The 72,089-nt window shown below is 45.7% G+C and overlaps 1 protein-coding gene across 1 annotated transcript; it reads right to left on the bottom strand.

The window, feature by feature from the left end:
* Positions 1 to 32,618: 32,618 nt before the first annotated feature.
* On the bottom strand, positions 32,619 to 45,702 carry LOC309560575 (uncharacterized protein; the record flags this gene model as incomplete). Its single annotated transcript, XM_082264200.1, has 3 exons — positions 32,619 to 32,644; positions 43,645 to 44,186; positions 45,626 to 45,702. The coding sequence occupies 3 exons, from the start codon at positions 45,700 to 45,702 to the stop codon at positions 32,619 to 32,621; spliced, it is 645 nt and encodes a 214-aa protein (XP_082120326.1).
* Between the last annotated feature and the right edge of the window lie 26,387 nt (positions 45,703 to 72,089).

Below are 72,089 nucleotides of genomic sequence, written 5' to 3' on the forward strand. Positions count from 1 at the left end.
ATGAGTACAGTGCAAATACTGCTTGAAAAAATATTTGAAATTTCAACATTTTCAACAATTGAACATTTGCAAAAAACACCACTGTACCATAAAATCAAACATACATTAAAAAGTGCACAATAACTAAATCTAACATACTTACACACACACACACTCACATTAACATTTTTCAGTTCTCACAAACATGTGCAAATTATCTAAAACTGTTGTTTGCGAGCCTTGTTTTCTGCAAAGGCAATCACAATGTCCTCCATGTCCAAAGACTGGCGAACATCACGCTCAATTGACATAAGTGCCAGTCCTGTGAGGCCGGCCCATGGTGGACCTCATGTAATTTTTTATCAGCTTCAAAGCTGAAAAGCTCCTCTCACCAGAGGCCACTGACACAGGGAGAGTCAGGAGTAGACGCAAAGCAATGCTTAAATTACTGTACAAATCCAGTAGCTTCTCACTATATATGTAATTAAGCATGTCAAATGGGGAAGTGGCTACATGGTCTGGAAAAGTGTAGAGAGATGAATTGATCTCAAGTACCTTATGCTATGGGACTATCCAGCTGTCTGTTAACAGGTAGGTATTGTTCCCAATTGGACAATTGGTCCAATTTTTGCACGAAAAAATGGAGTGACAGACTGTCAGTGTGATCATACCTGTCGCTGGCCTGGTCCGGTCCACGTGTGTGAGGAGGATGTGATGACTCGTGGTGTGTCTCTCTCTGGCGAAGTTCATGTGCCTGGTGGGGTGGCGCCACTCCTGCGCGCGCTTTAGGCCGCCTAGGCTGGGGCGGGGCTGGTGCACACTGCGCAGATGCGCCGCCGCTGCACACTCTCCCCCTAGCGAGCCGGCGCCGTGTAAGGTCATGCCGCTCCTCCGCTGTGCGCCCGCCCGCTGGCCTGTCACAGGCCGCCTGTGTGTTGTGAGGCCGGCCTGTGTGTGTGAGGCGCGGCACGCGGCCGCGGCGTTTGTGTTTTGGGTTTTTGGTATAATGTCAGTCTGTGTCTTGGGGCCCCAGGCCTTGTGACATCACTGACCGGTGCATGCTGGTAAACAATAATAATCTGAAGACCATTTAGCAACTTCATTCTGCAGTTCTTCGGTTTATATAGGCCAATGAGTGCCAATACAAGTGCTGAGCATGCATGCTAATTTTTTGCACACACTTACGCATGTGCACCTACTCACTAAGGCATATCTAGCATTTACTTTATGCACAGAGATATAAGCAGAGTGCTGCACACCCACTGGTTTCCTTCCACTGAAGAGAAATGGACCTTCCCTACAATTAGGCCATATTGTTCTAAGCTTTGACCTCTTGCTCTCTTAGCGGCCCTGGTACAATCATAGGAGAACTTGTAATGAGCACTAGTTTACTCTAATACTGAACCCCACGCAGCTGACATGCGATTCCCAGCAATTAAAAACACATAGGGGAGACATTCTCATAGGTTGTTCCCTGAACCTCATGTGTATTCTGATGAGCTCTTCTTGAACATTTGCTGTGATGAATGTGATAAGTCCTGATACATCAGACTGTAATATAATTTAGGATGTTATACAGCACTCAAGGCATTCTAAAATTATACTGGTTAAAAGGCCATTTTAGTATGCCTTGGGTACTCTTTATAGTGCTTAAATGCCAATGCAGTTGGATGGATCACAGCCATATTCTCAATTTGATTTTCTTTAGCCTTTTGCCAGTTTAGAATGAAGTAGCAATAAAATAGATACAATTAAAAGTAGTAGGGTCACATCTGTTAGTTACATAGAATATGTAGCACTAACCCGTAGGGGCTGGAAGTGAAAGGGTTCCCCAGTGCTGCCCAGCCAGTCACATAGCATTTCCTTCATGCATCCAGACACAGAAAACAGTCCTTGAGCTTGTGTTTGTTTTTTTAATAGGGGGGTCATACCTTGGATGAGGATGGGAATTATGATATGCCCAACTTGACAATAACAACAGAACCAGGGACAACTTCCTCTCTATTTACAGCTTCCACTTGATCCCCCTCCACAATGATCCTTTGTAGGGGCTCCGCTTGGTTCACTCCTTTAGGAACTAACATTCTTTTGTTAGCTTATCAACACCCCCTTACAGGCTAGGAACTCACAGTTTCTTAGAAAAGTAGCACATGTGGAGTGAACTGCATCCTGAAACACCTCCTGCTTACCTGTAGACACTGATCCCAGCTCTACTTCTCACAGAAATGCTAGCCCACCTGGCTGCCACTTCACAGCCCACATGGCTGTTTCTTCTTTGAAGTCCTCTTGACTGACTCTCTGGAGATTTCCCAGGACAAGGCTGAAGACTTACGCACACTGCTGTTTTCAAGAGAGACCTGCTGCATGTGGTAGTCTCTCCCCCTGTCTGTCCCTGCACCATGCTGATCTACTCACTTTGTTTCTTCTTGTTCCCACTACCTTTCCGGAAAGCTTCCTCTAACTTGCTCTGTGGTAGGACCCTTCCAGGCCATCCACCTGAGCCCGTCCCGAGGTAGAGCCCCCCCCCCCCGGCAGGAGTTCCTCGAGGGCCACAGCAGACTCCCTCAGTGCTGCATATCCATCTTCCATCTGACTCCCCTGCTGGCATGACTCACATCTATTTAAGGGCTCATTAAGTTCCCTGCCAGGCCCACTTCCTGGGGATTGGCTAAGGGCCTTTAAAAATGCAAGACAACCCTCCTAGCTGCCACCCACTAATTTCTGGAATATTCTTCAATATTCTAGAACCAGGGGGAGGCACCAGAGCGCTGCCTGGATGAGTTACCCAGCCCTAAACTCTAATGAACCCTGACCCAGATTTCATGGCTCAGGTATAGCCCTGACTATAATTTACCTGTACTACCACTAGTAGCACACTAAAGGGTGCTACATATATTTATACTGCACTAAAAGAAGTACAGTAATTGAGGAAAGAGGGACAGGAGAATTAGAACTTATAAATCCCTCATAAGGATGGTTGTTTTATGCCTAAAAGTAAGTACTCACGATTGTGATAATGTATGTACTGTAAACTGATGATGTATTGTTAGCACAGTGTTATATTGAGGTTTGTACTGTTCTCACACTATCATATATCGTATACCGTACTGCGTCGGAACGCAAAGGTTTGTTAGACTGTATGGGAATCTGGATTCTTATTAGTCCAGCAAGAGTATAAGCTAGTATTGTGGTTTGCTGACTCTTTTCTGATTACATCAATGCACAAAGGTGATTAATGCTGTTAATGCCATAAAGCATAAAATATGAATGCCATTAATGCCGTAAAAGTCATCATCCAGTTATGGATTCATAAAAAAAAATCAATGCATTTTTACAAAGAACTAGTTTATGCATCATATTAGCCTCCTGTAATCTTCTGTATATCAACAGTCCAACAGAGAGAGAGAGGGGGATAGCACAGTAAGCTTTTCAGGGCTTTACTGAATTGTCCAGGGCTGTTTAGTTAAAAATGTTTGTAAAGGTAAAAAAAAAAAAAAAAAAAAAGCTGCACAGTCTTTTTTAATTATTTAAATATGATCTCTTACACAGTGGCGGGACAAGGCCCTCTCTTCTCTTAAGATTAGGGTCAGGGCACCCACATCCCTGCTATACACCACTGCGCCCAGGGCAGCTTTTCCTCCTTCCCACCCCTTGTCCCCGCCCTGCTCTCACATCAGTATTGTATTTTTGGCTGCCGATCTTCTAATTTACCTGCTTGATCCTGCCTGTGCTGCTCCTCCTACAAGTAAACTGACCATGGTAGCATGGCAGCCAATCTGACTGATAAGTAAAGCCTTGCTGATCTTCTTGTAGCCTTCAATTTTCTTGTGTAAAGAAATTATTTTCTTTCTCTGGCCTTGTGACATTTCTCTTCCATGTGGTGCAATTACTTACAGCATGAAATGGGAAAGGGTTTTTTTTTTTGTTATGTAACGCCCTTTTATAATCAACTGTCTGCTGGACACCTGTTTAACCCTTTGGCGCCAGCCCTTTAAGAGGTTTGGAATTCCGGAAGGCGGGCCGGGGCTTGTAACCGTGTGACCGTCGTGACTGGTCAAATGATCCCTCCTTGCGATCTACAGTATAGCTTTTCGTAAACCGCCGGTCACTGTGCTGGGAGTGCGCTATTGGCACAGCTCTGCTGGTGCTAATGCACCCAAATATGGGGATGCTCGGCGCCAAGGCCTGGCCGCTGACAGGCCGCATCTTTGCATGTGCTTAGGGCCAATCGGTTATTGAAAATTGTACTCACTTGTAGTTGAATTCTTGTTAGTTATGATTTTGTTGTCTAAAATTTAGCTTTAGACTTTCATTGGTCTTGAATGAATTTGTTAGGAAACATTATTTTTTGTGTGTGCAAATTAACAAATCTTGGTTGCAATCAATGACCTGCATTTGTGGGAGTATTTTGCAGAATAGTGTCTCATAGAAAATGTTGATTTGGTAAGGAAAGTAAAGGTTTTCAGATAAATCTGTTTGAAGCATACTCATTTATGCTGAGCACTGTATGTGAATGCGAACTATTCTACCTGTTAGAATATTTGTAATGCTGTTCAGCCAGTGTTTTGATTTACATACCCCTACTACACTGCAGGAGAGTGCCATTACAATTCACTATTGCAGCTTCTTTTATCACCTGCCTACTTATCAGACTCTGAAGGATAATCCTTACACTTCTGATCTTCCTGTGCTCTCTTCCTCGTGTAAGATACCTAAACAACTCCTTGTTCAGTTTCCAGTGATTGAAACATGTTCAATTTACAGTACTGTCATGGTGTGAGCAGCCTATTGCAAAGTTCAAACACACATGCCTTTCTCTGCAGCCTCAGCTGCACTGGACAGTAAATGAATGGAAAGTGCTCTGTGCTGAGAGTCATCTTTTTCATTCACAAACTGAAGCTTTAGTTATGATTGAACACAGTGAGTGCGTTCATTTAGAAAAGGAAGGGGCCGGCAAATGACTTATTGATTAGCCCCTTCCCCCACTTTCCATTCAGAAACAACCCCTGCAGCAGCCTGGGTGAAAGGACGGAAGCTGGCAGAACTGTGGTGGGGGAGCGCAATGTGGGCGGGGGGGGGGGGGGGTGCCTGGGCAGTAGGGGGAATCGGCACTGCACAGAGTGATTAGGGTGTGCCCAGGCACACCTTATATACCCCCTGCGTACACCTATGAGCACTGTGATCAGCATTCAGCTGTAAGGGGCAGAACCTCACCCCTGAGTCTAATTTGTATTGCATGAACATTGGGATAAGGTAATAAAAAGGCAAAGCTAATGCAGCTCTGTAATCATTAAAGCATATCTATGATCATATTTTCAAATCATATATTAATTTCCACATTGTATTTCAATTTTTTCTAGTCTATTATAGTAATTCCAAAAGCGAAACATTGTTTACCTTAAAGCATTCCCTGCATTAAAGAAAAAATGTTTAGGTAGCAGTACTCTCTCTCCCTGCCCACTCTCAAAGGCTTTGCTAAGGCAGCTAGAGCCATTGGCAATTGGAAGGGGGGGGGGGGCGGGGCTGAGCCACACTGTCGGTGTCTATGGACACAGGCAGTTCAGCTTGGGATTGAGCTAACACAAGTGCCCCCATAGCGAGCAGCTTGGTTTGGGGGCACTTGGAAGGGAGGAGGAGCCAGGAGCGCTGGCGGTGGACCCAAGAGGAGGAGGTTCAGGACTGCTCTGTGCAATTCCTTTGGTATTTAAAAAAAAATACAAATTTACAATCACTTTAATCTGAATGATCTTGTAAATTTACTTTGTGAACATCCCCACACATTTACTTCTTTGAAGTCTGTGACTCGCATTCACTATACCCTGTGACTATGCATTGCTGTGTCACACAATTCAGAGAGCCTGCCTTCTGTACTACAGAGGTGCTGAGAAGGGGAGTTTCTGGAAGTAAAGTCAGTACAGGAATCACTGCTTGCAGGCAGCAAGGCACCATGGGATATGTAGTCCTTAGAAATGGAAAGTAAATAGCGGAGAAGAAGCTGCAAAGCATGCAGGAAGTCCAGGAAATTGTGGAAAGATGGCCAGCAGACCGGCAGAGCTCACAACATGAAAGGAGATTTTTCAAGTAACCTTATCAGAAATAACTATTGTTTTTATTGTTATTACTATGCTGAAATCAAAATGTATGCTGTGACCATAGAATTGATTTAATACATCATTAAATGTATTTACAAATGCAAGCAGTATAAGTAATTCAATTTGATCTGTATTCATCCATTTGCAGTCTCTGTATGGTGGTGAGTAAATAAAGTTTTGCACTAACATAAGTGAAAACAAAATAGTAACATATATAAAAAAGTGCTCAATCGTGAATTAAGTCCTAAATTTTAATTAGTCCCATAAATGGTGATGATAAAAACACTTCAGGGTAGTGCGATGACGTAGACAAGTAACTCCACCCTATTCGATTTGTCACGGTAGGACTTATTCATGCCCCGGAAGAAGTCCTATCGTGACGAAGCATGTAGGGCGGAGTTATTTGTCTACGTCATCGCGCTACCCGGAAGTGAAGGCGGACGCCATTTTACCTGCCTGGATGTATTTTGATTTATGCCTATATATTGTCCAATTATGTTAGTATTATTATTTTATATTAAATACCAGTTTTTAAGGTTTTACACTATACAGTGTTTTATTTTTTCATATTATGCTTTGGGGGTCTATTTGGGAATTTTTTCTGGTTTTGTCTTTCAAGGCATTAGATATACCATGGAACACAGTGAAGACAGTCATCACCTTACCTAGAACTGGACGTCCCTCCAAAATGTATGAAAAGACGAGAAGAAAATTGGTCAGGGAAGCTGCCAAGAGACCTACAGAAACATTAAAAGAGCTGCAGGGATATCTGGCAAGTACTGGCTGTGTAGTACATGTGACAAAAATCTCCCGTAGTCTTCATATGTCTGAGCTATGGGGTAGAGTGGCAAGATGCAAGCCTTTTCTTACAAAGAAAAACATCCAAGCCCGGCTAATTTTGCAAACACACATCTAATGTCTTCCAAAAGCATATGGGAAAATGTGTTATGGTATGATGAAAACAAGGTTGAAATTGTTTTTACAAAAGATATGTTTGGGGAAAAACTAACACTGCACATCACCAAAAGAACACCTACCCACAGTGAAGCATGGTGGTGGCAGCATCATGCTTTGTGGCTGTTTTTCTTCAACTGGAACAGGAGCCTTAGTCAAGGTAGAGGAATTTATGAACAGTTCCAAATGCCAGTCAATATTGGCACAAAACCTTCAGGCTTCTGCTAGAAAGCTGAACATGAAGAGGAACTTTATCTTTCAGCATGACAACGACCCAAAGCATACATCTAATTCAACAAAGAAATGGCTTCACCAGAAGAAGATTAAAGTTATGGACTGGCCCAGTCAGAGCCCAGACCTGAATCCGATTGAAAATCTGTGGGGTGATCTGAAGAGGGCCGTGCACAGGAGATGCCCTCACATTTAACAGATTTGGAGTGTTTTTGCAAAAAAGAGTGGGCAAATTTTGCCAAGTCAAGATGTGCCATGCTGATAGACTGATACCCAAGAAGACTGAGTGCTGTAAAAAAATCAAAAGGTGCTTCAACAAAGTATTAATTTAAGGCTATGCACACTTATGCAACCATATTATTTTAGTTTTTAATTTATATTTCCCTCCACCTAAAAGATTTCAGTTTGTTGTTCAACTTAGTTGTACAGTTTATAGGGCACATTAAAGGTGGAAAAAGTTTTGAAATTATTTATCTTTGTCTCATACTTTTTTTTTTTTGTTCATCAAAAACCATTTTAACAGGGGTGCATGGAGTTTGTATCCACTGTATGTAATAAAGCCAATCAACCCGCATGCTGACAAGGAGCATGCTGATAGCATAAGAGTGTAGAGTGACAGACCGATAATCCCATCACTGCTTCTCTTTTCACTGTCCACTCACAGGCTGGGGTGGTTCCAGGAGGCCCTGGGCTCAGAGGAAGTGGGTTGAAGTATGCTGAACATCAGACTGAGGTCATCTAGTGGCAGAAAAAAGGTACCGCAGGGGAAAATTTAGGCTTCAAGCTAAATACTGCAGCAAAAGCTGTTTTGTTAACAGGGGTGTATAGAGTTTTTTATCCACTGTATGTAATAAAGCCAATCAACCCGCATGCTGAAAAGGAGCATGCTGATAGCATAAGAAAGTAGAGTGACAGACCGATAATCCCATCACTGCTTCTCTTTTCACTGTCCACTCACAGGCTGGGGTGGATCCAGGAGGCCCTGGGCTCAGAGGAAGTGGGTTGAAGTATGCTGAACATCAGACTGAGGTCATCTAGTGGCAGAAAAAAGGTACCGCAGGGGAAAATTTAGGCTTCAAGCTAAATACTGCAGCAAAAGCTGTTTTTTTTTATTTTATTTTTTAGTTGGATAATCATTTTTATCTTGTTAATTGCTGGAGTTCTTGAACTACTCTAAAAAAAATACATTGCAGAACTAAAGGGTGTTTTTTTAATATCTTTCTGGCGTTTTACTTTAAGCCATTAAACCCTTAGCACAAGCTGTGCAGCCCACACCCCCTTTTCCTGTCTGACCTTTCGTAAAATGAAGACATTCTCCGTCTGCGAGAGATCGGTTAGGCATGCGCCGGTCTGCTCTCTCCGCTAATTAGTGCGAGGAGAACTTTCTTGCTTGAAACTTTTCACAGAACTTTCTTAGTCTTGATTGTGTGTTTGCTCCTTGAGGAGCGATCAGCAGAAATGTTTGCAGACGGAGAAAGAGCACACGGCAGCTGTAAGCAAAACACATCCCTCTAGAACAGATACAGGTGCGTAATGTAGCGAGATTTGTGTGGTGTCATCGTGGTGCCGGAGATAAGGTGGGAGGCTGTTGGAAGGAGAAGGGGGGGGGGGGTGGATATGGAGCTGGTAATTGGGCCTGCATATATCATCCTGAAACAGCAAAAACATTGCTAATTAGAGGAGAGAGATACAGGGTCCCTTCCTAAATGTAACGGAGACAGAGGGTATAATTAGCACGTCGGACAATCCCCTTCGTTAGTTTCCCGCATTCTGAGGGACAGTGCAGCTGCTGTCCCAGCTGGTTGGCTCTGGCGTCTTCTGCGCCAGCTGCTGTGAGATTCTCATGGCGCTGACATATCCCAGAAATTAATGCACCACTTATAATTAACCCTTTCCACCATAGGTGTCTTTTAATTGGGAGACATCGTTAGCAAATCTGACTGTAAGTTTTTATGATGAAGACCTGTCGGTCTGTATGTGGATACAAAAGTGAGCAAGATGTTTCGAAGACAGGGGACACTTCTGACATTGCAGATATTAGGCGTCACATAAAGCGGAACTAAACCCTCCTGTCCTTTTTAGCCAAGAAAGCTGCCATCTTGGCCTCTGTTTGGTTTGTAGGTGCCATGGTGCTGCACATGTGATCAGTTATGACACCAGCCATTTGATGGTTTGACAGTTTGAGGATACAAGCAAACATGACCGTTAGCATTCCAGTAATGTAACTGTTTTTTGAAACCAATAAATCAATGGGTTTGGTTCCACTTTATGATTTATTGCTCTTTGGGGGCTCTGGGCTTCAGCAAAACGGCAGCCTCCAGCAAGATGAAAGATGTTATGGGTAAAGTTCCGCTTTAAAGAGAGTCACAAAGTCCAGGTTCCTCCATAGTGGAACTGCAGGTCAGTCCAGGCATGACTTGCATCTTTGGAGTATCTCAGTCCTGCTACCTTTCAGAGGTACAGTACATTCCAGCCAAAAGCTACAGGGCTGCAGATGTAGACTACATGGAAGGACTACATGACTGGGTTTCACAGTCTAGGCTACAGCAGAATTGGAGTTAATTTTAAAAGATAGATCTACCTTGGAGGAGGGGGGGACAGGGTGTGACTCTGGTGGTCTCTTGGTGACAGGTGTTGCCTCTGGCATCAGTTAGCAAGGGGACAGCGTAAGACAAAGATTCTCCCTTCCTCCCGCCCTCTTTTTTCTATGGTCATAGGGGTGTCTCATTTATTCCATAGGGTGGGGGCCAGTGGACAGAGGACAATGGGTTTTTGAAAGCAGGGGATGGTTACGTTCTTTGGAGAACAATGAGTTGGGCCCATCTTCGGTATGGGTGTACCTGCCCTATTAAGTGTCAGAAGTGATTGATTAGTTGGCTGTATCGGCTGGAGTATCCACGAGGCGGTGTGGTTGCGGCTGGGGGCCGTGGAGATGCGAGTGGTTGCCAGGTACAGCCAGCTGGTCATTCAAGGGTGCCTTCAAAAATCCTAAGACCTAGTGGAAGAGCAGGTAGTTACATCAGCCTGTTAGGTTCTGTTAGGTTTTCTGTTTAATAGAGAATGTAATCTTATGTAACAAATAGATTTTATTGTTAACTATGGTTGTTTAATAAAAGGGCTGCTACCTCCATCTAAACCAAATTTAAAGATCTGAGTTATTATAATTGGGAGGAAAATGGAAGAAAAGCAAAATTGATGTGTCATTGGGGGGTCACAGCAGCTGTAACATGGGCAATACCCCAGTCAAGGAGGAAAATAAGCCTTCTTCGAGGAAACACATCCTGGGTGTTTATGCCTTCAGGTTTTCATCTAGACATGGTGCACCTGTCCATCCCGCTACCTTATGTCAGTAATCTTCTGATCCTACAACGCACCGGTTTGCTATGCTGGAACACCTTCCTTACTGCCTCTAGCAGTTAGAAAGCCTGATATAAAAAAACAAAAAACAAAATCAGTGCTAAGTTATTTCTACTTAAAGGAGTTGTAAAGTCAGAAGGTTTTTTTTTTTTTTTTATCCTAATGCATTCTATGCATTAAGATAAAAAGCCTTCTGTGTGCAGCAGCCCCCCTAATACTTACCTGAGCCCCATCTCTGTCCAGCAATGTCCACAAGTGTTTCGGCCGTCCGAGTCTCTCCCTCCTGATTGGCTGAGACACAGCAGCGGTGCCATTTGCTCCCACTGCTGTCAATCAAAGTCAGTCAGCCAATCAGGAGAGAGAGGGTGCAGGGCCAGGCTGCAGCTCTGTGTCTGAATGGACATAGGGAGCTGTGACTCGGCTCAGGTGCCCCCATAGCAAACTGCTTGCTGTTGGGGCACTCACCAGGAGGAGCACAGAAGAGGGACACGAGAAGAGGAGGATCTAGGCTGCTCTGTGCAAATCCACTGCAACAGGTAAGTATACCATGTTTGATATTTTTATTGAAAAAAAACAAGACTTTACAATCACTTTAAATGTTTGCCGTTTCATCCCTTTGAAATCTAAAACCCTCCTAGTTAGTAGAAGTTGCTAGGTAAGTTTAGTACGCTCCTCTGTAATCTGTGGAGCAGGGGTTGATTGATCTAGCCTGCTCAGGGTTACACAGGCCATTAGAAAGGAATGGGAAAGAAGAGGAAGAATGGGAGAGCAGCTTGAAAATGTATGGGTACCTAGCTAATGCATGGAGGGGTGTAACCAGAAGGTGGTTGGAGAGCCCACAAATAGCGTGGAGCTTAGAGCAGGGGGGATTTGGATCCTGGATGAGCCCTACCAGAGGAGTTCCCTTTCTGAGGGGCTCTGCCCCTCTGCGCAATCTGCTGGAGACCCCGCTTGGAAGCCACTACAGCCATAGCTTAGGCCAGGGGGGCTGGGGTTTCTCTTTTATGGCCTGGAGAAGCACTCTGGAGGATACCAGGTGGAGGCTGGATGGAAGAAGATCCAGTGGCTGGTGGTGTCGTGAGTCTGCGTCTCCCTCACTAAGAAGCGCTCAGGGGATCAGAAGGTGGCAGCTGATGATCCTAAGGCCTTGTGAGTACTGACCTAAGCCCCATGTCTTAGAGCATGGGCCTCCAAACTTTCTAAACAAAGGGCCCATTTACTGTCCTTCAGACTAAAGGGGGGCCGGAAAGGCCAGTAAAAGTAGAAAATGCCCAAGCATCAGTAGAAGTAAAAAAAATGTCTTAGTGCCTGTAGTAATTAGAAGACGGACTAGTGCCCCATCATTGGTATTAGTGGGAGGAATAGTGCCTAATTGTTTATATCCGTGGGAGGAATTATTCCCCATTGTGAGTGTCAGTGGGAGGAATAGTGCCCTATCACTGGTGTCAGTGGAAGGAAAAATGCCCCATTCTTGGTGTCAGTGGAAGAAATGGTGCCCTCTTGGTGTCAGTGGGAGGAAAGTGCCCCGAGGGCTGGATAAAGGAAATTAAACTGCTGCAGTTTCGAGACCCCTGCCCTAGAGAACGTATGAAGTTTTTTTTTTTTTTAGAAAGATGCATGTCCTAAGCATTTCTCCTAGCAAGTATTAACTCCTAGCAAGTTCCCTATCAGGAGAGCAAGGGGAGAAGAGTCCTCAGATACTTCAATACCTTGGGGTATCCCATGCCTACAGCCGTGGCCAAAAGTTTTTAGAATGACACAAACATTAATTTTCACAAAGTCTGCTGCCTCAGTTGTTATGATTGCAATTTGTATATACTCCAGAATGTTATGAAGACTGATCAGATGAATTGCAATTAATTGCAAAGTCCCTCTTTGCCATGAAAATGAACTTAATTCCAAAAATACATTTCCACTGCATTTGTGAAGAAAGCTTTGGGGCACCCCAGAAAGTCCAGCAAACCTCTTACAACTATCCAAGAACCGTTTGGTGAGAAACAATGCCTTTTCCAGCATGATGGATCACCTTGCCATAAGGCAAAAGTGATAACTAAGTGGCTTGGGGAACAAAACATTGAAATTTTGGGTCCATGGCCAGGAAACTCCCCAGACCTTAATCCCATTGAGAACTTGTGGTCAATCCTCAAGAGGTGGGTGAACAAGAAAACCCTACAAATTCTGACAAACTCCAAGCATTGATTAAGCAAGACTGGGCTGCCATCAGTCAGGATGTGGCCCAGAATTTGAATGACGGCATGCCAGGGGGAATTGCAGAGGTCTGGAAAAAGAAGGATCAACACTGCAAATATTAACTCTTTGCATAAACTTAATATAATTTTCAATAAAAGTCTTTGACACTTATGAAATGCTTGTAATTATACTTCAGTATACCATAGTAACATCTGACAATAAGATCTAAAAACACCGAAGCAGCAGACTTTGTAAAAATTAATATTTGTGTCAATCTCAAAACTTTTGGCCACAACTGTACTCCATACCTATTCAAGTAATACTCCGAAATAGAAATACAAAAGATACATCTAGACCGTTTGCTTGAGTCAGTGAGAGAGAAGAAAATACCATGTGCTTGGCTGTGTATGTGTACTAAGTGAGAAAACTGGACTATTCAAAGCCAGAGGCTACTGCGGGGGGTGCGCTACACATACATTACACAGGTTTTAGGTAAATACAGATAAAAGAACTTTTAGTGCCTACCAAACCACAGGCCATGTGTAAATTAAATGTGTCAGGTTTTTAAAATAGGACTAAAGTCCTGGAGTTAAAAATTACCAGGAATTAGAGTTTTTGGCAGAAGATACATGCAAGTCTGTTTTGGTAAAAAAAGAAATGGAAAATTGTATCAAATACTTACCGTAATTTTCCTTTTCTGACGCCAATCCATGACATGGCATGCCATCCATCCTGTGGGTGGATAAAGAGGCAGAGCTTTATCATATGTATGCTGCCATGCTGGCGTCAAGAAAAACCTTTCCTCCATGTTTCCAACAAGTTTTCCATGTACACTGCATGGGGCATTGCGAACAACATGTCCCATGTTCAAAGGCTGGATTTGCATCGTCATTGGCTTTCTAATAGCCAAAGTGGAGGGAGCCAGAAAAAGCAAGGAATAGGATGGTGCAGCATCTGGACAAAAGAGTGTCATAATGTGTAAATGCTGTTCATACTTGCACATTATGGAAAGAGCCCTTCCCACGTTAGGCACCTTTCACACTTGTTTGACCTAAAAGTCGCGGGACTTTGACGCAACTTTGTGAAAAATCTAAGGACCTGTTGGACAGACATACAAATCATTTGGCAGGAAAAAACATCTCCAATATATGCATTGCACCAGTATTTTTATCCATTTGGCTGGAGTTCAGCTTTACCTGTACAGTATAACATTTAGATAATCTCAGCAATGACAGGAGAAAAAAAAAAAAAATTCCGCTACCTATAGCAAGCAATGACACTGACAGACACCAAAGACCCGGTGATGGGCCTTTTTACTCATCTGTAAATCCCCTATTATCTGGACCTCCTGCAAAACAAATATAGGTGATTTGCCTAACAAATGAGAAGCCTCAGCTTTGGCGCACCATGCTATCGTGCAGAATAGTGCACCCGCTGCAATTATCATTTACATACATCATTCAACACAGCCCACAGGACCATATGTTCTGAAGTTTGAGAGCAGGGAGACTTGAAGCCTTCCTAGTGAAGATATATGACACCATAACCACAAAGAGAGATTTATTAACGCAATCTAAATGCAGACCAGAGAAATGCATCTACAGCACTGGAACGTGGATAAAACTGAACTCCAGTCAGCCTTTAAAAACAAGTATTGTATGCCCACATACCGTATTCCTTGCTGCTGCAGGCTTTCTCCCTGGCCAGTCCCACAAAGCTACTCTTCTTCACCAGTCAAGCCATTGCCTGATTCGCCAATGCCATCATGTACTGTGCAGCAGGACCCGCAGGTCTGTATTGTATGTGAGGACCTCAAGTATCCGTTTGGAGGTGGAGGATTGCAGAGGAAAGTGCTGGATGTTGGGGAGAAAATGAAATAAGTATTTTTCCAATTTAAACCCCCCTCTCCCTTTTAAACCAGCATCTAAAGTGACAGTTAAGCTTTTTTTTTTATTAAAAAGTAAATATGTCATACTACCTGCCCTGGGGTCTCCGGCCAATGCTTTTGGCTCCTCCCTTTCCGCTGAGTGCCCACCATAGGAATCCACTTCCTATGAGGGCACTCAAGTGGGCTCACTCTTGAGCCAGGCTGTTTGCATCTATTCAGACACACCCCCGACTCTCTGCTCACAGGTTTTAACTGACAGCAGCAGAAGCCAATGGCTCCCACTGCTCTCAGCCAAGCCTGTGGGAGGGAAGATCTGCAGCAGATGTGCACAGCGCTGGATCCAGATCGGGCCCAAGTGAGTATGTGGGGATTTGATACTATTAAAAGGTTTTTTACCTTAATGCAGAAAATGCAATATGGTAAAAAAAAATTTTTTTACCTTTATAACCACTTTAAGTCTTATGATCTGGTGGGTTGTCATACACCTGTATGAGGAGCTCAAGATGATGAGGGCGGACTTTTATATAATTACTGTTCGAGCACCCCATGAAGTTGAGGCAGGGTCTGCTAGGACTATGGAAAGGGTACAGATGCCAGGAAGCTGGAACCACAGACTTGAACTTGGGAGCGTTGGTGTCAGGTTAACAGAAGCGCAGCAATGAAGTCCCCCAGACATCACCCAGACCAGTAGAGAGCAGAGCCGGGACACAAGCCTAGTTCCAAAACAACCAGGCAGGAAGGCACCAAATCACGAGAAGGATCAAGGTCAGAGATGAGCAGAGGTTAGCAATGTGCAGATAGCGAGGTACACATCTGATAGGCAGAACCCTAGTCAAGAGGTCCGTAATACAGGTAGGCAGCAGATATACATGTAGGGGGTCAGCCCCTTGAATGACTAACTCCATTACACTGTAGTTCTATTGAGAAATTCCCACAGACTGTCAAGCATCTTCCAGCCACAAGAGGTCACTGTTGTTGCTTTAGGTGAAGGGAGGAAGCAGGAAGTTCCAGGAAGTGTGTGGTGTTCGGGTCTCTATGGCTGTGCTGAGCTGAGGAAAGGTACTGCATGCTGTGGCCTTGAGAGGGATATAGACTGTATAATCCTGGGACAGAACAACAGGATCTTGCCAGAGGAGACAGAACTGAACTGTGATACAACGGACAGTAGCTGAGAACCAGAGAAGGAGAAGAGAGAACATCCCAGAGCACCTCAAGCAAATTACAGAGCAAGGGGCCAGACTGCAGTGACCTCCAAGTGACAGAACAAGATAAACTACTTGCAAAGAAACCCAGACCAGTGCATAAGAGACTGCAGCTACAGACAGCAAGGGACAGATCCAGAGACCTGACTGTATCCACCATCACAGAGACTGAGATAAAGCAGCTGTACCTACAGAACTGTGAGTTGCACCGGTGCTAACCTGTGGTAGGGCATAGAGCAGGTTTCTGTAGACAGAGCGTTGCAGCAACGTGTCCTGGTTAGCGGGAATCAGATAGGATCATATAACAGAGTAGCCTGTATCTCTGTGTGTGCGTTGGCGGGAGCGCCATTTTAAGTATCACGTTGCAGTTAACTTTGCTGTAAACCTATGTAATCTGTTTTTACTGTTAACATCATTCTCCGGCCATTATACTCTGTTGGTTAATAAAGCCGGTATCTGCTTCAGCCTCTCTGTCTGCTGTACCGTACTTGAATTCTGCATTGCGGTCCCCTACTCCTCTGACCGCTACAAGTGGCGCTGCGAGCAGGGTATGGTTACAGAGATGGAGGCGGCTGAAGGAAATGTGCATGATGCTAATGTGAGTACCTCAGGCAATGGTGGAACCCCTGCAAGGGCCCTCCCTATGGGCATGCTGTTTAACTTGCTGACAAAATTTGATGGCAAGAACATGTCACTGTCAGACTGGGTGACAAGATTACAGAGCGCTGCAAGAATTTACAATGTCAGCCCAGAGTTACAGGTAGAAATCGCTTTGGCTGCCCTGGAGGGTGAGGCCCGAAAGAATGTGTTTCTACAATCAGAAGCCACACGCAGCACCTTGCAAGAGATTGTGCGATTTCTGGAAGAAATATACGGTGAAACAGCTAGTGCGGGCCACCTCCGGGCGAAATTCTTCTACCGGGTTCAGCAAGAAAATGAAGGGGTCTCACAATATGCGATGGCTCTACAAGAAGTATTGGCTGAGGTACAGAAAAAGGAGGCAGACGGAGTATCTGGCATGGGATCTGCCGACCGAATATTGCGGGAACAGTTTATTCTGGGACTCTTCAGCTCTCCCCTGAGACAGGTTCTGCGGGAGCGAGTCAGGGTGGACCCTACTCTGAACTTTCGGCAAATATTGGCGGAGGCTGTGGCACGCAGTAAAGAAGAAAGTTATGCCTCCGGAGTGATACGGACCCAGACCGCCACACCCTTTGGGGTTGTGGGGAAGGAAGAGGTCCTAGTTAAAGTGGTACAAGACCTGCAAAGCTCCCTGAGTGCTATGCACGAAAAATTGACACAAATGGAAAGGCGAATGGAGTCAAGCTATTCCCCTGGGGCTGCCTATCCGGCCCAACAACCGCCCTATCAGATTGCCCCACTGGTTCCTACACCACAGCATCCTTACCCGAGTTCACCGTCACACCAAGTTCCTCAATATCTTCCAACAAGGCCAGCCAGGGCGCCTCCCGCGCGCAGGCGGAGAGACTATCGTCCAGGGACACAGTGCTGGCGGTGCGGAGAAGGAGGACACTTTGCCAGAGAGTGTCAGAGTGATCTATCTAGACGCTCAGAGCCGGCGTTAAACTACCGGCCCCCGCAGTAGTGGGGCGTACTGCAGGGAAGGTGGAGAGTCAAGACACCCAGCACAGCTCTGAACACCTGGTCGCAGGGTGCCCCGTCATACAAGCTGAATTTGAAGGAATTCCAGTCAACTGCTTAGTAGATACCGGATCACAGGTGACGACCATGCCTGAGTCATACTTCAATCGTTACTTCCAAGCACTGGCTAAGCCAGAACGAGAGACATTGGTCCGAGTTACAGCTGCGAACCATCAGCAAATTCCGGTCACGGGAGTCGTGTGGATGAACGTACGGCTGTGTGGACAGGAAGTGGGAAGAAAAGGCATTCTGCTGGTCCCCGAGACGTTCAAGGAGGATGTACCGGTGATAATGGGCATGAATATTCTACGAGAATTGGATCAGATCATGTTCACTAAACGGGGACCTGGCTATTGGAAGCAAGCCACCCCACACAAACCCACGCAAAAAGCTTTCCAACGGTTGATCCGGTTCTGTGGGACACAGAAGAGTGTCCCAGTACACCAGTCCGTGGGAACTATCCGAGTGCCGGGAAAGGCGACCCTCAGTCTTCCTCCTGGTCGGGAGACTATACTGACACTGCCTGTGGGAACCTTCCGCAACCTTGAAGGTATGGAGGTGATCATCGAACCAGGGGGTCTAGGAGAACTAGGTCAATATGCCCTAGTGGCCCGGACACTGGCAGTGGTCCAGAATGGACGAGTACCCATAAGAGCTGTGAATGTGGGACATCTGGAAGTCGCTTTGGCACCTGGAGTAGAACTGGCCCGTGTGTACTTACATCGGGGAGAAGTGCTAAGTCGGGAAGAAGTGACTCTAGCTCCAACAGGCAATGCTGCATGGACACTGGCAGTTACTGCCAGACCCGAAGAGGCTCCGACCCCAGAATGGAATGGGAGAACCATTGTGGACCAAATGGAGATAGATGTGAAGAATCTCGGTCCAGACCGTTTGCGGGCGGTTGAAGCCATGCTGTGGGAGAATCAGGCTGCGTTTGCCCGCCATGCCGATGACTTTGGCTGCACAGATGCTATCACACATGAGATACCGACCGGGGACGCTGCCCCAATCCGGGAGAGATATCGACAGATCCCACCCAAGTTGTACCAGGAAGTGAAGACATTGTTGAAACAGATGATAGATTCAGGAGTGGTACGAGGTAGTCAAAGTCCTTGGGCAGCCCCAGTGGTGCTTGTCAAGAAGGACGGCACTATTCGATTTTGTGTGGATTATCGGCGGTTGAATGCATGCACCACACGAGACTCATACCCTCTGCCACGCATCGAGGAGTCCCTAACAGCCCTAGGGCGGGCTAAATACTTCTCCACCCTGGATCTAGCAAGCGGGTACTGTCAAGTACCGGTGGCCGAGAAGGACCGGGCCAAGACTGCATTCATACTCCCCATGGGACTATTCGAATTTAACAGAATGCCATTCGGGCTATCCAATGCCCCGAGCACCTTCCAGCGGCTGATGGAGAAGTGTCTGGGAGACCTGAATTTTGAAGCAACCTTGATATACTTGGATGATATCATTGTATACTCCGCTACTTTTCAAGAACACCTAGACGGACTAGGACAGGTACTCAAGCGGTTGCGATCCCATGGCCCGAAGATAAAGCCAAAGAAGTGTCATCTCTTCAAGAGGAAGATAGAGTACCTAGGCCATACGGTGTCCCAAGATGGGGTGCTGCCATCTCAAGACAAAATGGCTGCGATACAACAATGGCCAGCGCCCAGAACACTGCGGGAGTTGAAGGCTTTCCTCGGTCTGACCGGATATTACCGGCAATTCATCAAAGACTACGCAAAGATAGCGGGCCCTCTGAATGAGCTGCAGAGAGGAACAGCTGGGAGGCCCAAGGGTCAAAGTGTCCCCTGGGGACAGAAGCAGGAAGAGGCATTCCAGGCCCTGAAAGAAACCCTGACATCGGCCCCCATCTTGGCTTATGCTGACTTTGACAAACCATTCCTCTTATCGACTGATGGCAGCCTCTATGGACTTGGGGCGGTACTGTCACAGGTACAAGAAGGACGTGAAAGAGTTATCGCTTATGCCAGTCGGTCGTTGCGGGATACAGAGCGAAACCCTCATAACTATAGTTCCTTCCGGCTGGAGCTCCTTGCCCTGGTGTGGGCCATGACAGAAAAATTTGCGGGCTACCTGACAGGGGCTAAGATCTTTGTACAGACCGATAACAACCCCCTGGCCCATCTGGATACTGCCAAGCTGGGAGCCCTGGAGCAGCGTTGGGCAGCTCGCCTTGCCAAGTATGACTTCTCGATCCGCTACCGCTCTGCTACAGAGAACACTAATGCCGATGGTCTGTCGAGGGTTACTTTTGAGACTCCAGTAGGGGATCTGGATGAACAAAAAGAAGAGGATGAAACTCCAGACTTCCGCAGGTTCACACCTCCAGCAGTTGCAGCACAGACAAGTGGGGAGGCCCGAGTGCTACCCAAGGCATTAGGAAGAACCAATGAAGAATGGGGCCGAATACAGGATGAAGATGTCGGACTGCGGCAGATGAAAGGTTGGGTGTCCCAGCAAAGAAAACCTGACAGAGATGAAAGGACTGAGCTTGATGCCGAGATGAAGTCCATTCTACACCAATGGGATAGACTGGAAATTCATGGAGCTGTTTTGTACCGCAAATGGCAGCAGCCTGCTGATATAGAGGCAAGGTGGCAGGTAGTAATACCCAGAAGCATGGCACGAGAAGTAGCCAAGGAGGCTCATGAATTTGGAGCTCACTTCGGGCCAGTTAAAACCTTCCAGTGGCTGCAACGCTATGTATATTGTCCACGACTGGAGGCCACGGTTGAGGAAGACTGCCGGCAGTGTCGAATGTGTGAACTCACCAAAAGCACCGAACAGAGGGCACCCATGCAGCCCATACAGACCAAAGAACCGCTGGAAGTATTGATGATAGATTATCTTCTCGTGGGACAATCCGCCAGAGGTCCACAATACTGCCTGGTCATGATTGACCACTTCTCTAAATTTGCAATGGTCACCCCAACTCGAGACCAGACGGCTGAGTCTGCAGCTCGGGCCATCTGTCAAGATTTCATTCGAGTCTACGGGTGTCCGAAGCGGATCCATTCAGATCAAGGAGCGTGCTTTCAAGGGAAAGTGATGGAGGAGCTACATCGACTGTATGGCATTGAAAAATCCAGGACAACTCCATATCATCCCCAAGGGAATGGGGCCTGTGAGCGCTTCAACCGGACCCTGCTTCAGATGTTGAGGACATTAGAGAAAGACAAAAGGATGCACTGGCCAGACTACCTCCATGAACTAGTCTGGGCTTACAATAATCGGGTTCACAACACAACCGGGTATACTCCGTACATGCTATTGTTCGGCAGAGCTGGCCGGGAAATTGTTGAACTGAATTTAGAACAACCACAGGACTTAATAGAACGATCGACCACCTCATGGGTGAAAGAACACCGTCAGCGGCTCCAGACCATCCGCCGGTTAGCAGGCCAGCGTTTGCAAGAGAGAACTCATACTGACCGTCCTCCCCTCCAGGAGGTTCCGCTGCAACCTGGAGACCGGGTATTGGTGCGGGAGAAACGTCCCAAAGGCAAGTTGAGTGAGCGTTGGGAGGTACAACCTTACAAAGTGATCAGGAGAGTGTACCCCAATGGCCCGGTCTACGAAGTACGGGTGGAAAATGAGGAGTTTGCCTCAAGGATCCTACATAGGAATATGTTACGGCCATGTCGGTCTGAAGATCCCAAACCTGCTGAAGAGACAACACTTTCTGTCCCATCCTCAGAACTCATTATCTCCAATGAAAACAATGATGAAGACTGGTGGATTGTTCCTGACACTACGGAAGGTCCCCAGGCCACAGGGGATGAAGCTTATGCTACAGAACCACCACCGGCTCGCAATGAGGAGGAACCCAGGTTGGCAGCTCCCAATGAGGAAAGTCAGTCCCTCACAGATAGTCAAGACCTCTGGAGATCCAATAGGTCTACTGCAGGGGTTCCACCAAACAGGTACAATGCTGATCAGTTCGTTTGGTCCACCTGTATGTGTTGTGGACAATGTTGTGCTGCTGTTAGAGATTGTAATAATCACTTTCTTCCCCATGGACTATATAGGATGGCCGAGGACGACCATCGTTAAGTGGGGAGGCATGTAGGGGGTCAGCCCCTTGAATGACTAACTCCATTACACTGTAGTTCTATTGAGAAATTCCCACAGACTGTCAAGCATCTTCCAGCCACAAGAGGTCACTGTTGTTGCTTTAGGTGAAGGGAGGAAGCAGGAAGTTCCAGGAAGTGTGTGGTGTTCGGGTCTCTATGGCTGTGCTGAGCTGAGGAAAGGTACTGCATGCTGTGGCCTTGAGAGGGATATAGACTGTATAATCCTGGGACAGAACAACAGGATCTTGCCAGAGGAGACAGAACTGAACTGTGATACAACGGACAGTAGCTGAGAACCAGAGAAGGAGAAGAGAGAACATCCCAGAGCACCTCAAGCAAATTACAGAGCAAGGGGCCAGACTGCAGTGACCTCCAAGTGACAGAACAAGATAAACTACTTGCAAAGAAACCCAGACCAGTGCATAAGAGACTGCAGCTACAGACAGCAAGGGACAGATCCAGAGACCTGACTGTATCCACCATCACAGAGACTGAGATAAAGCAGCTGTACCTACAGAACTGTGAGTTGCACCGGTGCTAACCTGTGGTAGGGCATAGAGCAGGTTTCTGTAGACAGAGCGTTGCAGCAACGTGTCCCGGTTAGCGGGAATCAGATAGGATCATATAACAGAGTAGCCTGTATCTCTGTGTGTGCGTTGGCGGGAGCGCCATTTTAAGTATCACGTTGCAGTTAACTTTGCTGTAAACCTATGTAATCTGTTTTTACTGTTAACATCATTCTCCGGCCATTATACTCTGTTGGTTAATAAAGCCGGTATCTGCTTCAGCCTCTCTGTCTGCTGTACCGTACTTGAATTCTGCATTGCGGTCCCCTACTCCTCTGACCGCTACATACACAGGCAGATAACAGAGTCAAGTCCACTTTAAAGTGGTTGTAAAGGCTGAAGGTTTTTTAGGAGTGAAGGTAAAAAAATCTTCTGTGCTGCTTCCACCACAGCCCCCCCCCCCCCAATACCCACCTGAGCCCCCTCTCAGACCAGCAATGTGCACAGGGGCCTCGACAGTCCTGGGTCTCTCTCTCCTTATTGGCTAAGACTCAGCAGCGGGGAGACATTGGCTCTCACTGCTGTCAATCATAGCCAATAAGGCAAAAGCAGGGGCGGGGGTCAAGCCGCAGCCCTATGTGTCTTCTGGATGCGTAGAGCAGGGCTTGGGAGTGGGCAAGCACCAGTGGCCAAATAGCTTGCTATTGGGGGCACTGGTCAAGGTGGAGGAGCCAGGAGCTCTGACGGGGGTCCCGAGAAGAAGATAATTTTTTTTTTTTTTTTAAATAAACAAATTTAATATCACTTTAAGTCCAGACACTTCTATTTCTCCCATACTAGAACATCTGTAAACATCAAAGCTGCATGCCAGAATGAGGACATTTCAGATGCATGCAAATTGTCCTCACTTTATTTCTGCCTGTTGGTTGTGTAAAAATCTTCAGTGATTTAAATGGGGAAAAACATTTTTTTAAACCCTGATGAGCACCACAGCTGGAACAGAAAGAGGAGTAAATAGAGCAAGGGGAGAGTTTAGAGTGTATATATGCTCAATATTTTAACCACTTGCCGACCGCCGCCCGACTATATACGGCGGCGGTCAGCCCCTCCCAGGCAAAGTGACGTACCAGTACGTCACTAGCCTGGGAGCGAATAGGGGGCGAGCGCGTGCCGCCGGAGGCGCGCTCCCGCCCCCGCTCGTACTCCCGAAGAAGCCGGCGCGTGTGACCGGCGGACCCGATGTCTGCCGGTCACTCGCTATAGTCGGGTGGAGAGGGAAAAAGGCAGGCGGCTAATGTAAACAAAGCCGCCTGTCATTCTCCCCTGTGTAAAAGCACTGATCACTCGGTCCTGCTATGTAGGACCGTTGATCTGTGCTGTTACACACAAAGCCACATCCAATCACAGTAATAAACACGCCCCTAGAGACACACTTAACCCCTCCCTCTCCAATAAAGTTAACCCCTTCCATCCCAGTGTCATTTTTACAGTAACAGTGCATATGTATAGCACTGATTACTGTAGTAATGTCACTGGTAGCCCCAAAAGTGTCAAAAATGTCAGTCAAGGGTCCGATCTGTCCGCCGCAATGTCGCAGTACTGCGACAACCAATCAAAATACGCTTTTTGCAATTTTTTTTACCAAACATATGTAGCAGAAAACAAATTGGCCTAAAAAGTTAAAAAATTTTGATTTTTACATTTTTTTGGGGGGGGAATTTCATATAACAAAATGTGAAAAATATTGTTATTTTTGCAAAATTGTCGCTCTTTTTTGTTTATAGCGCATGATCAAAAAATTGCACAGGTGATCAAATACCACCAAAAGAAAGCTCTGTTTGTGGGAAAAAAAGGACGTCAATTTCATTTGGGTACAGCGTCGCACGACCGCGCAATTGCCTGTTAAAGTCATGCAGTGCCGTATCGCAGAATAGGCCCTGGTCAGGAAGGGAGTAAAATTTTCCGGGGCTTAAGTGGTTAAATCATACATTTATACATAATATATTAAAAATATATTATTTTTCAAATTTTATTTCAATTATTTCTAGCTGACACCTATTAGTCTGAATGATGTGGAAGTTTGCAAACTTACTTTTAAAAGAATCCCACACATTTACCTCATTTAGTGCAGGGACACATACCTGTTATGCCCTGTGAACATGCACTGCTTTGTCACCATTTCACAGAGCCTGCCTTCTGAATTACACCTATACTGACAGAAGCACTGAATAAGTGACGTTTCAGGAGGTACAGTCAAGAAATGTGATATCATCCCAGCTTGCAGGCAGCAAGGTCCCATGGGATATGTAGTCCTTAGATACTAAAAGTAAACATAAGAGGAGAAGCTGCAAAGCATGCAGGGAATCCAGGAAGTTGTGGAAAGAGATGGTGAGCAAACAGGCAGAATTCTAAATTGTATTGCTTTTGCAATACTGATATTATGAAATTAACTCAAAAGCAGAGTGGAGCTGTGCAAGGCAGGTTGAGCTGGAGAGAGGAGTATTCTGCTGCCCGGACTTCAGGACTGTGTGTGCATAGCAGGCTGCGGAGAGAGCCGAACAGCTTTAGTCCTGCCAGGGAAGAGCTGAGCTGCTGTACAGGACTGTACTGTCATAAAAGAGAGGAGAGACTGAGCTCCCAAATGGGCGAGGGTAAAGCCTGAGGATCCATCTGACACAGGCATGAGAGGGAAGTCCTATGTGGCCTACTTGTGGGCAAGGCTGACTTGCCTGATGCACACGCCTTTTGCTCTCTCTCACTCTTCTCCTTCCTTTGGACTTTCCAGCATACATGTTTGCTAATGCCCAGGACCAGGCAAGACCGCATTCATATGACATCAACATTATGGCAGTACTCTGATTTCAACCTGCTTACACTCCCCCCATTTTTTAATGCAAGCTATCTCAGCTGCATAACAACCCCAAAACAGTATCATGGTACCAGCAACATAAAGTACATTGATACAAGATTATTCACACACAAGAACAGGCAAACAGTAGCGGCCTTTTTAAGTAGAGTTCCACCCAAAGGTGGAACTTATGCTTATCTGATCCCCCCCCCCTCCAGTGCCAGTGCCACATTTGACACCTTTCGGGGGAGAGGGGGGAGCGGGTACCTGTTTTTGACAAGTACCCTGTCCCCACTGCAGCAAGGTACGTCAGCAGTTCGGCCAGCCTCCTACCTCCTCCTTCCCCTGCTGCCAGGCCAATAAGAGAATGCAGCACGCTTCACGCATATGCAGTAGGGAACCGGCTGTGAAGCTGCAAGGCTTTACTGCCGGATTCCCTTACCGCCAAACATCGGCTGGGGTGCCGAAATCCCTGAATTCCAGGACAGGTAGTCCTAATATTAAAAGTCAGCAGATACAGTATGTGTAGCTGCTGACTTTTAATTTTTGGAGGGGGGGGGGTTGGAACTCCACTTTAAGAATAATATGCAAAGTAACTTGTTCCAAAAACTTGTGGATTGAGGAATCCAGAAAACTAGAGAAGTATTGTAACATCTCGGGGGCCACAGCAGCATGTTCTGGTGTTCCGTGAAAAAACCCTACCCATGAAAATTCCCTACCCTCGTCACTTCCGGTGCACCTACGTCGCACCTACGTCATGGAACAGCTGAGCAGGTTACCATTGCGCATGCTCAGAGGTCCGGAGGGTAGGGAATTTTGGCGGGGTAGTGTGTTGTAACGTTACACACCGCATCAGCTGTTGCCGCGGTAACCTTAAAACATCTCGGCTGCAACATGAAATCATCTCCGCTCCTACCCCTGTCACTTCCCTGATCTTGGCTACTAAATGTAAAAGCGGAGGCGGGTCTATGAAAATATAAATCATGGAGCCAAGATCTCCGTGATTTATATTTTCATACACCCGCTGCTTTTACATTTAGTAGCTGAGATCAGGGAAGTGACAGGGGTAGGAGCGGAGATGATTTGTTTAACGTTACCGCGGCAACAGCTGATGCGGTGTAACGTTACAACACACTACCCCGTCAAAATTCCCTACCCTCCGGACCTCTGAGCATGCACAATGGTAACCTGCTCAGCTGTTCCATGACGTATGTGCACCGGAAGTGACGAGGTATGGAATTTTCACAAGGTATGGTTTTCTAACGTTACATCGGCTGTGTGGCGATTGCCTGCATCTGCAGAAGGTGGGTAAAATGCTGAAGGAGGATCTTCAGTCGACTGCTCTACTCCAGGTTTTTGAAAGTTGCATCAGGCAGGCCAGAGCACCTTGGCTGATGGTTCCTGCAAGGTGGCTCCGACGTCTACTGTGATTGGCACCTTCTTCCAGGGTAGTTGCTGGCCTAACATAGTAGCTGGTAGCAACGCTCATGATGGATCTGAGCATCCCTCCGGGACCAGTTGCTATACATGCCCCTACCATCAGCATCGCCACCAATCCGGTAAGGGTACCTCATGCAGGAGCCAATCCGGCAACAGGTAGTCGGTTGTGCTTACTATTGCTGGGCAAGCCTGGACAAATTATAACTAGCTAACTATTCTTTGGTCCCTTTTACAGGAGGTCTTCAGGTGCATGGGGTGGGTGTAACCTGCTGACTATGCCAAGTTGTGGGCGAGGCTAACTCGCCCCATGAACACTAGGCCTTTTGCTCTCTTTTTCACTCTTCTGCTTCCTCCGGAATCTCCCATGTACGTGCTTGCTAATGCATGGGGCCGCATTCATGTAACATCAACATTATGGCAGTACTCTGGCTTAGAAGTAAGCTGTACACCCCAGTGTCTCTGTATCATAACCTGACACTGTCATACAGGTGCCTCCTGTTCCATTGTACATATACCTGTTCAGGATGCTACATTTTGAAGAAGACACCACAGAGCAGTGCCCCATTCCACCAATCCAGCTTGACACTGTCACATATCTCACAGTGACAGGACGGGTCCCGTGGCCACCACCATGGACCCCATGCGCTCTCTTAATTACCTCTTTTCTCTTCTGTACCTTATGGCTAGGTCCCTAGGGTCTCAGCCATGTGTATCCAATCCCAATTGCTGGGGCACCAACCACTTTTTTTACTATACATGAGACCCATCACCCCCACCAGTACCGCTGTCTGGCTGTCATATCATCTTTCTCTTGTACTTGTTTCCCCTAGCAATGGCATGCCACTACTTAAACCCCTGTGTGTACATTACAGGCCCTGTTTCTCCATACACTTTTACCACCATGCACACCTTTAAGTAACTGCAAACCAGGCTAGGACAAAGTTTCAAAAGCTTTACTTGAAACTCACAGCATAACAGTTCCAAAACAAAGTGCACAGTCTTTTCCCTAAACTAATCCAAAACTCAGGCTTGTGGCTGTCCCAGCATACCTGCACATGCAGGAGTCCACACACAGCAGAGTCCACAATGGCAGATCTCCAGAGTTGGTGTTCTTCAGGAAGGACTGCAAGTCCCAGCAATTCCCCTACATGTGGAAGATTCTTAGAGGCAGGCGAGGCTCTTTCTGGTAGATGCAGCTTCAGCAGCTCTGTGATGTGGCTGGAGATTACATGCTCTGCCCTGTCTGCATCTTCTCTCCCATGCAGACTGTCTCACTGGGCAGAGCCCTCCCCCCTTTTATTATCAGCAGCGAAGAGAGGCAGATCTTAGTAGAAAGTGTGGGGAAACAGATTAACTGTTTCCCTACTGGCTGAGACACAGCTGTCTCACTAACCAGCATTTCAACGAGTTGCCACCTCATCCCTTTAAAACTGTTAAAACACATATTAATTACACAGGTTTGTGGCTAATTTAATGCAAATAAGGCACTAAGTGAATTTATTTACCACCTAAATCAGCCGCAGAACCTGTGTAATTAATATGTGTTCGGTTTTAAAGGGATGAGGTGGCAACCCTAATTTCAGCCTGCTTACACACTGGTCCTTGGACTTCCGAACAGCATTAGTGTGGAAAGCTTCTTGGCCACTTGTATTGACACTGACTTTGCTGCGGGCTGTTTGGTAGTTCATGGGCCTCACCGCCTGCAGATTGTGGTAGACCCTTAGAGTGACCATGTAGTTTGAAGACTAGCCTAACCCCCATTCCCTTTTCCTTGATGCCTAAATTCACCTTTCTGTTTCCCCTCTGCCAATCAGACTCTCTATCCTTGGTCCCACTATGAAATCCTCAGTAATTAACCAGGCCCCAGTGTTGTCACATCAGTTAGCGCTGACCAGACAACTTAAACACTACAGGGCTTCTACTTCTCGCTCTAGTGGGCTAACAGAGTAGTGTGTAAATAAAGGGGAGATGCATGCGTGCATTAAGGGGATTAGGCTGGCAGTTAAGTAATGCCTCGTACACACGTACCGATCGTCGGCCGACCGATCGGCCGTCTTTTGTCCAGGGATGTCCTGTCCGCTGAAAAGTGCAAAAGACTGCACACGAATTTTGTCGGCCAACAACAGCCGACTGCAGAAGTGATGTCATGTGATGGTTAACTTTCCGTGTGTTTTTTCTTCTCTGAGCATGCCCAGTCTTGCAAATCTGCTGATTGTCGGCCGAATTCTGTACTGACTGAGGAACAATCGGCCGTTCTGGTGTTGGCCAACAAAAATTTTAATGCCTGCACAACAGATTCTGTTCGGCCGAAAATGCGTTATCGGCTGTCGGAAGCATCATACTAACAAGCCTACAATCGGCTGATCGGTCGTCAGCCGAATATTTACGGCCGACAATCGGTACGTGTGTACGGGGCTTAAGCCCGTTGCTTCACCCTGCATGGACAAATAACAGGTTCACTTTTACTTAACCTTTAACATTAATCCGCTAACACTGAGATTTAACTCCTAACGACCAAATCTTAACACTTAACCCTATAACCTCTTAGCCCTTAAACTAACACCAAAAGCAAACCAGTACATTGTCCATTCACCGTCCTCATTTCCTATTTACCTTCACTTCTCAGTTTTGGTGGGTCAGTCAAAGCAAGAGAACCCATGACATCCAGGTATGGAGGTGGGTGGGTGTGACACCTGTCCCTGCCTATGCTGGATGCCTAAGTGCAGTGACATGTAGACAGGTTCTTATCTCTGCATAAGCTCTGAGCTACAGTGAGTCTAAATGTAAACAGGGAGTTAAAGAAAGAACAGGTTCACTTCAATGATATCTTTCTGGCTCCTTAACCTAGTCAGCACCCAAATTAACCATCAGCTGCGGTATTATGCTTATACCTATTGGATCAAAACTTTATGCCCACTGGTGATCCAATGCTTTCTGTCACCAAATTTGTGGCTCCAAAAACATGTCAGCTTACTGTTTTGGATAAATGCTTGTGGACTGCCATACTCACTGAGATTTGCTAAGATCTTTAACCCTAAACAACCAATCATCAGCTGGTGTCAGTGATCTAAGATGCTACATTTCGCACTGCTTTAGTAAATAAGCCTTAACCTCACTGCCAGATTTTCCAACTCACCTACTCCACCATGAAATCCCATTCCTTTCACTGTGGAATGGTGGTCTCACTCTACCTGCTACCTGTACCATAATGCAAAATCATAGGTAAAACAGTAAAAAGTTCTCGTTATGGAAAAGAAGGGCAGACATGAGGACTTGGATGCTGGAGTCCTATAACTTTCAGGAAAAGTCCTACATTTTATTTAAACCACCATCATTAATCTAAAACCGCAATGTGAGTTTTCAATGTAATAACCCTTTAAATGTGTCCTGTTAAAGTGGTAGTAAAGTCTTTTTTTTAAGTTGTACCTACAGGTAGGTGAGCCTATAATAAGGCTTACCTTTAGGTGCAGTAAATTTCTCCTAAACTTGCAGGGTTTAGCAGATATTCACACTGCATGCAGGCGGTAAAGTCACCAGCGCAAGCACTATGAGGGTCTGGCACGGTATATACCGCAGCCAAGGGCTTGGAAGTGACTGAATCGCGGCCCAGGCACCTCATATATCTGAAGCTCAAAAACCCGAAAGAAATACTGGGGGAAGATGGAAGCCCTGTCAGTGGTGACAGTACACCGCTGGAGGGCTTCGTTCTAAGGTACTTATTTCATAATGTGCTAGTATGCGATGCGTGCTAGCACATTATGTCATTGCCTTGCAGGATTTTTTTTTGTTAACGCTGCGGTTTACTACTGCTTTAATTACTAGTTATTGCTGCGTAATGCAAGCTGGTCTATGAAGGCAGCGAATAAGTTAATGTTTCTGTTGACTATCAATAGAAGCAGTTGGTTAGGTTGCACAGGCTGAGCTCAGACAAACAGCTGTATTTATAAGCATGCACTGACCCTCGTTTTTGGAAAGTCAACAGCTCAGCTTTATCTTAACATGCAAAGCCAGGATCCTGACATGATCCAAGAGAAATAAGAGCTGAAACAGCCATTAACCAAATGCTAAATATCCAGCTCTGTTTATGTAAAGCTGGACGATGCTCGCGGTCATAATTCTGACCCTGCTGGATGACTGTAGGGATCCATTCAAGGAGAAAATGTCCGGGTCAACCAATGCCCTGCACATGTTAAAGCACAACTCCTAAGCCATGCATGGTAGTTAACAAATCGAGAGTCTGTATTATGAAAGACAAAATTAGAGGCGCATTTGTCACCAGGACAGTCATAACCTGACAAAAACAACCGTACTGTCTGTGATACTTTTCCTTTTTGCACAAATGTCTAAACTTTCTGGACAAGCTTTCAGGGTGTTCGCTTCTTCTTGGTCTAAGCAGTAATGACACGCAATGTTTTAGCAAAGCTATTCTGCACAGCTTGTTTTTTTATTTTTTTTTTCAAGTAACTTACTTTAGTTTTGCTGTAGCACAGACCCCAAACATGGCCGGCTGAATTTTCCTAGGATTCATTCCCTGTGAGGCACATGGCTGTTCATGGTCTATCAACTTTAACCAGGCAGTGCATGTCTTTTTGTAGTTAATTTGCTGGTTTAACTTGATTAGGGTGCTGGTGCACCTTGGGATACTCCAAAGTAGCAGAAAGAAATAATGGATGACACTTCTAACTGTACTGTCTCTTCAGGGTGCTACTACCCTCTTGAATTCAGTGTTTAGTGAATTACAACACAGACGACCCCATTGCAAAGATAAAGCCTGAGTCAGCAAACTGTAGTAAGCGCTCCCAAAAGGTGGCAAGGACAGTGTCTGGAATCTTTTAGCATTGTACTCACTGTTCCCTGTGTACTTCAATGCTTTCTTGCAGTACCAACCACCCTCTGTACTGGACGCCTCCAGGTTATGTCCTCTGTGGACTTCCTGCACTGTTCTTCAGGAACTCTAGATGTGGGTCCCCTAGCTCTAACTGGAGCTAGGACCCAGATAAGCTTCTTCTAGGCTGCAGCTTTAAGCCCTCAGGCTAGGCCTTCTCCCATAGGTACAAGGATCCTGCTGTTCCAGACCCCAGCCTATTTATACACACATCAGCCCCCTACTTGTCATTCTTCCTTATAGGGATTGGCTGAGGCAGCATGAATATGCAGGTGAGGATCTGCCTCCTCCACCCACTAAATTCTGGAACCTACCAGAATCCAGGGGAAAGCAGCAGAGCCTGCAAACAGCATAAATCAGCAGAGCCAAAAGCAAATGAACACTGCTCCTCTGCTACAGGGAGCCAAAAAAACAAATTTGTCTCAACTATTAGGAGCCTAGTTAGGAGGATGCTGCATTGGGTTTAGTCATTTAAAAGGTTATTTCACCTTTTCAAAAAAAAAATGAAAAGGTGAATTACAGTAACACTGTACACCTTTTCATCCCTCTGGTCTACACTGTACTTTCCACCATGGGTGATGAGCCGTCGGTGCCCATACAGCCAGTGTAGCAGTCCAGATATTCAAAATCCCTGCTCTTATTCATTTTCTTTCTGCTGTGCTTCTGGATCATATCAGAGCTATTCTCTGTGCCAGTGCTAACCAATCAGAATCACTATGATCTGTTCAAGAAAGCTTGCAGAAAGATGGGAAGAAGAGCAGGGATTTCAAAACCCCGGACTGCTACACTGGCTGTGTGGGCACTGACAGCTTATCACTCACTGAGGTAAGTACAGTGGGGACCAGGGGGATGGGGAGGGTGTACGGTGTTAGTTCATCTTTTCATTTTTTTCTGGAAAGGTGAACTTACATGTAGCACTACTCCCTTGGGAGCTGCTGGTGATGGTTTCCCCTGCATTTACCTAGCACCTACCTAGCTAGGAGGGTGCTACATCCAACCCCCCCCCCCACCAATTTGAGCCACGTCCCATTAGCACTGGGGCAGCCGCCCCCTACAAAAATCCTATCAAAAAAACGTAGGAGTATCCCACAAACCTGGAAAAGGGGGAAAAGGGAAACAACAAATGTACAATTAATAATTTAAATGCAAAAATATACGTATCTCTCTATACAATATAGTACACTCTCTATACAATATGGTACATTTTAGGTGCATTTATGGCAATCCACTCTCCACCAAGCAAAGCTTGTTCTGATGGGTAATTAAATCTCAACAACCTGACTAACTGTCTCTAAGCTTGGTATCACCTGTGAAGAAAAGAGAGAGGTTAAACACATCACAAGCATACAGTGATCAACTCTACCTAAATTCTCAAATTGATGAGAAGACCCTCCCTGTGGGGGCGATCCTCTCATCCTATATCCCTGACTATTTCAGTCAGCAGCTTCTGTAGTCCTTGACACGCCGGTCAGTCCACTCCTCCTGGGTGGCCCTGATCCCTGCCACTGACTACCTATTTAGTCCATAGCAATTCTATCCATGGGGGGTCGGTCACTGGAGCCTGAGTGACCAAGCAACCCCAAGAAAGGAAAAAGTATCTTCAAGGGTCCCCAACCATACCAGGGCACCCCCCACCAAACTCTCAGCAGGCTGCCTGCCTACCACTTCATAGGCAGCTTCTTGACATGGACCCAGTCCGGCCCATGGGCCTAAATTAAGTAGTTCCGCTGGAACCTGAGGTAGAACTTTGAACTAGAAGACTTCATTCTTGGTCTTGTGCTCTTTCTCTCTCTTTTGTAATCCAAGACCCTGGCCCGATGGCCCAGGAGGTCTGCGGAAAAGCAACAAGGGTCTGTTTCAACAAAAAAAAAAACTCTGAAGAGAGACGGCCATCTGATTTGAGTCCACTAAGGGCAACTCTGTAGTTCTCAACAGGATAGAAGGGGGAGGGATAGTGGAAAGGGGACATACCCCCCAACAGCTACAGAACTTGGAACTTGCTTGTTTCAATCCTGAATATAGGCTAGCCAGCCATTTGCAAATTTCTTCTCTTAAAGTCCTCCTCAGATGTAGTAATCTGGATTCTCACTAACTTCCCATTTTCATCTCTGACGCGGATAGACCAGGCATGGCCCAATCCGTCTGGGCCGGCAGACCTCCACTCGGTCCAGGTGAATGGACCGCCCATAGTTCCACTGGGTCTTAACTGATAAGAAGTTTTTCCAGAGATCCAACTTGGTGGAATTTCGGTGAGGCTTGGGGACAAACAGGAAGACCCATATGGCTTCATCTCACCAAGACTCTCTCTTCTCTTCAATTTCCAACATGACCTTCCGTGGAGCGTAAGTCTAATCATACCCGTATTCCATAGCAACCTTTCTTTGCACCCACCGCTGCATCCTTGAGAATCTAGGAAGGGTTTTCCAGTTCGCTCTCCCAGCTAGAGAAAATGGGGTCTCCATATGCTTAAATAGAGAGCTGTAGGCCTCATTTTTAATTAAATGATATAATGACTAACATTTTTTAACATCTTAGTCATTATCATTTATTTAAAAATAAATCGTTCTATTTGTGTGCAGTGCAATGTGCGGGGCGCTGGACTAATAGTTTTCTATTAGGTCTGTCAATTTTTAACAATCACACGATTAGAGCCTGAGGCTAATTGTCTTGTTTTACTTTGACCTTGTGGTAAAGAGCACTGCTCCCTGAACCCTCCCACCTTTGATTTTAGCGAATCAGAATTCACTATCGTGTCACTGCCAGTTTCCAGCATCCCAGCCAATCAGGGGGCTGAATATTTGGAACACGGAAGCCGCCAGGTATCAGGGGAGCCGTGACAGCCCAGGCTGGAGGCTCTGTTTGCAGGTAAGGACCTGGAGGGTTTGTTTGTGCCCCCAAAAAAGTTGTTATAACCAGCCCCCACTGGTATACATACCTTTTTTGAAGCCACTCCAGTCCGGTCTCCAGCAAGGAGAACTCTGCAGAGGAGATAGCTGACAACGACTATGAAATGAATGGAAAATTGCGCCACTCATAGAGTTACTATGTGTCTTCCGTTGTCGGCTGCCTCTTCTGCACCTGCCTTCATAGTGAAACCACTGCTGACAGCTCAGGACTGGACCGGAGCAGCTAGATAGGCTAGTCTTAGATTGTGGATGCAAGTAGATTTAGAGATTTTAGTGTTAGGATGGACTTCTACATTAAAGGACCAATAAGAAAGCTCCAGGGGCAGGTGGGAATACTTTAAATACAGACATAATTATTTGAAATGGCCATAGAAAGAGGATCATTAATATATGGGCCTTACTTTATTGTTATTAATGATCTTCACTACAAGGCAGCTGCTTTATTCTCACAGATATTACTTCATCAGGCACTATGGCTGCCTCCATTGTGTACAGAAGACAGGTAGTCTTTACAGTAGGCCATTGCATTGTTGATGGATGTTGTGGCGTGCTCTCTGCGGGTGTCAGCGGGATAAATGCCATGCAGAACACATGGCAGACGGCTGACAATTAGCGCTATTTGAGAAGCAGCTCTCTTCCAGCTCATAGTTGATCTGGCTTCATCCACAGAGTCCAGAGCCTGTGAGCAGTTCCAGACAGAGTCTAAACAAGAAACCCTTTTCTCAGGCCAGCCCGTAGAGTGTGGGAGTCATTTTTCCAGACACAATATGACTAATTGGCTCATACGGCTTTGCTTTCAGATGACGGTCTGGCCAAAGTTCTTTTAATTAGTCCATTAAGTGTATGCATAAAAAATATCCCCCGGTGAATATATCTGCCATTTTTTCTGCCTGGCCTGGCAGTGCATTCTACCTAATGTACCCTGAGCAATTGCTGGCTCTGTAATGAGCTTGTAAAGTGAAATGGTCAGTCTCAAGCTCTCCTTCATTAGCTGTTCTCTGTTATTTCATCCACAGAGGCCCAAAATAACCCATCCAGCACCAGAAGGACAAAGAGTCAAGAGCAGAAACATGGATTGCAATGCACCACAGTTTATTTAACCCGTCCACAGCTTTATGGACAATGAAACAAGGACAGAAAAATGGACTGTAGCCCACTACAGTCCAGTTATCCTATCCACTTCTGATGACAATGAGCTAAGTGTAGAAAAAAAGACTGCACTCCTCCACAGTCCAATTACCCCAACTACATTCCAAACGACAATTAGTTGAGCATATTAAAAGAGACTGAACTCGGCTATAGTCCAGTAAACCCATTCACATCCAGAAAGACGATGAACTGAGTATAGAAAAAAGTGACTGCACTCCAGCATAGTACAATAAACCTATCCATATCTGAGGAAAATGAGCATAGGAAAATGGATGCCCCCCCCATCACAGTTCAACTAACCCAACCGGATCTGCAATGACAATAAGCTGAGAGCAGAAAAATGGACTGTATGCCACCAAAGTCCAATTAACCCGTACATATGTGGAAATAATTTAGCTGAATGTGAAAAAAAAAACAGAATTATCTCTGCTGCAGTCCAGTTAATTCATCCATATTCAGAAGGACAGCAATGCCTCGTTTCCACTGAGCGGTACGGTTCGGTTTGGTACGGTACGCAATTTTGGCCATTTACATTGTCAAAAGTTGTGAATGGTACCCTAATTCCGAACCACTTTTTTGGGACCCTTTCGTTGGGGTACCAAGCACCAACAGGGTGGAGCTACACTGTTGAGGTACTGTTGAGCTTAGGTACTGTTGGCGGTGGAAACGCAAGCCTGATCAAGGTGTACGTTCAGAAACCGTACTGAACTGTACCGAACCGTACCGTACCGCTCAGTGGAAATGAGGCATTAGCTGAGAATCCAGTCCAAGTCTGTCAACCAAATCTGGAGGGACAATGAGCTGATATATCCTCGTGGTTATGAGTAAGCGAGTGTAAACTCTGGAAACGCGTCAACCTTTTGTCCCTGTTCGTGATGTTTTGATGTCCAGTTTTGGATTTACAGTGGTGAATAAACTTCACGTGTTCACTTAAAATCGGTGTGCCGCCATCACTTTGTGTTTGAAAAAAAAAAAACTGATTGTACAATCTCTAAGTATACGCCACCACTAAACAATTTATCTATCCTTTGAAAAGGAAAATGAGCTGAGCATAGACTCATGCAATACTTCGCTACAGTAAATGTTTCTATTCACATCTGGGAAGACAATGAGCTGAACATGGAAAAATTAAATAAACTCCGCCACAGAACAACATATCCATCTACATCCAGAACGTCAATGAGCTGAAGTATAATACCTAACTGTACTCTACCACAGTACATTTCATCCATCCACATCTGGAAGGACAATGAGCTTGAACAACTGACCACTGTACAACTTATCCATCTGGATATCCAACACTTATCCACATCTGGAAAGACAATAAGCTAAGCAAATAAAAGGGGACTATACTCCACCACAGTACAAACTATCCATCCACATCTGGAAACACAATGAGCTGAGTGTAGAAAAACAGGACAGTATTCCTCTAGAATTAGAAGAATTCATCCACCACATCTGGAATGCCAATGAGCTGAGTATAGAAAGATGGGCTATACTACAGTACAATTCATCCTTCCACCTTGGGAAGGACAATGATCAGAGTGTACAATACCTAGTTATACTCTACCACAGTTCAATTTATCCACTCACATCTGGAAGGACAATGAGCTAAGCATAGAACAATTAATTGTACTCCATCACGGTACAAATTAAAACATCTGTATTTTGGAAGGACAATGAGCAGAGTGTGAAAAAGGACCATACTGTGCCACTGTACAGTTCACCAAATTCACATTTTGGAAGACAATGAGCAGAGAGTGGAAAATGGATCATACTCCATGTCTAATGAACCTATCAATATTTAGAAGAACAATGAACTGATCATAGAAATACCCAGAGCTTTTTTTAAGCGGGAACGCAGTTCAGGCGCTTCCAACTACTGACTGTATGTAATGGCAAGGGGTGCTGGAGGGTCTATCCATACTGGCTGCTGGGGTATTTTTTCTAGCTAAAGGGGATATTTTGATGCAGAGGGGGTATATTTTTGCTGAGGAAGTCTATGGTTGCTGGTGGGGGACCTAATGTTGCTGGGGGTGGGGGGTCTTATATTGCTGGGAGTCAGTTGTTGTCTGGGAGGGATCTACTGGTTTGGGAAGGATCTATTGTTGCTAGCTGACGGAGAGTCTATAGATGCTGGCTATTGGGAGATCTTTTGTTGCTGCCGGGAGTCTATTTTTTCTAGGGGGGAATTTTTATTGCAGGTGGTCCATTGTTATTAGGGGGGGTCTATTGTTGCTGGGGGGGGGGGGAGTTATATGGCTACTGGCTGCAGGGGCTCTATTTTACTGCTTTTCTTGTTATGCTTGATAAACCCCATACAAACGACTTATCACCGCAAAATGTTACTTGATTCTGCATTCTCTAAAAGGGCAAAACTGGAAGGTGGGTAGGGGGTGGAACCAAAGAATGGTACTCTGAAGTGCGTAGGGGAAGAGAAAAGGAGTGACTCAAAACGGGGCGTTCCTGCACCTATTCTCTCAGTAAAAAAAGCTGGAAATACCTTAGTACACTATCCAAAGCTGAAGGGCAGGGAACTGAGGGTAGAAAAACATTTTTTTTCCCCAAACCTGTCCTAAGGTGTCACCTTAAAGGGGAACTACACTGTATCTGAGCACCTCAAACCAAAAAATCTGTTTTATTATTTTGTTATATTTGGGCTGGGTTCACACTGGTGCGAATCCGCATCCAATTCACATGTCAGAAGATTGTGACCGTCTCTCAATGGATCCGGTTCATACAGCACCGGGACGGCTGCAGAGTGGTTTGCAGAAGGGTCCTGTGCGTCTTCTGGTCCATTTTAGGTCCAAATTCAGACAAAAATTTGGACTGAATTTGGACCTGAAACAGTGAACAGGGACATACTGGACCCTCTGCTGCAAGCCGCTCCGCACACAGTGTGAACCCAGCCTCAACGCAAACTCCCCCCATCCATCAATTTCTCCATGCTTTTTTTTTTCTGAGAAATTACTTTGAAAAACAACCCCTAGCATTTCTGGCCATGGGCATTTTGTGTAAGGGCAGATGATTCTTGTAGCATTTACTTCCTGGAATCCATCTGCCCTTAGCTCAGGCATGCAGACAGGAGGGTGTGCTTAGATGAGAAAACCCCTCCTCCCCTTCTAAAGACTCCTGGAATGTATGACATCATTCGCCTAGGCACGCAAACCAGGAAGTAACTGAAGAAATGTTAAAAAAACATTTATTTACTAATGCTAGCAGCATAAAGATTAAAAATAATCAATGTTGATTGAGAAAATGAAGTTCCACTTTAACAGAGTTAACAGTGAATAATGCAAAAAAAGGTCAGAAGACAATATAGAGATATGTTAAAATATGTAGACTTTCGTTCCAGAGGTGGAATTTTTCATGTTAATATGTAAGTTTTTCATTTTGGGGTGCTTTAAGCTGAGCATTTACTTGTTACTTACCATCTGTTCTGTAAGCTGCCTTTTGCTTTCAACACTTTGCTGCATTGTTTGAAAGGAGAAAAACTAAGTGCATGAACAATAATAATGTCAATAAATATACCTATGGTTATGGTATATCCCTCGCACCCACAGGAAGGGGTAATAAACGAAACATATATAAGCCAAAAAATAAAAAAAATTTTAAGGTGTAAAATGTGATATTGGATATATGGGCCATGGTATTTTTCCATATATTAATTTTTTAGTGCTGTGTTGGCGATTACCATAACCATTGGACATATGTAAATTTACTTACTTATAATAATTAAGAATATCTGCATTTATCTACCTATAAAAATTTGTAAATATGTCAGAATATATAGCAAGACCCCAGATGTGGAAAAAGGATTCATGGGTTAAAAACTATTGTATTCTTATGTAAGGTGTATATGCTGTTGAGTCAGAATAGACATGGCAGTTCACCAGTTTGGAAATATATTTTTTTATGAGGGGTTATTATCCATATTTTTATATTTTATTTGTGTGATGAAAAGAATCCTTGTGTAGGGTTCAGTATGACACATTACCTGCGGGGGGTGATGGTGTTACGGGACATCTGCTGTAATTATGCACGGTAGGAGATGTAGCCATGCACAAGACCCTCCCATATTCAGAAAGGGGGTGGAGTGAAGGGCGGTGAACATCAGATATAAGAGTGATGAGCGACATGCCTTGCCATCTCTGAAGATGTCAGTGTGCTGACGAAACGCGTAAGTTGGAACACACATAGTGACGTCACGTGGAAAGAGTGGAACGCAAGCCGGAATCACAGCAGTCCACCGCATCTCCAGCTCGTGCCCAGTCACACTTACGGCTTTTAAACATTTCTGTTACCATTGTTACCCATGGATGGGTAACAAATTTTTTATGTACTACACTATCTGGAGTTTCTCTTCCGTTTGTCTCTTACCAGTGCTGTGAACGAGGAAAGCGGGACAGATCATCGTCCCTGAGTGGAGTGACTACACGGGAGAATCAACACCAATTTCGGTCAGAGTGACCACCCAAGCGCTGCATGGTCTTGATGCTATATAGCAGTCAAGACCAACAACATCTGGTGAGTGACCCATTTATAGCCACCTTTGGATATTGGTCGGTGAAGTCTAGTAACCACATGGCTGATGGGGAAAATTGCTTTTAGCACCTGCACTTTATTTTTGCACAGAACTTTCTTACTATTTGCACAAGATATTTATCCATTTTGTGGACTATTTATTATCATTGTCACAAATTCACTTATCACAATTATGTATTTATATTTATAGAGATGCGGAGCACTGTTATTGTCATTATATATGCAATTATGCACTTTATATGAATTTATGCATTTTTTTTGCATTGTATTGGGCATTTATATATAATTTATTTTAGGTAAGCGTTGAAGGTAGCCCCTATATGTAGTGGCTAATTATTCATGAACAATAATAAACCTATTGTAATGAATCTACGCTGTTATAACACGTGTGGCTCCTGGCAAACAAAGTTTGATATACTGAAACCTAGAAAGGTTCAATATCGTGAAATGATGCAGTGCCTATAAATATAACAAAAACATAAAAAAAAAAAAACTAAGTAAACTTTGTTCAATGTGCCAAACATAAATCAAGGTCCATATATATTCAGATAAAGAAAGATCTTCCACCATCCAGCAGATCCTTGTAGTGTAACGAAAACACAGAGGGCCACCACCTTAATCAAATGCACACTCACCAGACCATAAGCTGTAACAGGTACACAGACACAGCATAGTTTCTCAAGCACAAATCCTCCCCAGGTGTATGCACTTCCACTCCGGAATCAGGCATCAGCCAAAGGCAACTCAAGTTGGAACATATAGAGCTCACCAAGGAGACAACAGAAAGCCAGTGATAGTGTAGTATGTAGTAAAAACTCACTGAGAGAGCCGCTGCTGACCTGGGATTGTACAGCACAGTGGCGTCAGCAGTGGGATTACGCCCTGACTAGTTTCGTCCAAAAGGACGTTCTCAAGGGGTTCTCCAGTGTCTCACATTGGCCATCTTTTTGTAGTCCACTTTACCCATAGCTCCCAACTTTTTCAGATGGGAACAAGAGATACCTATTAGCAAAAGTATGTAGGCATAGGACACACCCCCTGCCACGTCCCTTAAAAGAGAATTATACAAAAACAAAATGATTAGGTAAACCTACATGTGTTTTTTTTTTTTTTTTTTGATTACCACTACTATTCCTTTATACTGGCTTTTGAAATTTACAGATGCATACATTTTAGATTTGGATGAAAGTTTTAACACTGTGAAACACTTTTTGAAACATAAAAAGTGCCTTTTTTCTATAAAACTATATAGATCAGTCCAAAATGAGGAACAAAAGAGGATGAAAGAGGGACAGAGGTACTTTGTTCCAAATCAGGGACAGTTGGGAGCTATGACTTTACCCCACCTACAGGAGGAAACAGGCCGCTCAGCCATGTTGCCATAAGGCTGAATTGGCACAGGAACATCCTAAATATATTCAAATTAGATAATAAAATGCTGGTAGGACTGAAACCTCTCTAAGGCTCGGTTTCCACTAGTGCGACTTGCGGTGCGACTTGACACATGTCAAGTCGCATGACAAGTCAAAACCCATTGTTTTCAATATGGACCGTTTCCACTGCTGCGACTCAAGACGCAGCGTCTTCAAAATTGCTTCTTGCACTACTTTGGGCCGACTTTAGTGCGATATGTCCCTCATAGAATGTAATGTAAGTCGCAACGAAGTCGCAGTACACGGTTTTGAACGCGACTTCGTCACGACTTCGTTGCGATTTGCACGGAAGTTTACAGTAAATTTTTTTTATTGTTATGTTCCGCCCCAAATCACATGATCTCTGCACCTCCCAAAAACATCACTTCCCATAGTTAGCAGAGGAGAGGAGAGTGTTATATACAGCAAGCATGCCAAGATCCAGGAAGAATAAACGAACATCTCATGACAATGAGGAGATCATTCGTCTGGTCAGAGCTCGCCCCTCAATATACAACACCCGAGACCCCTTATATAAGGACCATGTGAGGAAGGAGAGAGCATGGCTGGAGATTGCTAGGATCTATTTTGAAAATTGGGACTGTCTTACAGCTACAGAACGGACTGAAAAATGTAAGTGTTTCATATATGCAAATTATCACATTGCTGCTTGCCCCCATATGTACAGTACAGTACCGTTATTTTCTTTTTTTCAGTGCACTCCTTACAAACTAGATGGAGAAGCATAAAGGACTGCTATAACCGCTATCTCAGAAAATTACGAGATAGCGGGGAGTGGTTCTGGGTCCTCCAGAATTGTCCCTTATGCGCATGCCCAGGAGCTGGAATTTTTAAGGCCGGTGTTGGAGATGCGAGAGTAAGTTGTCAGCATTTTTTTAGATACTGTAGTTGACATATAAAATATATTAATATTCCTAAAATTTGAAATGTATTCATTATATTTCAGAACCCAAGCAAGCTGGCAAGACTCCTCACTTGGTTCTGAACAGCAGGAGGGGTCACAGGAGGCGGCAGCGGAGGAGGAGGAGGAGGAGGAGGAGGGATGCCAAGACCCTGGTGATCCTGACCCTGATGGTGAGGAATCAGAGGGAGTAATGTCAAGACCATTGTCCATTATTGATTCTCCTGCTGCGGTGGAGGCTGAACCAGGGCCTAGTACAGAACAAAGGCCTTCACGAAGATCTTCCTCAAGGGCGAATCCTAGGGGTGGTAAACCCATGGAGGAGGTTCTGAAGGTGGTGAAGGAAATGAACGCACACATGAAGGAAAGCATGTGTGATGACACTGCTTTCATGACCGTGTTGTTGGGTATGTGCAAGCAGGTCCCCCCTGAGAAAAAGTATGCACTAAGGATGGCTCTCATGTCAACCGCCCAATCTTTTGTGGTTGGGGAGGCAAGCTCTACAGCATGTATGGAAACCCCCCCCCCCCCACCACACATATCCCCCCAATTACCAGTACCCACCACCACCACCACCACCACCACCAAGTTCACAGTATGGGCACCAAGTTAATCGCCCATACTACGATGAGTATGGCAACATGCCGAATATCTCCAGGCCCCGCATGTTGCACCCAATACCGCCCCCTATTGCCTCCACCCTTGGCACACCAAGACCTTACCAACCTGCTCCCATGCAGGTTACGCCTTTCCCGGAAAGGCAATACCGTCAGGGATCTGCAAGTGATTACCCAAGCCCATCTGGCCCATCAAATATTTCTCATTCTGGGTCCACTGAATCTCCAATTATATACCAGGAATTGTAATTTTTTTTGTTTTTGGTGTTGTTAACATTTTACCTGTTAATTTATTTTTTCATTGTTTTGGTGCTGGTATCTCCAAAACATTGGTGATGTTGTTATAAAAAGTTTATTTTTTTCTAAATTTTGAAAAAAAAAAAAAATAAAAAAAATTACCTTGTTACTCTACTCTGTGGTTTTTGTTTGGATTATTTTTGCTTCTATAGTACTGTCAATAATGTGTGTATGCTATATAATTATATCTACAGTAGAAAACAGCAAAACAGAAGGTTAAGCAATGTATTTTTATTATAGCTAGAACTGGAACAATATGCAGACTTTGGTTATAATTGCACAGAAATATAAGGAAAACATAACAGAATTTTATTCAAAATTGGACTGTGTTGGAACGTGTGATACATTATGAAATAGCGTCCAGCTGCCAGGGGACAGAACCAGCAGCAGACATGAAAAAGGATGTGAATCCCTCACGCACAGTAGCACCATTGCTTGTGCCCCTACTGGCACTCAAACTTGCACCCTCCATGTCATTCATGCCACAATCTTCATGATTGTACCCATCACGAAGTGCAACATAGTTGTGAAGAACACATGCTGCTTTGACTGCACATATTGCATTATCCATTTTTAAATTGATAGATGTGTGCAGGAACCTCCACTTGTTAGCTAAAATTCCAAAGGCGCATTCAACAACTCGTCTTGCCCTGGTTAAGCGGTAGTTGAAAACTCTTTTTTCCACAGTCAGAGACCGATTTGAATAGGGCCTTAAGAGATGATGACTGAGAGCGAAAGCCTCATCTCCAACAAAAACAAATGGCTGTGGTGGTCCGTTTGTCCCTGGTAGTGGACAGTCCGGTGGCAGCTGAAGTCCATCTTCCCTCAACATTCTTCCGAATGTGGATCTCGCAAATATGCTCGAGTCTGAGCTGCTTCCATACGAACCTATGTCTACATAGCTAAAACAGTATTTGGCATCAGCCACTGCTAGTAAGACAAAAGAAAAGTATTTTTTGTAGTTGAAGAATTTACTTCCACTGCCAATGGGCTTCAATATTCTAATGTGTTTTCCGTCAATTGTACCAACACAATTTGGAAAATTGCAGTGGTCCCAGAAATATTCTGCTATCTTGCACCAGTCTTCTGTAGTGGGTTTCTTCAGGACCAAATCCTTAAGAACATTCCAGATGGCTCTGCAGGTATCATGGATAATATAGCTGGCAGTAGTTTTGCCAACCAAGAACTCATAATGTAAACTTGTAAAGGTATGTCCAGTTGCCAGGTACCTAAAAATAAAAAAATAATGTTAGAATGATGCATAAACTGGCTTGGACGAAGGTACCTGAGGAAATGAAGGAAGAAGATAGGCAGGAGAAAGACACTGTTGAAAAAAACATGGCAAACATAATCACAACCACTACTACATATATGTTACATGATAATTACATGATAATGTGTCTCTCCAAATGCCTCAGGAGGTAAGTAGGTTGGAAAATTTACCTCAATGTGATAATCAGTCTTTCTATGGGCGGAATACTCCTTCTGAATCTAGTGTTTTGTCTCTCTAGATGTGTGGAGAGCAGAGCCAACAATTCATCAAAACTGTAAAAAAAAAAAACATATATGGCATTTATCAACATTATCCATGTAAAAAATAACATACATAGAGACATATTTGTTAAAGAGTTGACATGAACATATGTTCTGACCTTTTAATTGACATCCGTGTGTAATTAAAGAATTTGTCTTCATGAGCACGGAGGTCATGATAAAGGATCCTGAACTGGCCTCTCTCTTCCCTTTGGGAGATGACAGGATGGATCCAGAAGCGATGCCTTCTCCTTCTCCGGTCCTCTTCTTCCTCATCAATAACAGCTGCTACAGCAGCCATAATTACTGCTGCTCCAACATACTGCATAGCCAACATGTTTCCTGCAACATACACTACTATTCCAAAACAGGAAATTACATCACTTGCAGGAAAAGGAATCTTTTATGTGCAAGTCGCATACATCAAAGTCGCAACAAGTCGTAGCCGCAACAAGTCGTTGTAAATTCGTACACAAGTCGCGCGTTTATCAAAGTACAAAGTCGCGGGGCGTGGCCGAGCAGCGGATGTAGCCGGACGTGTGAAGCTCTCGCTCCGCCGAACATCCTGTGCTATCATCCTTTTGGACACCCGATCGATCCGATCTTTTTCGCGGGACTCGTCCCTCTGTGATCCCCGGAGCTCCTGGCCTGTCAGGTGGGTCCCTCGAGCCGCTGCAACATGTCATCTCGGCAGACGACCGGCCGCCATGCTCCTGACCGCCAAGCCCAAGATGGCGCCCAGCTGCAGCGAGGCACACAGAAGCCTTCACATAAGGAGGCTGCCCAGAAGCTCTTCTCGAAGCCTGCCACAAAATCGGCCCCTAGTGTGACGACCGCTCCTGCTATCTCTCCTCCGCCGCAGTCAGATGCCGACGACACAGCCCCGCTGGGTGACATCTCTGCGCACCTTTCTGCCTGGGACACTGCAGGTAACTTCCAGTCCTCCTCCCCTGTGCCTGATGCTGAGCCCACCCTGAGGGACATAATGGCCGCAGTCACCACCAGTAACACCTCCCTTGCTGCTCTTACTGTAGAGCTGAGGGGTGTTAAGGCTGAAATCACTTTCATAAGGCATGATATGCAGAAGCTCAGGGAACGCACTGCGGCTGTGGAGGGCAGGGTCAGCTCCATCGAGGATGATTTACCCCCCCTTCAGAGGGAGGTTAAAAATACTGCACTTCTGGCTGCCCAACAGGCGGCCAGGCTGGAGGACCTTGAGAATCGGATGAGACGCAATAATGTGCGAGCTATTGGCATCCCAGAGAGGGCTGAGGGGAAGAACCCTGTTGCATTTATTGAGAATTGGCTGCTGGAAACTTTTGGCCGGGATTCTTTCACTCCCATGTTCTCCGTGGAAAGAGCGCACCGAGTCCCCATGCGCCCCCTCCCTCCTGGAGCGCCTCCCCGCACTTTCATTTTTAAATTGCTTAATTTTAAGGACAGAGATGTTATCCTAACCAAGGCCCGGAGCCTACAGGACAAGTTGGCGATGGACAACTCCAAGATCTCTCTTTTCCCGGACTACTCCGCAGAGGTGCAGAGGCAGAGAGCGAGGTTTGGAGAGGTGAAGAGGAGGTTGAGAGAGATGAATTTGCAATACGCTATGCTTTATCCTGCTAAGCTGCGAGTGGTGGCGCGGGATGGCGTGAAATTCTTTGAAAGCCCGTCGGCTGCGGCACAGTGGGTGGAGGTGGAGGGGCGGGCGCAGCGCCCCGACCGGTCTCCACGGCCGGGGGATCCTTGAGGCCTAACCTGTGGCCTAGCTGTGACCTGCATCTACTGTTGCTGATCGGGTGGTCCCCGTGATACCCCTATATGGGCGGAGGCTGCCCTATCTACCCGGACTACAGTTACCACCTTTGGTGGTCTTGAACGCTGTTCTAGTGGAGACTGCTATGCCAGCTGCGTCTCCCACCATTTTCCCCCCTATGGGTCCTGGTTGGACGGACTTTGCCGATGCCCGACGCTCACTGAACCATGTTGGCGGTGGGCGCTCTAAGGATCCCGAACCTTCTGTTGACTGTTACCCCTCCCCGCACCTGTTTGTCCTGTTTTGCACCCTCTTCCTCACCACTGGAGATGACTATTGCAACCCTGCTGCCCCTGTTTGGGCCTCCTGCCCGGATGCCTGGAGCCTTCTCTGTGCCTGCTGGAGACTTGGTCTACCCCTTGCTGTTCGCAGTGCCTGGCTGATGCCCCCCTCTGTTCCACGTCCCTCCTTGCCCCTTTTTGTTGTCCTGAGATGTAGTGACTTCCGCTGCTTCAACATCCTTTCGTGTCCATCATACCTCTTGAATGACCATGGCTGATACTTTATGCTGCGTTTCCTGGAATGTGCGTGGCCTGAACAATCCGCTGAAGAGAACTGCTGTCCTCCGCAATCTAAAAAGACTAAAAGCGGACGTTGTTTGCTTGCAGGAGACCCACTTAGCTGCTGACCCCCCTCCCAGTTTGGCCCCTGGCTTGTACCCACATCAATACCATTCTAGTTACTCTACATATTCCAGGGGTGTGAGTCTGCTGATAAGGCGGGGGGTTAATTTTGCCTGCTCATCATCCTATGCTGACCCCGAGGGTAGATTTGTTATGCTAGTGTGTACTGTTGGGGGTCTGTCCTGCGCAATAATTGCTGTGTATGTGCCTCCGCCGTTTTCGGCTGGGATCATTGGTCTGCTGGCGGAGAGGATTGCTGGCCTTCCTGCGGTCCCTCTGCTGGTTGTTGGTGACTTTAATGCCACCCTGGACCCCTATTGGGACAGATTTACCCCTCGCTCCGGGCCCCCTCAGTCGATCGGCAATGGGTCTCCCTTTGCTCGGTTGATGGGGGAGTTGGGACTGACGGATGTTTGGCGGATGGGGCATCCGGGTGACCGGGTGTACTCTTGCTACTCGGCTGCACGGTCTGGCCTCTCCCGCATTGATATGGGGTTCGGCAATTCGGCCCTCTTGCCGCTGGTGGTTGGGGCTGAGTATGGCCCGAGATTGGTTTCGGATCATGCTCCGCTCCGGATCAGCCTGTCTCTGCCGTCTAGGTCGGGGAGACCCCTTTGGAAACTGAACCCTTTCTGGCTCACGCTATTTCCTAGTCCTGACCCCATACCCCAGTTACTAACTTCCTTTCTGACGATTAATTTGGATACGGCTGCATTGGGGGTGGTGTGGGACTCTGCTAAGGCCTTCCTGAGGGGGCAGTTTAGTTATCTGATAAATAACATTAAATCTTCTACTAAGGAATGGGAGAACACCGTACTGGAAGAGGTGACCAGGGCGGAGGCGGCTTATGTTAATGACCCTTCGGAGGAGTCTCAACGCTCCTGGTTGGCAGCCCAGTCCCTCTCCAAGACGGTGGTTTTGCAAAGGGCTGAAAATAAGCGTTTTTTCCTACAGCAGAGGCATTTTGAGGAGGGGGAGAGTACTGGTCATGTGTTGGCTATGCTGGTTCGCTCCCAACAGTCAGCGGCATTTATTACCGCTCTGCGGGACCCTTCGGGGGCCCTGCTGAGCTCCACTCCTGAGATATCTAGGGTCCTACGTGAGTTCTACTCGGATCTCTACTCCTCTAAGGTGTCGGCCCCGCAGCGGGTGGTGGAGGATTTTCTGGACACCTGCGACCTGCCGGCGCTCTCTGCCCGGGAGGCGGAGGGCCTGGATGCTCCTTTAACTGCGGACGAGATTCTAATGGCACTAAAGGCCGCCCCACGGGGCAAGTCCCCGGGTGCGGACGGCCTGCCATCTGAGGTGTATGGCCGATACTCTGAGCAGCTGGTCCCGGTGCTCTTGAGGGTGTTCAATGACGCTTTCCGGAGAGGGACCCTGCCTGACTCTTATGTGCGAAGCCATTGTGGTACTGATCCCCAAGCCTGGAAAGGACCCTATGCTAGCCGACTCTTATAGACCTATCTCCTTGTTGACCTCGGACGTTAAACTATTAGCTAAAATACTGGCCACTAGACTGTCCGCAGTAGTGCAGAGCATTATCCACAGGGACCAATCGGGCTTTATCCCCACGAGAGCTACGGCTCTGAACCTGCGACGCCTGTTTCTTAACCTTCAGCTCCCTGTGGATAATCCTGGTAATAGAGCAATCTTTTCGTTGGACGCAGCTAAGGCCTTCGACAGCGTCGAGTGGCCTTACCTGTGGGCGGTGCTGAGGCGTTTTGGAGTGGGGGACACCTTTATTAGTTGGGTTAAATTGCTGTATGCCAATCCTAGAGCCAGACTTAGGGTCAACGGGGACCTGTCGGAACCCTTCTGTTTGTTCCGGGGCACTCGGCAGGGGTGCCCACTTTCGCCTTTGTTGTTTGCCATGGCCTTAGAGCCGCTCGCGGCTCGTCTCCGGACTCATCCGGAGATTGTTGGCTTCCGACGGGGCCCTCATGAGGACGTGGTTTCCCTATATGCCGACGATACCCTCCTTTATCTGGGGGACACGGGGAGGTCGCTGAGCGAGGTCATGGATTTGATTGACTTTTTCGGCTCCTTTTCCGGGTTCTCAATAAACTGGGATAAGTCGGTCCTTATGCCTTTGGACCCCATCTTGGCCCCCCTGCCGGAAAGGGCTAGGGATGTCCGAGTGGTTGACCAGTTCCGCTACCTGGGTGTTCAGGTGACCCCGGATGTCGGCCGTTATTTGGAACTTAACCTAGTGCCCCTGCTTCATAAATTTAGACTTAAATGTACCGCTTGGTGTAAACTCCCTCTGTCGGTGGCGGGACGGGTCAATCTGGTAAAGATGATTTGGGCCCCTCAGCTCCTCTATGTACTCCACAACGCCCCTCTCTGGATCCCGAGACGCTGGTTCCTGCGTGTGGAATCCTTGTTTCGCGATCTAATCTGGAGGAAACGGGTGGCCCGTATTAGACTGACTACACTTCAGATGAGTAAGGACAGTGGGGGTCTGGCAGTCCCTAATCCTAGGGTGTACTTCCTTGCCTCTCAGGTTCAGCATCTGGGAGGTTGGGATTTGCCTGATCCTGCGGATCCCATCCGGGCTCTCCTGGTTCCCCCTGGCTCCCCGTACACTGCATTTGCGCATTTGGACGCTGGTTTCACGCATTTGCAGGTCTCGCTCCCGACTGTCAGGCTTCTCCTTACTTTATGGCACTCTGTGCGGAAAATGCTGCGAATACAGGGGTTCTTTCATGGTACCTTACTGTGGAGGAACTCCAATTATCGGGAGTTGTCTGGGTTGGAGGGAGTGGGGTGCTGGGAGTCCCAGGGACTGGCTTTCTTTGCACAGATTTACCGCGGAGATGGGGTTTTGAGGTCTTTTCGGGAACTCCAGAGTGAGTTTCAGGTCCCTAGGCAGTTGTTCTTTAGATACCTTCAGCTGCGGCATGCTTTAGATGTCCAGTCACGGACGGTCCCCCTTCGATTGGTGGAACATTCACTGACGATAGATGTTTTTAGGTCTATTGACAAACGAGGTATGATCTCTCGGGTCTACGTCACTTTGCTGGCTGCCATGCAGAACCCGGCCTCTCTTCCGGCCCGAGCTGGGTGGGAGAGGGACCTGGGACCTATTGATGGTGAGACATGGGAGCTGTGTCTCTCCTCGATCCCACTGGTCTCGGTGTCAGCGTCGCAGAAGGTGTCTCACTTATTTTTGTTTCACAGGGCATATCGCACTCCGGTCCAGTTGTTCAGATGGGGGCGTAGGGACAGTGACACCTGTCCCAAATGTAACAGGGACCAGGGAACGCTGATCCATATGCTTTGGAGGTGTCCCAAACTGTTTAGATATTGGGGCGAGGTCATTGACTCCATATCCGGAGTCTATCGTTTTACATTGCCTAGAGATCCGATTGTGTGTCTACTTGGGGCACTGGAGGATGAAACATTAACCCCGCATGCCCATACGGCGGTACTTAGACTGCTCTATGTGGCGCGCAAGCTAATTGCGAGATATTGGATTTCCTCCAGGGTCCCAACGACGGCGCAGTGGATTGACCAGGTTAACAAACTGTTGATTAGAGAAAAAGTTACCTACCTACATCGTAGGGCGCATAAGAAGTTTTCCGCCTTGTGGCAACCATGGTTGGATGATCCGACCCGGGCCCCGCCCCAGCTGGTGATGGACAGACTCTTGATGGGATAAGCAGGGTATTTCTAATGCTGGTGCTATGTTCTGATCTATGTTGCTCTTCAGTGGTGCTCTTTCCCCTTTCCCTTTCCCACCATTAGTTCCTTGGTTTGTTAGTTTACTACTCCTGACCCTACACATTGTGCTTACTTTCCTGTATGTGTCAAAGTTGTCTCAACAGTTATGATGTGATTGAGCTAAGATGTTTGCAATGTGCTCACTCTACTATTTTTGCATTTTTTGGTACCTGAGCTTTTATGCGTTGATCGAAGTTCTGAACCCTTCTGTATATTCTGTATGCCACTTGCGTTTTGTACCTTCTTCTGTTACTGTTTGCACCTTGGATCATTTATGTGCTCAATAAAAGTTTATTTTCTTGAAAAAAAAAAAAGTACAAAGTCGCTATTGAAGACGCGCGACTTTGAAGTCGCACTAGTGGAAACCCAGCCTAAATAAAGAAGGGGTCATATAATAACTCACATTCCAGCATTGATAACCATGGTATAGAAAAACACGCTCATACAGTACATATCCAAGATCAACATATATATGCAAATGAAATTATTTTCTGATATAAATAATACTTCTACATGGATGAGCAGCCTTCGGGTAAGTAGATTACATCACTTAGATAATGGTAAAAAAAATCATCAAATATTCAGTATAAAATCCATCAAACCAAATCATATAATATTATAAAAAAAAAAGCATATAAAAGCATATACAAATAAAAAGGAAAACAGTAAGGTTAAATGCAGGACAACAAACATGTACAATATAATACAGGGTAACTGTATTAACATACACCATGTTATAGATATATGAGGACTATAAAAAAGGGCAAGAGCTGGATATATGTAAACGCATGATTCTTTATAGCACAACTGTGTACATCTTTAAACGCATGACAGTGCCATATGTCATTTGAACATATAGCAAAGAACTTAATGCATAATCAACCATAACACCACCAAGTACTATACACATAACCATTCTTCTGTTCCCTGCTTCCATTCCATCTCCGCTTCCTTGCCAGTGGCCAAGGCAAGGCATCCTGGCTGTGTGTCTGATCTCTGTCCCAAAGGCTACTTGACTGTCATGCTGAGCTCTATTTCATCTTTGTGAGGGCTTTTTTACATTTTCTATTAAAATTACACTATACAAGCTACACTATGGTTTTTGCACTTCTCTCCCCCTCTCCGCTTTTTGTCTCCTACAGCCAAACAGCACAGCCATGCTGGAACAAAGCAGCACTTCAAGAGTTAGATTAGTAGTGTATTGTATAGTACAGGTTTGAATGCTGGGATCCCATGTGACTTTGGCAGCCATCTTGGGTCAGGCAGAATCTATTTACAACCTGGCTCCTGGGTTTGGCGTGCATTTTGTGAGTGGATATAGAAGAGACAGGACTCCGGTTTGTTAGGAACAGTGCTTAGCATCAGGGAGAGGTTCCAGATGAGTAGGGGAAGTGCAGGGACACACCATCTTTCCTGGAAACCTCCCCAGTTGAGTAGGGACCGGCCAGGCAGCAAGAGTAGGGACAGGTCATCCATCTGTCAGGGACAGTGCTTAGCATCACAGAAAGGTTCCAGACGAGTAGGGAAAGTGCAGGGAAACACCATCCTTCCTGGAAGCCTCCCCACTTGGGTACAGACAGGCCAGGCCGTATTCCGCACCTTGATTCAGACACTGTCGGCATTAGAGATGTACAGAACTGTTCGCCGGCGAACAGTTCCCGGCGAACTTCGCATGTTCGCGTTCGCCGATGCGGGCGAACATATGCGATGTTCGGTCCGCCTCCTATACATCATCATTAAGGCAAACTTTGACCCTGAACATCACAGTCAGTAGACACATTCCAGGCCAATCAGCATACCTCCCTCCCACACCCTCCCACCTCCTATAAATAAGCAAGGGCAGCATCCATCTTAGATCATTTCTGTGTTACTGAGAGCAGGGAAAGTGCTGCTGCTGCTGCTGCTGCTGCTGCTGCTGCTGTTATAGCTGGGGACAGTTCCCGGTCTTGTTAGCCAGTGTTCTTGGTACACTCCTGCTGTAAGGACAGCACCCCAAAAAGCCCTTCCTAGGGCTGGTATTTGAGGTTTTTTTTGGATATATATATATATATATATATATATATATATATATATATATATATATATATATATATATATATATATATATATATATATATATTGTCCCCAAAAGCCCTTTTGAGGGCTGGTATTTGTGTAATTTTTTTTGTTCTGTGATATATATATATATATATATATATATATATATATATATATATATATATATATATATATATATCGTCCCCAAAAGCCCTTTTGAGGGCTGGTATTTGTGTAATTTTTTTTGTTCTGTGATATATATATATATATATATATATATATATATATATATATATATATATATATATATATATATTGTCCCCAAAAGCCCCTTTGAGGGCTGGTATTTGAGTATTTTTTTAATATATATATATATATATGTAGCATGTCCAGAACCAGGAAAAAAAGATCATATAGGTGTAAAAGGGGTTCCCACCATCCCTGCTCTACTGAAAAATTATCTTTTTTTTTCTGGTTCTGGACATGCTACAGAGCTGAAACTTCACAGGTACACTTTTTAGACCCCCTAGACACTAAATCACACAAAAAAAGTTCTTAAAAATTGTCATTTTTTGATAGAGAGCCAATTATTGGAAAAAAACAAAAAAAAAATGTCTTTGGATTTATTGTTCGGGGGGTCTAAAAAGTGTACCTGTGAAGTTTCAGCTCTGCAGCATGTCCAGAACCAGGAAAAAAAGATCATATAGATGTAAAAGGGGTTCCCACCATCCCTGCTCTACTGAAAAATTATCTTTTTTTTCTGGTTCTGGACATGCTACAGAGCTGAAACTTCACAGGTACACTTTTTAGACCCCCTAGACACTAAATCACACAAAAAAGTTCTTAAAAATTGTCATTTTTGATAGAGAGCCAATTATTGAAAAAAAAAAAAAAACTTAACAAAAAAAAAAATGTCTTTGGATTTATTGTTTGGGGGGTCTAAAAAGTGTACCTGTGAAGTTTCAGCTCTGCAGCATGTCCAGAACCAGGAAAAAAAGATCATATAGGTGTAAAAGGGGTTCCCACCATCCCTGCTCTACTGAAAAATTATCTTTTTTTTTCTGGTTCTGGACATGCTACAGAGCTGAAACTTCACAAGTACACTTTTTAGACGCCCTAGACACTAAATCACACAAAAAAAGTTCTTAAAAATTGTCATTTTTGATAGAGAGCCAATTATTGGAAAACTTAAAAAAAAAAAAAAAAAAAAATTAAAAAAAAAAATTTCTTTGGATTTATTGTCTGGGGGGTCTAAAAAGTGTACCTCTGAAGTTTCAGCTCTGTAGCATGTCCAGAACCAGAAAAAAAATAGAATCAGGGTTAGGGCTAGGGTTAGGGTTAGGGCTAGGGTTAGGGTTATTTTTAGTGCTTAGGGTTAGAGTTAGAGGGGTAGGGGTAGGGCTACTAACTCTAACCCTAAGTATCTCACCGTAACCCTAACCCCTAACACTAAACCTAACCCTAACCCTCTAACCATAACCCTAACCCTCTAACCATAACCCTAACCCTCTAACCTTAACCCTAACCCTCTAAGCCTAGCCATAAAAATAACCCTAACCCTAACCCTAACCCTAGCCCTAGCCCTAACCCTAACCCTAACCCTAGCCCTAACCCTAACTCGTAATTTTTTTCTGGTTCCGGACATGCTACAGAGCTGAAACTTCACAGGTACACTTTTTAGACCCCCCAGATGCTAAATCCAAAGAATTTTTTTATTTTTATTTTTTTTTAATTTTTCCAATAATTGGCTCTCTATCAAAAAATTACAATTTTTAAGAACTTTTTTTTGTGTGATCCCTCTCCGGCATGCCACAGTCCAGGTGTTTGTCCCCTTGAAACAACTTTTCCATTACTATTGTGGCCAGAAAGAGTCCCTGTGGGTTTTAAAATTCGCCTGCCTATTAAAGTCTATGGCGGTTCGCAATGTTCGCCGGTTCGCGAACATTCGCCGATGTTCGCGTTCGCCGTTCGCGAACAGCGAATTTTATGTTCGCGACATCACTAGTCGGCACACCTGAGACTCACTGCTACTACTCATCGCTGTGTATCCTGTAAGTGCGCCTGATCGGGTTGTCCTCTCGCCAGGCTTGTTATGCATTTCTGAACAATAATTTCAACACAGTTCTGTTTTCTGCAACTTGACTCTTGAGTGTTTACTGTCGCTGTACCTACCTAAAATGACAGCTTCAGCGCTTTTCTTAAAGATCTTTTTAAAGTTCCCAATGTCCAATGCACTGGACTATCAGATCTTTAAGAAAAGCACTGGTTCTGTTTGATATATTCACATCTGCCCAGAGGGGGCTTTGTTTTCCAGCTGTTGGGACTGTATTGACTTTTTCCTGTGCGCTAATGTAATCTTTATAAGGTGACTTTGCTTGACTGTAAAGGATAGCATAGTTTAATTTCAATTAAATGTAGCGCTACTCCCTAGATAGCCGCTGGATTTTTGGGTCTCTTTATTCCTGTACAGCCATGCAACACACATTTTCCAACTTCCACACAAGGTCAGTACCCAGTCCATGGGCTTGTTTTTGTTGTTTTATTGAGGGAAATCAACTTGGATAGGGATGAGGGATTATAGGAAGCTCATCCTGAACTTGGTAGAACAACTTGAGACAAACTTCTTCTCTATGCACACAAAAAAAAAAAAAAAACGGATCATAGACTGTACAGTCCCTCCAGTATAATGTCAGTCTTTAATGGATCAGTAGAAAATATCTTCTGGCAAGAGCTCTATGTCCCCTAGTACAAATAGCAAAGTCCCATACTGTATGCAGGAGCACTATGTCCCCTTGGTGAAATATAGCAAAGTCTCAACTCTATGTGGGAGCTCGGTGTCCAGAATCCCAGAATCCCATCTGACTGTCTTGATAAATTTTCTGGAGCAAGAGATTTAGGTTAGCCGTGACACTGTTCCATGAAAGCTTGCTAAATATTGAATCTGACAGCCTTCTCCCTTATTTGCCCTGGGGGTGATCAGATTGAGGTACTCACACTGTTCCTTGAGTCCTGCTGCTTGCATAGACTGCTGTTCAGGCCTCCTGCTGGACAAATCTTTGCTCGCTAGGCAGGGTGTTATCTGGATGAGACGGTAGGTTAGTGGAGATCAGGGGTGTTGCTAGGTGGGAAAAAGACCAGGGGCTTCAGCCCGAAGATAAATTTGATAACCCCCTCCCACATTTTAAAGAAAAGCCCCGCCCAAGCTCCTCCCATATTTAAAAGTAAGTACCGCCCAAGCTCCACCCAATGGCCCCCTCAGTCAAGGGTCAGTCAAGGGGTGGTATGGAGAGGAGTACAGGGGGTGAGAAATTGGGTGGTATGGAGAAGAGAGAAGTAAAGGGGGTCAGTCATGTGGTGGTATGGAGAGGAGTACAGGAGGTCAGTCATGGGGTGGTATGAAGAGGAGAGGAGTACAGGGGGTCAGACATGGGGTGGTATGGAGAGGAGTACAGGGGGTCAGACATGGGGTGGTATGGAGAGGAGTACAGGGGGTCAGACATGGGGTGGTATGGAGAGGAGTACAGGGGGTCAGACATGGGGTGGTATGGAGAGGAGTACAGGAGGTCAGTCATGGGGTGGTATGGAGAGGAGAGGAGTACAGGGGGTCAGACATGGGTTGGTATGGAGAGGAGTACAGGGGGTCAGACATGGGGTGGTATGGAGAGGAGAGGAGTACAGGGGGTCAGTCATGGGGTGGTATGGAGAGGAGTACAGGGGGTCAGACATGGGGTGGTATGAAGAGGAGTACAGGGGGTCAGACATGGGGTGGTATGGAGAGGAGTACAGGGGGTCAGTCATGGGGTGGTATGGAGAGGAGAGGAGTACAGGGGGTCAGACATGGGGTGGTATGGAGAGGAGTACAGGGGGTCAGACATGGGTTGGTATGGAGAGGAGTACATGGGGTCAGACATGGGGTGGTATGGAGAGGAGAGGAGTACAGGGGGTCAGTCATGGGGTGGTATGGAGAGGAGAGGAGTACAGGGGGTCAGTCATGGGGTGGTATGGAGAGGAGAGGAGTACAGGGGGTCAGACATGGGGTGGTATGAAGAGGAGTACAGGGGGTCAGACATGGGGTGGTATGGAGAGGAGAGGAGTACAGGAGGTCAATCATGGGGTGGTATGGAGAGCTCCTCTCCATACCACCCCATGTCTGACCCCCTGTATTCCTCTTCATACAACCCCATGACTGAACCCCTGTACTTCTCTCCTCTCCATACCACCCCATGACTGACCCCCTGTACTCCGCTCCTCTCCATACCACCCTATATCTGCCCCCCTGTTCTCCTCTCCATATCACCCCATGTCTGACCCCCTGTACTTCTCTGCTCTCCATACCACCCCGTGACTGACCCCCTGTACTCCTCTCCTCTCCATACCACCCCATGTCTGACCCCCTGTACTCCTCTCCATACCACCCCATGTCTGACCCCCTGTACTCCTCTCCTCTCCATACCACCCCATGACTGACCCCCTGTACTCCTCTCCATACCACCCCATGTCTGACCCCCTGTACTCCTCTTCATACCACCCCATGTCTGACCCCCTGTACTCCTCTCCATACCACCCCATGACTGACCCCCTGTACTCCTCTCCTCTCCATACCACCCCATGTCTGACCCCCTGTACTCCTCTCCATACCAACCCATGTCTGACCCCCTGTACTCCTCTCCATACCACCCCATGTCTGACCCCCTGTACTCCTCTACTCTCCATACCACCCCATGTCTGACCCCCTGTACTCCTCTCCATACCACCCCATGTCTGACTATTGTCCCATCATTTTTTTTCCCTCCTCTTACATGTTATACGTGGGAACACTCACCTGCCCAACCCAACAGATCCAGCAAGCATTGTCCTGCTGTGATTTGCAGCACCTCTTCCACAGGCCTGTGAATGGAAAGCGAAGCATCCCGGTATATGTGGTGAACACATTTCAAAGTCTTAGAGACGTCATGGTACAGGAGATGGTCAGAGACTGCAGACATGGTACAGGAGATGGTCAGAGACTGCAGACATGATACAAGAGGTGGTCAAAGACTGCAGACATGATACAAGAGATGGTCAGAGACTGAGGACATGGTTCAGGAGACGGTCAGAGACTGAGGACATTAAACAGAAGATGGCCAGAGACTGAGGACATGTTACAGGAGATGGTCAGAGACTGAGGACATGATACAGGAGATGGTCAGAGACTGAGGACATGATACAGAAGATGGTCAGAGACTGAGGACATTAAACAGAAGATGGCCAGAGACTGAGGACATGTTACAGGAGATGGTCAGAGACTGAGGACATGTTACAGGAGATGGTCAGAGACTGAGGACATGTTACAGAAGATGGTCAGAGACTGAGGACATGATACAGGAGATGGTCAGAGACTGAGGACATGTTACAGAAGATGGTCAGAGACTGAGGACATGATACAGGAGATGGTCAGAGACTGAGGACATGTTACAGGAGATGGTCAGAGACTGAGGACATGTTACAGAAGATGGTCAGAGACTGAGGACATGATACAGGAGATGGTCAGAGACTGAGGACATGATACAGGAGATGGTGAGAGACTGAGGACATGTTACAGAAGATGGTCAGAGACTGAGGACATGATACAGGAGATGGTCAGAGACTGAGGACATGATACAGGAGATGGTCAGAGACTAAGGACATGTTACAGGAGATGGTCAGAGACTGAGGACATGATACAGGAGATGGTCAGAGACTGAGGACATGATACAGGAGATGGTCAGAGACTAAGGACATGTTACAGGAGATGGTCAGAGACTGAGGACATGATACAGGAGATGGTCAGAGACTGAGGACATGTTACAGAAGATGGTCAGAGACTAAGGACATGTTACAGGAGATGGTCAGAGACTGAGGACATGATACAGGAGATGGTCAGAGACTGAGGACATGTTACAGAAGATGGTCAGAGACTAAGGACATGTTACAGAAGATGGTCAGAGACTAAGGACATGATACAGGAGATGGTCAGAGACTGAGGACATGATACAGGAGATGGTCAGAGACTGAGGACATGATACAGGAGATGGTCAGAGACTGAGGACATGTTACAGAAGATGGTCAGAGACTGCAGACATGGTTCAGGAGACAGTCAGAGACTGCAGAGATGATACAGGAGATGGTCAGAGACTGAGGACATGATAGAAGATAGAAGAGCACTAGGGGGGCCGGAGAGCACAGGCGAAGAAGAGAGCACTGGAGGAGCTGAAGGGCACGATGGGGTGGGGGACTGGAGAGTATTAAGAGGGGGTTTGGAAAGCATTGCAGGGGGGTTGGAAGGCGCAGGGGGTGGAGAGCACGGGGGGGGGACAGGGAGCATAGGGGGGAGGGAGATGAAAAGCACAGTGGGGAGCTGAAGAGCACCGGGGGAGGGCTAAAGAACAGGGGGCAGTCCAGTGCACTGGGTGGGGGGGTTAAGAGCACTGAGTCGGGGATAAGAGCACTGAGTCGGGGATAAGAGCACTGAGTCGGGGATAAGAGCACTGAGTCGGGGATAAGAGCACTGAGGGGGGGTTAAGAGCACTGAGTCGGGGATAAGAGCACTGAGTCGGGGATAAGAGCACTGAGGGGGGATTAGAACACTGGAGGGGGGGGGGGTTAAGAGCACTGGTGAGCCAGCAAAAGAAGTTGTATAGGAGGGGGATGGGGCAGCTGCATATAGAGGAATTCATCTTCCCCTATTCTTCCTGCAGGAGGGTTATTCAGCAGCTGCAGAAAGAATAGGGAAAGATGAATTCCTCTATATGCAGCTTCCCCATCCCTCTCCTACCCAGCACACACACTTGAGCAATGGGCACTCACCTTCTTCCCGCCGAGGCTCCGCCCCTTCTTCCCGCCGAGGCCCCGCCCCCTTCCCGCCGCGGCTCCGCCCCCGCTAGTCCCCGGACTGAAGGAGCTGCCACTGCCTGCGGTTTACACAGTGCCCTTTACGCCACTGCATCCAGTGATTGGTGGGCGATCTGTGGCAGCCGCAAGGAAGGAGAGTGATTGCCGCTGTCAAGTAGCATTGATTTCGGGTGTGGGCGGGACCGGTATGCGGGGCTCCGCCCCATTGTTCCGTGCATAGAGAAACAGAAGCTGTCTGGGGAGGAAGGTGGGCGTGGCATACCGGCCCCGCCCACACCCGACATCAATGCTGAAACTTGACAGCTGCATTCACTCTCCTTGCGGCTGCCCCGGATTGCCCACCAATCATTGGATGTGCTTTATAAATCTTACACTGCTGAGGAATGTAGCCCGAGTTCTCGGCCAAACCCAGGCTTTGGGACTCGGGGCTAATCATTTTAAAAAAGCAACAGGAGACCCGGGGCTTTTGGGGAGCACACTCGGGGCTATAGCCCAGGTCAGCCCCCCCCTGCCGACGCCACTGGTGGAGATCCCTCTGCAGCTTCTCTAACTTTCTCCTAAGCTCCAGCCTGGAAGCAGAGCCCCCCAGTCCCAGGCTCACTTCACAGGACTCTAAAACTCCAGCCTCAACATTCAATCTTCCACCCAACAACAACCCTTGTTGGCCAGGTTTTTCAATATTTATTAGACTAGTCTCCTGCCTAGGCATTGTTTAAAACTACCATCAATATTCAGATCCTGCCTCTTTACCTCCACCCACTAGTTTCTAGAAGTTTCCATGAACCTCCAGAACCAGGGAGAGGTGACAGAGGCCTGGTCTGCAGAGTCTTTCAGCCTGACCTTAAGCTGCACCAAGAGCAATTCCCAGACAAACTTAACTACTGTGACTAATCCTGAATTTACCTCACTACACTGTACACTAGAAAGTGCTACATTAATATGGAAAAATATCTTATAAAAGTGGTTCTAAACGCTTCATCTTTTTTTCTACTTTAATGCATTTTCTGTGATAAGGTGAAAACCATCCACTCCCTTCTCCCCCTATCCCCCTCTCTAACACTTTCCTGTAGCCATCCAGGCTTGTGCCTGGCTGCAGTACTTCTTTCCTCTCTCCCCGCTTTCACAGGCTGCACTGATAGTAGCAGGAGCCATTGGCTCCTGCTGCTGTCAATTAAATCCTGAGGGGAGGGAATGGGGTGGGGCTGAGCCAAGCTGTGTCTGTCTATGGGTGCGCACAGCCTGGCTCAAAAGCACATCCGCACGTGTGCCCCCATATCAAGTGGCTTACTATGGGGCACACACAGACGAGGAGGAGCGTGCAGAGCAGGTGGGGGACCCCAGAAAAGGGGGAATGGGACTACTCTGTCCCATACTGTTACACAGAGCAGTAAGTATACCATCTTTTTATTTTAAGAAAAAAAACCACACACACACACACACACATAGACATACAGTATCTTACAAAAGTGAGTACACCCCTCACATTTTTGTAAATATTTTATTATATCTTTTTATGTGACAACACTGAAGAAATGACACTTTACTACAATGTAAAGTAGTGAGTGTACAGCTTGTATAACAGTGTCAATTAACTGTCCCCTCAAAATAACCCAACACACAGCCATTAATGTCTAAACTGCTGGCAACAAAAATGAGTACACCCTAAGTGAACATGTCCAAATTGGGCCCAAAGTGTCAATATTTTGTGTGGCCACCATTATTTTCCAGCACTGCCTTAACCCTCTTGGGCATGGAGTTCACCAGAGCTTCACAGGTTGCCACTGGAGCCCTCCTTCACTTCTCCATGATGACATCACAGAGCTGGTGGATGTTAGAGACCTTGCGCTCTTTCACCTTCCATTTGAGGATGCCCCACAGATGCTCAATAGGGTTTAGGTCTGGAGACATGCTTGGCCAGTCCATCTCCATTACCCTTAGCTTCTTTAGCAAGGCACTGGTTGTCTTGGAGGTGTGTTTGGGGTCATTATGTTGGAATACTGCCGTGTGGCCCAGTCTCCGAAGGGAGGGGATCATGCTCTGCTTCAGTATGTCACAGTACATGTTGGCATTCATGGTTCCCTCAATGAACTGTAGCTCCCCAGTCCTGGCTGGCAGCACTCATGCAGCCCCAGACTATATAACAAAAAGTGCAGCGCTATCAAATATGGATTATGAAGAAGATATCGAGGAGAGCAGTCCACAGGTGAAAATTATGGTGAAGCATGCACAAGATATAAACATTCAGTGCTCTTCAATGTGCTGGTAATCCTCCACCCAGTCTCATTAGCCTCTCACCTCACACTTAGCCCCTGTGTCACCAGACGGGCTAGTAAGACAAACTTTATCCAAGGATATCACAAATATAGATCAAATCAGTATTCCTCTTCATCAGAAGATAAGGCTCACAGGTAACAGATCACAGGTCCATAAAGCGGGTCACAGGTCCATAGGAAAACAAAGGTCCGGACATAGTGCATTACCGCAATAAATTACTTTATTGAACATAGCATAAAATCATAAAAATTACCTTGTAAAGCACTATACAAGTGCATGTGATGAGCAGATTGTATTACACACAGCGGTCTCGACCGCAATGGATGGCGGGTGACGTCACCGGCCCCTCCCCCTTCGCACGCGTTACGTCCCACTGCACGGGACTTCCTCAGCTATTGGTAAGGGAGAAGGACAGGGCTACTTATAGTCACTCATAGCCATCAGACCCGGAAGTGCAACCAAGAGAACACCTCAGACAGGAAGTGAACACCTCACACAGGAAGTGAACCCCTCACACAGGAAGTGAACCCCTCACACAGGAAGTGAACCCTTCACACAGGAAGTGAACCCTTCACACAGGAAGGGATACTCTGTTGCCCCGGGGACAGCCAAATAAACAATAAAGACGCCAGGACTCTAAATGCAAGCTACAAAGCAGATATACAGGAATCAACTGGCGGTGATCACCTTCTATGAGCACATATAAACATATTAAAATAATGGCTAATTGCATATACATAACTGATCAGACCTGCTGAATCAGATATAATATTTTAAAATTTTAAAAGCGAATTACTTTTATAAAATAGGATTTCATGGGCTGATCTCAACTGAATAGTTTTAGAAACACAACCCAGAATCTGCAGGAAAAAAGGGGCCAGGACCTCAAAACCAGCCATCCATATAACACAAATAATACACCACATACAAATCGGTAATAATGAAAAAAATAATAAATAAAATAGGATTAATATATATAAAAATAAAACAAAAACAAAAATGCAAATACAGATACTAACGGTCTAATGAGACTGGGTGGAGGATTACCAGCACATTGAAGAGCACTGAATGTTTATATCTTGTGCATGCTTCACCATAATTTTCACCTGTGGACTGCTCTCCTCGATATCTTCTTCATAATCCATATTTGATAGCGCTGCACTTTTTGTTATATATTTGTTATTGGGACTTTTGGTTTATTGATCCTTTAGTGCATAGCAGCTTTCTATTATATTATTTTATACAGTTGCGCTGAATTTTTATCTATTATTACATGCAGCCCCAGACTATGGCACTCCCACCACCATGCTTGACTGTAGGCAAGACACACTTGTCTTTGTACTCCTCACCTGGTTGTTGCCAGACACGCGTGACACCATCTGAACCAAATATGTTTATTTTGGTTTAATCAGACCACAGGACATGGTTCCAGTAATCCATGTCCTTAGTCTGATTGTCTTCAGCAAACTGCGGGCTTTCTTGTGCATCATCTTTAGAAGAGGCTTCCTTCTGGGATGAAAGCCATGCAGACTAATTTGATGCAGTGTGCGGCGTATGGTCTGAGCACTGACAGGCTGACCCCTCACCCCTTAAATCTCTGCAGCAATGCTGGCAGCACTCATTCGTCTATTTCCCAAAGACAACCACTGCCTATGACACTGAGCACGTGCACTCAACTTCTTTGGTCGACCATGGCGAGGCCTGTTCTGAGTGGAACCTGTCCTGTTAAACCGCTGCATGGTCTTGGCCACCATGCTGCATCTCAGTTTTATGGTCTTGGCAATCTTCTTATAGCCTAGGCCATCTTTTTGTAGAGCAACAATTCTTATTTTCAGATCCTCAGAGAGTTCTTTGCCATGAGCCTCCATTTTGAACTTTTAGTGACCAGTATGAGAAAGTGAGAGCGATAACACCAAATTTAACACACCTGCTCCCCATTCACACCTGAGACCTTGTAACCCTAATGAGTCACATGACACCGGGGAGGGAAAATGGCTAATTGGGCCCAATTTGGACATTTTCACTTAGGGATGTACTAACTGTTGTTGCCAATGGTTTAGACATTAATGGCTGTGTGTTGAGTTATTTTGAGGGGACAGCAAATTTACACTGTTATACAAGCTGTACACTCACTACTTTATATTGTAGCAAAGTGTAATTTCCTCAGTGTTGTCACATGAAAAGATATAATAAAATATTTACAAAAATTTTAGGGGTGTACTCACTTTTGTCAGATACTGTATACACCCAGATTCAATGGATCTTGCCTGCTTTGTGCCAACAGCGCAGATTGGTAATGGTGCTGTAATGGTGTGTGGAATGTTTTCTTGACCCACTTTATGGGCTGGTTCACACAAAACTGATGTTTTCTGTATAGGATATGCCTGATGAGATGAGTTAGCCCCTGGTTTCCTAAATGCCTGGCATACTTCCAACAGTGAGATCTCCCTGCAATAATTGCTGACTCTGCTCTTGTCCACCTGGGAGTTTAGGGTGTTCCCGCTTGTTCTGTGAGTTCTATCCCCTCCTTTTATATTCTCCATAATAAAAAATGAAAATGCAACAGGGACAGCATATTACAAACTATGTGACTACCCACACATAGTTCATAATCTTCTGATCAGTTATAATGAATATAATAATAATAATAATAATATAATGAATTAATTTTTTTTTTAAATTTTGAACTAACCTGATGATTACATACATACATATATAATATTATATTATATTATATTATATTATATTATATTATATTATATTATATTATATTATATTATATTATTATATATATACATATATTACATACATACAGTATAATTGTTATACTAAATTAAAAATATATATATATCACGAAAAAAATATATATTTTAGTAAATGCTAATATTTTGCAACAACCGCATACACTCATGTATATCAACAGCACGCATAATAATATTTTTTATTTTATTTTTGCCAAAGCAAGACATCAGTGTTGAATTTTTGCACATAATCGGTATAGTAAATACGTATTTTTGAGCAACCGTATTTCTATATTATATGTACAGATTAAATATTATGTTTTACAGTTTTTATAATTTTGTGCTTCACATTTTCTTTACTGATGCGACCAAAAGAGGAGGCCACAAAATGAGCGCAGTAGAAGACAACATTGCTCAAAATAGTAGATGACGGATTGACTGCTGTTTATCGACTGAAACCTAAATCGATTGCTGGTTAAAATAGTGTATGGCTAGACTTTCTCTTTCTTTATTATAGACAGTTAGGAAGCATGTGACTACCCCCTTGAAGCACCCGTTTCTGGATGCCACAGAGCTCCAAACAAAAGCCATACTGAGAAAGAAAATGTTCGTTATTTTGTATCCAAACAGTTTAGAACATCAAAGGATATTTTCCGTTTGACAAAGCAGAGACCCCATAGACACAAGTGACAAAGTAACAGTTGGCGTGTGAAGCGGAGGAGGGGTTAACTCCCTGTCTGAATGTGATTGTACCTAAGGCCCCCAATCTGCTTTCAGCAGAGGGCCTGTAACAAGAAGATAACACAACATTTGGCATCAAGAACACTTCCTAACAATCCTGGGTATTCTTAATTAAACAGATTGGCACCAATTAGTGGCTTTGGAAATTGGTTGCTTTCTTTTTTTTTTGGGCGCAAGAAGTGCACTTTCATCATTCTGAGATTGAAACTGACGTTGAAAACGAGACCTAGGCTGGTCGAAGTTTGGTTAACACTTTAATTCCACCATAATTTTAGTGCTGTTAGTGAAAGAGGGTCTCAACTGAATAAAACCCAAAACCTATGTTAGAATTTGGGCATAGCACCCAAGTGTGCCTTGTTTCAAGGGATTGTCCTTCTTTTTAGCCTCTTTCTTTTATAATTGCCTTTCTGTATACAGTAGAACTGTGTAGACAGATGCAGGGCAGTCATCAGAATTTTGGGGGCCCTTATACAGCTTGAGGCCTGGGCCCATCCGGTCCTGACAACCAAAATTTACCCAGGGCTTGCCCTCTGTCTGTCCCACTGAATCCACCCACTGCCCATCACACTGAGTCCTTCAGTGCACACAATTTTATTTTAAAACTCTTAAAACTTAATATATGAAAATGAATCCAATCCAGCAAAGTTACAGCCTAAAATTTTCAGCAAGAGAAAGCCCAATCCAGCAAAGAGACATCCCTTCAGCTTACTCTGCGGCCACCCTGCTTTAGCAATTGCTAGTTACTACAGAAACTCGATCTCATTGGTTGGGGCTTGGGTGCCCCTCAGAATCCCCGGGCCCCGTACATGTGTATGGGCTGTTCCCCTGATGGCAGCCCTGGATAGATGTAATACTTACTTACCTAATGCCTGTATATGGAGCCACTCTTCCTCCCCCATGTGTAAGCACTGGGCCAAACACCAAGCATTATCACTGTCATGCGGGAGGAAGGTGGGTCACATGTTCCTTACACCATGAAATATTTATTTACCGTTCCAGTCAAAGGCATAAAAGCAAGGCATGTGCAGTATATGTTGCTAGTGGGATTGCCACTGAATTCAACCCGTTGCCTTACCTATGACAGTCTAGCGTCCATTGTGACTGCCTCAGAGGGTAGTAAAGGCACTCTTACTGCACATGGAGGTGGTAGTTAGGTAAGCTTAGTCATTAAAAAGCTAAGTTTACAGAGTTGTAAAGCTAAATTAAGAGCAGCCCCGAACCTCCTCTTCTGGGGTCCCCCGCTGGCACTGTCCGCTCCTCCTCTACTGTGTCTACCCCCATAGGAATCTTCCTTATCATCACCACATGCCTGATGAAGGGGTCCTGCAGGGCTCCGAAACATTACACTTTCTTGTTCTTGATGTGATCATTCTTCAATAATAAAAAAAAATAAAGTTTGGACCTAATCTGAAGATCCGTGGTGTGCCTGCAAATATCTACATTGCACCCATAACAAGCTGCTTGCTATGGGGGCAGGCATGTGGGATTGAGCTGGACTGTGTGCGTCTATAGACACACAAGGTGTGGCTCGGCCCTGCTCCTTGCTCACAAGATCCCGCTACTCACAATGCAGTGTACTGAGGGATGAGGGGTTGATACAATCACTGGGACAATTTTTATCTTAATGCAGAGAATGCATTAAAGAGGAGCTCCAGGCTTCCCCCCCAAAAAAATTCAAAGTCAGCAACTACAAATACTATAGCTCCAGTCCCAACACAGCAGCTCGAGAAAGGAGCGCACGCTGAGAGTATCTCCCTAGTGCACATGATCCGAAACGCGTCCCAAGCATGCCGGTTACGTCATCACAGATGCTGCATTCCAGCCTGTGTGCAGGTTTTGTTCCTGCCCTCATTCTCAGTTGTCCACCATCTTACCAGCATCCTGCCAGCCAAGACAGCCCCAAGAGCAGCGGAGACGGCTCCAGGTGCGGACCAGCGCAGCTTCCATCCACCGGATTATAATATGTGCCTATTTCCTCCATGTAAGTTTTTTCTTTTATTTAATAATTAAATGCATAACAGTCTACACTCAGAGGTGCCTATATCTCCTCTCTTTTTGGTATGTTTGGGGACCACTTCTACCCCCCCCCCAAGGCTGATCCTGAGTTAATTGACTGTTTCCATCTTCCATCTAATATACAGAGCCTAGAGCTCATAGGACTATATAACTGCGGGTATAGGATTGTGTATATGGGGTTGTATGGTTGTGTTTTGTGTTTTTTTATTGGTTGAGCCAGATGGACTTGTGTCTTTTTTCAATCTGACTAACTATGTAACTATATGATAAACTTTGCCTTACCATAGACGCACCTCTACTTGCGCCACTACTTACATGTTTACAATTACTGTAGCTGCTGACTTTTCACATTAGGGCACTTACCTGTCTATGGATCCAGCAGTGTCCCCACCTGAGCAGATTCTTCAATTGGCTATTTGGCGCTGGCACCGCCATCTTGAATAAGGGAAATCCCCAGTAAAGCCTTGCGGCTTAAGAGAGTTTTCTTCTGCGCATGCGGTAAGCGCACTGTGCTTTGTGAATGGGATGCAGTCTTCTGGGACCCGTGAAGTGTCCCAGTAGGCTGCAGGGAAAGGAGGGGGGGCCGAACTTTACGACAAACTGAGCCGGAAGTGGGAGAGGATACCTGTCAAAAGCAGGTACCCTCTCCCCTTCCCCCCAAAAGGTGTCAAATGTGGCAGCGAAGGTGGGGGGTGTTAGACAAGCGGAGCTTTCCCTTTTGGGTGGAGCTTTGCTTTAGTGTAAAAAATGTCCTGCCTTTAGGACCACTTTATACCAGGGATAATTAAGCCCCAGTACCAATTCACAGATGGGTACAGAGGAAGGAAGGTTTTCTGAAAAATAAAAGATATATGAGATATCTTGTGATGTCTGCTCTTAAAGTGTTATTTCAGCCAAATTGGGATAACACCTCATTTTTATTTGTTACATGACCCGTTCACAGAGCATAACTTGAAAAAATACACTGTATTGTCAAAAGTATTGGGACGCCTGCCTTTACACATACATGAACTTTAATGGCATCCCAGTCTTAGGCCATTGGGTCCACTATTGAGTTGGCCCACCCTTTGCAGCTATAACAGCTTCAACTCTTCTGGGAAGGCTTTCCACCAGTGGCGGCCGGTGTATTGAGGGCGCAGGAGCGCCGCCCCCCCATCCATGCGTCCGGCCCCCTAACCTGCATGCAGGGGCGCCGGACGCATGGAGCTTAATGGGAGTTTTTTTTTTAAATCGCCTGATTAGAGGCAGAGGCTCTAATAGGGTGATGCAAAGGGTGGAGCCGGGGCGCAGAGCAGTGCACCCCGAGCCCACCCATTGTGTGACAATAGCGAATGAAAATTCGCTATTGTCACACCGATTCTCCTCCTGGCCAATCAGGAAGCGCGTCTGATACACGCTTCCTTATTGGCCGCAAGGCAAACCCCATGCCATTGGCCGAGGAGGAGGCGGGAGGACTGGAGGAGACGTGCCGCCGGCCCGGGACTGAGGAGAAGCAGACCCGGGGGACTGAGGAGAAGCCGCCCGCCGCTGCTGCTCCAGGTAAGTAAGGGGGCACGCACGCTGATCTCTACATTGGGGGAATGTATGCTGGTCACTGCATTGAAGGGGGCATGTATGCTGGTCTCTGCATTGGGGGAATGTATGCTGGTCACTGCATTGAAGGGGACACTCACGCTGATCTCTGCATTGGGGGAATGTATGCTGGTCACTGCATTGAAGGGGACACGCACGCTGATCTCTGCATTGGGGGAATGTATGCTGGTCACTGCATTGAAGGGGGCACGCACGCTGATCTCTGCATTGGGGGAATGTTTGCTGGTCACTGCATTGAAGGGGGCACTCATGCTGATCTCTGCATTGGTTGGGCTTGGCCCTTTAGTTCCAGTGAAGGAAACTCTTAAGGTGACATTTTGGACAAATTCATGCTCCCAGCCTTGTGGGAACAGTTTGGGGATGGCCCCTTCCTGTTCCAACATGACTGCGCATCAGTGCACAAAGCAAGGTCTATAAAGACATGGATGAGCGAGTTTGGGGTGGAGGAACTTGACTGGCCTGCACAGAGTCCTGACCTCAACCTGATAGAACACCTTTGGGATGAATTAAAGAGGAGACTGCGAGCCAGGACTTCTCGCCCAAAATCAGTGCCTGACCTCACAAATGCGCTTCTGGAAGAATGGTCAAACATTCCCATAGACACACTCCTAAACCTTGTGGACAGCCTTACCAGAAGAGTTGAAGCAGTTATAGCTGCAAGGGGTGGGCCAACTCAATATTGAACCCTACGGACTAAGACTGGGATGCCAATAAAGTTCATGTGCGTGTAAAGGCAGGCGTCCCAATACTTTTGACAATATAGTGTATTTAAAAATTGCAGCTTACCTTTTTTTAGATGTTCTATTTTAGACCTTCCAACAAGGAAAAATAGGTAGTTTCCTTTGTTTATGAGGGGACTGGGCAGCTATGTTTGCTATTATTAACTCTGTCTATACTGTGCAAGCAGATCTTAATTAAAGTGATTGTAAAGTCTAATTTTTTTTATTAAATAGGTATAGGTACGCCGGTTCGCGGGAGCGCTCCCATTAGGCTGTGGGGAAGCTGATCCACGATTACCGCCGGGCACCCGTGATCGCTACCCATGGAGAGAGAACGACGGTAAACACAGAAGACCATTGTTCTCTCTGGAATTAACACAGAGCTCCTGTGTTCCTCCTATTTAGGATCACAAGTCCCTGTGTTGATTCCACAAGCCCATCCCTCCCACAGTTAGTAAACACCCCCTAGGCTCACATTTAACCCTTTGATCGCCCCTGGGTTAACCCCTTCCCCACAAGTGTCATGATTAAAGTAACAGTGCATATTTTTTGCACTGATTATTCTAGTAATGTCACTGGTCCCCCAAAAGTGTCAAAAATGTCAGTTGGGGGTCCGATCTGTCCGCTGCAATGTCGCAGTCCCAATAAAAATCACAGATTGCCGCCATTACTAGTAAAAAACTAAATAAAATAAAAATGACAAAAAACTATTACCTAGTTTGTAGACACGATAACTTTTGCGCAAACCAATCAAAATATGCTTATTGGGATTTTTTTTTTTTTACCAAAAATATGTAGACGAATTGGTCTACAGTAAAATAAGGAAAAATTTTGAGTTTGACATTTTTTTTTATTGGGAATATTATATAGCAGAATGTGAAAAATATTGTTTTTTTTTTTTTTTTTCAGAATTGTTGCTCTTTTTTTGTTTATAGGGCAAAAAATAAAAAAAATCGCACAGGTGACCAAATGCCACCAAAAGAAAGCTTTATTTGTGGGGAAGAAAAGGACATAAATTTTTTTGGGTACAGCATTGCACGACCGCGCAACTGTCTGTTAAAATAACGCAGTGCCGAATCACAAAAAATGGCCTGGTCATTAAGGGGGTAAAACCTTCCGGTCCAGAAGTGGTTAAATCCCGATCGGTCTTTTATTTCCTTTAATGTAGTGCGATTTTACGGATGCAAGCATTTGCACTTTGGATAAACGCCTTTGGTGTCTTCCTCCTCTTCTGTCATTCTCTTCTACTGCAGTTATAGGAAGAGCGGCATTGAACGGCCAGGAAAAGTACCGAGCCAGTGGCCTAACATGCCCCCGATCCCTAATATTGGTGAGTGATGTTACTCTCCGTGTTTTAACTGTCACAAAAGAGCTAATGGATTCAGTGTCAGGGGACCTGGCGACACAGAAAATCCATTTACTTTCTAAAGCCTTGGCTGGAGAGAATGGTGTTTCTTTAGCTATTGTAAGTAATGCTTCTACTTTGCTTTGAAAGATGAGTTACAAATGGGACTGCATTAAGGGTGGCTGAGTTATTAAGTGCTCTGTGGCATGGCTTCTCAAGATAAAGCAAAAATAAAACTTTGTGCCAAGCAGGCATAAGATTCAGTTAAGGTGTCGTATACGCGGAAGCTTTCTTGGCTGCACTTGCTGTGCCGGACAACATGTGATCGTGAGGTGTCTGTAGGGTACAAGCTGCAAAAAGCCTTTGCCCCCTTCCCACTTCTATGTCCGAGAAGGTGCAGTTTTACTGGGATTGTACTGATCTTATTTATTTTTTGTCCTGTATGAAACGGGGCTTGTAAAACTAGGATGTAGAAAGTTGCAAAGATTTGCCCTTGGGACTTTAAATGAGGTGTGACACACCCAATGATACAGTGTAAAAAGCAAGTTTATTGGAACATACAATGTCAGCAAGTAAACATAGACGACAGGTACCATAATATGAAACAGATTTGTGATGTTATACATAGTATATTAATATTCATAGTCAAGTTCAGTATTACATAGGGCAATCCATGGTAGGTATAAAAATTCATCCCGATAGCCCAACGCGTTTCATGAACAACTGTTCACTTCCTCAGGGAAGTTCCTGAGGAAGTGAACGGTTGTTCATGAAACGCGAGTACAGTTGGTTAGTGGACAAAACATGGACTTTATCTGGACAAGGATAGGATAAAAGGAAAAGTTTTATTATTATACGTTTTATTATTATTGTTCA

The sequence above is a fragment of the Pelophylax lessonae genome (genome assembly GCF_965119305.1).
Source record: "Pelophylax lessonae genome assembly, chromosome: 7".
Lineage (NCBI taxonomy): Eukaryota > Metazoa > Chordata > Amphibia > Anura > Ranidae > Pelophylax > Pelophylax lessonae.